General features: G+C 41.8%; 3 protein-coding genes across 5 annotated transcripts; all 3 read right to left on the reverse strand.

Annotated features, from left to right (window-relative positions):
- Positions 1 to 378: 378 nt before the first annotated feature.
- Positions 379 to 16,824, reverse strand: LOC128831335 (serpin B6-like). Of its 2 annotated transcripts, none has more exons than XM_054017645.1 (7): positions 16,723 to 16,824; positions 10,201 to 10,378; positions 7,434 to 7,571; positions 5,993 to 6,110; positions 5,614 to 5,756; positions 1,667 to 1,834; positions 379 to 934 (listed from the first exon to the last, which is right to left on the reverse strand). In XM_054017645.1, exons 2-7 carry the CDS (start codon positions 10,366 to 10,368, stop codon positions 530 to 532), a joined length of 1,140 nt encoding a protein of 379 aa, XP_053873620.1. In that variant the 5' UTR covers positions 10,369 to 10,378; positions 16,723 to 16,824; the 3' UTR covers positions 379 to 529. The 2 variants fall into 2 exon arrangements, with proteins under 2 accessions (XP_053873620.1, XP_053873621.1); XM_054017646.1 differs by lacking the exon at positions 16,723 to 16,824 and adding an exon at positions 16,463 to 16,684.
- Positions 16,825 to 16,987: 163 nt separating this feature from the next.
- LOC128831334 (serpin B10-like) lies at positions 16,988 to 31,562 on the reverse strand. 2 transcript variants are annotated; one of them, XM_054017644.1, is made up of 8 exons: positions 31,479 to 31,562; positions 30,425 to 30,601; positions 28,889 to 28,933; positions 27,371 to 27,508; positions 26,082 to 26,199; positions 25,342 to 25,484; positions 22,352 to 22,519; positions 16,988 to 21,047 (listed from the first exon to the last, which is right to left on the reverse strand). In XM_054017644.1, exons 2-8 carry the CDS (start codon positions 30,590 to 30,592, stop codon positions 20,643 to 20,645), a joined length of 1,185 nt encoding a protein of 394 aa, XP_053873619.1. In that variant the 5' UTR covers positions 30,593 to 30,601; positions 31,479 to 31,562; the 3' UTR covers positions 16,988 to 20,642. The 2 variants fall into 2 exon arrangements, with proteins under 2 accessions (XP_053873619.1, XP_053873618.1); XM_054017643.1 differs by having other exon boundaries at positions 28,847 to 28,933.
- A 3,220-nt stretch (positions 31,563 to 34,782) lies between these two features.
- Positions 34,783 to 49,993, reverse strand: LOC128831731 (serpin B10-like). Its single transcript, XM_054018443.1, has 8 exons — positions 49,924 to 49,993; positions 47,313 to 47,490; positions 44,159 to 44,275; positions 40,704 to 40,838; positions 40,175 to 40,292; positions 39,143 to 39,285; positions 37,068 to 37,235; positions 34,783 to 35,728 (listed from the first exon to the last, which is right to left on the reverse strand). Exons 1-8 carry the CDS (start codon positions 49,989 to 49,991, stop codon positions 35,324 to 35,326), a joined length of 1,332 nt encoding a protein of 443 aa, XP_053874418.1. The 5' UTR covers positions 49,992 to 49,993; the 3' UTR covers positions 34,783 to 35,323.
- Positions 49,994 to 56,640: the final 6,647 nt, after the last annotated feature.

The raw sequence follows: 56,640 nt of genomic DNA on the forward strand, positions 1-56,640 counted from the left end.
AAAGCCACTATGGCTGGACAGTTTATAGCATCATCAGTCTAAGCAAAAAAGATATACAAACTGCTGAGTTACATATTGCCTTCATGGTTTGTTACATTAGGATACAAATATGAGAGCTCTCGCATTTAAGTTTCTGTATGTGTCCTGGAAGCTTTTTATTCTAATCTTTGCTATAGGTAGAAAGGTCTGTCCTATTTCACAAGTGTTAAAAATATTAGTATAACCCGGGTTAACTAGTGATAAGACACATGCAGAGTGAAATTCTGACCCCACTGAAGTCAATAAGTTTTACCACTGACTTCAGTGGAGTTGACTTCATTCCTTGTCTTGAATAAGTACTTGCTCAATTATTCCCCAATGACAGTTGACTACAAAAAGCTGTTTCAGGCACAAGAGAGAAGGGTGTTTAGGGTTGCACCATGTAACGTACAGCATCTATACAAAGCTTGTTGCTTAGAGTGGAAAAAAAAAATCCCAAGATAGTAAAATGGAAATAACTTTACTGTGTTAATGGCTGCAATTTTTCTTTTTAGGGGGAACAAAATCTGCCATAGAACAGAATGTTGCCAGTTTTGTTGTGCCGGATAAAGAAGAGGAAAGGATGGTCAGCAGTGAACCGTGGTACAATCAGTGCACATCGCATAGTGATCACTGCTGCAGTAGCAGCTGCTGCCTCCGTGCCTTCTTCGTTTACCTCCACAAAGGACTTGTGAACAACCTCAGACAGAACTAGGTCATTGCTGCCTGACATTCCAGATAAATCCACCTTGTTTCCGTCAAATGCATCAGCCATTCCCATGCTCTTCAGAACAGGCTTCAGATCATAAGCTTGCTCCAACTTAAATCTGGGTAAACACACCTCCACTTCAGGATAGTCCATCATTTCTGGATTTATCCACTCTATAAATTTCTCATAGGTAAGTTCTCTTTCCAGCTACAAGAAAAAAGGTCAAAATTAAAGAGGAAGAAAAGCCAGGAATTTAAACTAATGAAACAATGCCCACTGTGTGTGTTTACACAGTAGGGATTAGCAAGCTCCCCTGATCTGGAGTGAATGCTACTGCTGTAATCAGAAGACTAACAAACAATAAATGGCATTCAGATACGTTCTTATATCAGTACAGTCAAAAGGCCCTCTAATTAGGATAGGAGTCCCACTGTGCAATATGCAAATACCGTCACAAGCCCATTTTTCATAGTGACAAGTTAATGCTATTGCATGTTGTCATTAGTAATGAAGTGTACTTTGCAGAGGTGACTACTGTGGGAGAGGCATTACTATTTCGCTGTCCCTTGCCAGCCCAGTAACAATATAGCACAGAAAGGAAATCAGTAGTTCTTGAATGGAGCTCTCTAGGATAGTCTTCAATCTGTCACTATGTTCTGGCTTCATCCCAATCCCCGGTGACCCCTCCTCTGGTCAAGAAGTCTCTCCTTTCACAACTTAACATTTCTCTAGACATCAGAGAGAGCTGGGCTTACTTGACAGTGACCCATGGTATTCCCATCTCTTGGGGACAGATGTAACGCCTCCTCAGCTCTCCCACCCTGTGCTAATACTGGTGAGTTCAGAGCTTGGGACTTGAATTCACAGATCTAATTGAGATTTAGTCAAATGCTCTTCTCTGGCAGGATTTGAGTTTTTTATTCAGTACAAATGGCTTACCTGTTCCAGGCCAGTGGAATTATCTTGGATTTTATCAGGAAGCAGGATGATCATACTAGTCTCCTTATCAACATAAGGGAGGTCAAGGATTTTGGTCTGAAAGTCTACTATGTAGCTCATGTTAAATTTAGCTTTCTTGAACATCATCTGCACTGGTTTGGTCTCATTCTTTAAAGAAAACAAAAACAAACAAAAAAAACACAACACACACACACACATATATATATATATATATATCTCAATGTCAACAAGTACTACAGACCCAGCATGTTGGTACTAAACCAGAAGAACTGGGATTCAAATCACATGGGAAATCTGAAACTAGGCTGGACAGAGCACTAGAACATATTGTAGGGAAGGGTCCTACCACTGCCCTTTGGGGGTGACAGGGAATGAACCAAAATTCTATCAGGCTTTTCCCATTTGTAATGCCCAGTCCTTTGAGATTTATTCTGAGAAAACCACATGTATATTAGTTGCTTAGTGTGTGGCTTCCTATCAACAAAATTGTTAAAACACTGGACCTCTGTGCCTAAGGAGTTTCATACCTGGATTCAAGCCTGTTAATTTACCGACATATTTTAATCTTTGCTTCAAATGGACAGGGAACATCTTCAGCTTAAATATTTTGTTATTTTTAGGCTACCGGTCCCTGGAATATAATCTCAAAAGAAATGTCAAATATTTTAGTGATGCTATTAAAATAATTAAATCCTAAAATTATAAAGCCACTAATGGTTTGAAATGACCATTTTGAAATCCTACCTATCTCCTATCATTTTTCTTATGGAGCACAAGCTAGTGAGGCTTTTTCATTATTTTCTTATCATTCAAGATGAGTAACAAGATGAGAAAATAAGAATTAGCCTGAAACTTTAAGGCCATTAATCCAACTTTTCCAAAGCTTCCATCTAAAAGGTTAGTAGGCAGGAGATTTCAAACCTCTGAATGCTAAATGACAAATATGGCCAGCATTGCTATTGTCTGTTAATACAGAAAAGGAAAGGTTGAGTGGACAGGGGCACAAAGCCAGATTTTCTTAAGGATCTTGCCGGGTCTTAAGAAAGGAGCAGGCAGCAAAAACAAACAGTGATCCTGTGAGTAGATTAAATAGAGTGGCTATTAGTAGAAAAAGTGGATATTAGTGTGCTGGAAAGGCTGTTGGGAGTGTTCATGGTTGACACCATAGAGGAACCGAAAAGCTCAGGTAGCATCTGGATTTCTGCATGCTTATCTGAACTCCATTTCTGACAGTTCTTTATGACTAATCAGCATAAGCAGGCTGAAGATAAGAGTGATTTTTACAGTTTGTTCTGGAAGCACTGAGATTTGTGGGCATTCCTATGCCTTATAAAGTGAATTCCATAGTTGTGGTCATCTGCCATCTTCCACTCAAGTTTTTGTGACTGACAGTTCTGTAGTTCGTAATGAATTCTTTTAAAAGCTTTATTCCCTGTCATGAAGAAAACACAGTCCTCGAGTAGCTCAGGCCAGTTTCATAGACAGCTTTGAAGATTAGGGTCAAAACCTTAATATGACCCTGTATTCAATGGCAAGTCAGCATAATACTGATTTCCCGCCCACCCCCAAAGAAAAGGGAAAACAAAGCAACTTCCACAAGTTAGGGCTCTTTCTAGGAATGGCCTGGTATGAAAGATTGGCACCAACTCCCCAGTAGGTCTAAGGCAGGGCAATAGCATTCTATCAAATGCTTCAGAGAGATCTAAGGAGTGTGAATATATGCGTCTCTTATCTATGGACAAGAGCAGGTCATCCATCACCACTACTTGTACTGTCTGTTACCTATCAAGATCCGAAGCCCAGCTTTGGGGAGGACCACTATGCAGATGGTCAGTAGGTGTATCCACTTACATTTTTATTACGTTATTCACAAATGGGAAGGAAGTTAGAACCCCAAGCAGTAATTAGTAAAGTCTGTGGTTTCCACTCATGGCTTCTGGAGTGCTGGCCTGACAACATGTGTTAGGCTGGTCGATAAAATTCTCTCTCTAAAAGATGATGTTAAGAGATAATAGGGCTTCCAGGCACTCCTGAATGTCTTTCACCATCCAGGAAGGGATGGTACAAGTCACACAGTGTGGTTCACATTTCATTCAGTTTCTTGGTATGCAAATGGACTGAGCTCTTCAGAGTCACCTTACCAGTCCCTGTTTGTGCTATTTGTAGACAGCCTCATGAGGATGGATGAGCTTCTCCAAGAAGAAGGGTTGACCTATCGCCACAATCGGACTGTATTATGCCTTGGGGTAGAGTGGATGCACTTTAAGATGAGGAGATTTGAACACTGATGTGAGTAGCTAAAAAAAGGAACCTGATCTAATTTGTATATCAATTTAATGGTGGAATCCATTTTAAAACAAAAGTGATGTTGTTTTGTTCAAAGCTTGCTGTAAACTGAAGCGTTCCATGTGTAAAAGCATCTGAATGCACACATGTTCCCTTCTGCCTGTAGACAATAAGGACCCAATTCTTCTCACTTCTTTTTTATACTATTGTACCCAGTGATTAGCTGCCAGAATGTTAATAACCGGTTCCCTACTGGATCTTCGGCGGCACATCCTTCATTTGCTCCTGGAGTGCCGCGGAAGACCTGGAGCGAGTGAACGACCCACTGCCTAAGTGCCGCCGCTGACCCAGTAGGGAACCGGTTATTAAGCGCCACGCGAGAGTACAAGCCCGAGACCCCCCACCCTAACTGCCCCCCGGGGCTCCACTCCCTACCCAACTCACCCCTCTCCCTGTCCCGACTGCCCCAATCCCATCCACCACCACCCCGACAGACCCCTGGAACTTCCACGCCTATCCAACCCCCGCCCCCCCGTTCTCCATCCCGACTGCCCCCCCAGAACCTCTGCCCCCTCCAATCGCTCCCTGCCCCTTATCCAACCCCTCCTCCCAGCCCTGGCCCGGCCCCCTTACCGTGCTGCTCAGGGCAGCGTGTATTAATGCCCCACAGCCTGCTGGAGCTCGCAGCTCCACCCCCTTACCATGCCACTCAAAGCGGCAGGAGCTGCAGAGCTGCCCAGGAGCGGTCCACAGTGCTGGCGCCAGACTCTGCGAGAGGGGGGAAGGTGGGGGAGGCTCCCCCGCCTGGAGCTCAGGTGGGCCGGAGTTTGCCCACCACTTTAACAACCGGCTCTGAAACGGCTTCTAAATTTAACAACTGGTTCACGCAAACCGGCTCCAGCTCACCACTGATTGTACCCCTTGGAATACCAGTCATGGACCAGGACCACACTGTGCTAGCAAGAAGACCAACCCTGCTCCGACAACCTTACAGTCTAAGTATAGCTGTTTTAGCTCCAGTGACTGCAGTGGAGTTACTCCTGATTTACACTGATGTGAGGAGAATTAGCCATCGCCACATATTTTACAAATCCAACCTTACAAGACATGAGGTACTTGAGTATTATTCATGTTCCAATTTTATCACTGGATAAAAACTGAAGCAGAGGGAACCAGTTTCTGTAAGTAACCATAATTCTGTGGTAGTTCTGCACACAAAACTGCAGCATGTTAGAGGACAGGGAGGTTAAATGACTTCCAAGTTCTCTAACCACTGAACAATTTACAGGTCCCAATTTATGGAGTCCGACACTCGTTTATCCACGTTCTTCCCTTCCATGTTAAAATTTTATGTTCAAGGCTACCTCCCTCCAACACTGAAAAGATACAGTGAGAGGTGCAGCAGAAAGCAAAAGAAGGAAACAAGGGATACATCTAAGTTAATGTATTTAATTGAAAATGTAGTTTCAAATATGTTTACAATAAACTAACCAAAGGGGTTGTGTTGAGGGGATGGGATGGGATAGGATAGAATAGAGGGTTGAGGTAAAGTGTACTTAGGGCAATCCTGATTAAAAGCATTTCTTGTTTTCTCTGGGTGAAAAGCAGTACAAAGTTAGTGTCATTTTCCTACTTCATACCTTGTTAATTTTAAATTCCCCTTTCACTGTGCGATCTTTGTTGAATTGGGTCGCCCAGTTGCCTTTGAAGTAGACGGCATTCACCAAGACTAGTCTGGCCATTGAATCAATAACACCCTGAGCCAACAGATTCTGGATTTTACCTTTAGGACACATTAAGGAAGAATAGTTTTTAGCTGATACACACCCATTTACCTAGTTGTGTTATTAACAACAGTATCCTCTACCTGCTGCACAAGACAAGAACTACATTTTAATCTGAAGGATTCAGTTCTGTTTTTCCCCTCCCTCCCTTATTATATCTTTCCTATGGCCATATGCTTTTTAAGCAGACTTTGGCTGTTTAGAAAAACACTGTGGAACTCTGCAAGCTACTCACCTTCAGTTTTTTCTTCTACCCAGGCATTTATATGTTTTCTGGAATCTTCTGCAGCTCTAGAGAAGTCAAGTTGTTCTAGCTCTGCATGGTAGAATTTCTGGCAGGAGTCTATAAATGTCTAGGACAAACAAAAGGAGGATGTCTTAACAATATATTTTTCTGGCGTGCAGTTGTAGAAGACTCAGTCGTAGAATCTACCTCTTCTTCCTCCACCCCTTCAGAGTCAGTCTTAACACCAACTTGTCGTCACTTCTTTTCAAGCTGAGCATTTTATTTTTTATTTATTACATTCTTAGTCCAAGCAGCTGGCTTACTGACAGATCAACAAGACTGCATGGTGAAAGTGATGCAATCAATTTGCTTCGGTTTGAGAGTACAAGGCTTAGTAAATTGGTCTCTAGATAAAGTTTTTTGTAACCCTCCCAGAGTAACCCAAACATGATCTAGTTCAGAAGTGAAATCTCAAGGGGGTTATTTCTATATTTTTTTTCTATAGTATATGTGGACCATAATAACCTGCTCTTCAGCCTTATAAAAGGCCTGCTGTGCAAATATCAATAGGTCAGTAATTATGTGGTTAGATCAAAATCATGCTGTATCTCCAGTTTGTATTTTGGAATCTTGTATTTTGTGGACAAAATGCCAAAGATGCCAAGTTTAAACATTTAATCAGAGTGGTTAACTTTAATTGAGAAGAGGAGCTCTTGATGTGAGCCAATTTATGCTGGCAATCCCTTTTAGTAATAAAATTACTATAGATTGGGGAGGGTAAGGCCGATTGCCATACTGAAAATGTAAGTTTGTTTTTTAGAGTCTAGAACTCGAGAGACTTTCAGCTACCTCTTAATTTTTGGAGATGAAGGAAGGGTATCAGAAAGAGTAAGGTGAAAATCAGTGGTATGCTTTTTGGATACATTTTAAAAGGAAACTGTACACAATAGTATCTGTTACTCTCAGCTAAGTCTTTGGAGAATTTCTAATCGCTCTTCTGTCTGATTTAAAAAAAAATAATTATGTGCCCCTTGCTGTGTCCTTTGAATGCATTGTCCAATTTAAGGGGGGGGGAACCCCTAAAAACATCACACAACGATGCCCATTTCCCTCCCTGTCCCTGCCATCCTAGCCAAGCATCTGAAAGAAATACTTAAAATCTTAGCTCCCGGCCAAAAATGCCTGAGTGATTAATGGAATGCTGAAGAGTTGGGGTTTGATGGATCTTCCATTGACAGCACTCCGCTCCAGTTCTCTAGCGTTCAGAGCTAGGGACTGTCGTACAATCAGCTGAGCAAATTAATGGATTTTACAAGGAGACTGGCTTTGGTTAGTCAGATTCTGAACTACATAGTGCCTGTAGATTAAAGCCAACACCTTTATTTGCACTCAGAAATGGAAACGTAGCAAATGTGTTATAACACAAAAACAAACTGAATGTTTGACTTACTGCAAGAAATTTAAACGTCTTTTCCCCATAGAGCCGGTTGGCAATCCTAAGCACATAATTAGTGCCTGGTTTGTTAATTTCAGAAATAAGTGACTGGTATCCATTGTGAATCTCTTCAGCTTTGTCCAAAGAAAGCACCTATAGAAAGAGACAGGAATACACTCAGCATGACCCACATGTGCTGAAACGTGCTTTCGGACAGGTTAGTACAATGCCTTTCAGCAGCTTAGAGATGAAAGTTGCAGCCTGAACACCCAAGGCAGCCCTAAAAGGAAAAGGATTTCCCATTACACAACACATTTGGAGCTCATTGTGCTGGTTAGAAGAGGGAAATTTCATGATAAAACATTTTACCATGGAAATAAACATAACTGTTTTGAAGAGACCCCTCACTCCATTCTAGCTTTAGGGCACATAAAATGAACAGTTCTGGAGAGTTTAAAGGAAAACCATCAACTTGAAATCTACTCAGTTTCAAAACATGAATTTAAAGTAGCTTCCGGTCCTATAGTTCTCTATCTCCCCATGTCGATTTTTGTAGGTTTATCGTTACTTTCTTTTAATTTGTTTCATTGTGTGAAAGAGCCTGACAAACAGGGAAAATGTCTCTCTTCAAGAAACACAAAGTGCTGTCAAATGCATAAGTATACAAACTGGGGGAAATATCCCTAATTTTCCCCTCATCTTAACTGTTACTTGCAACACTAAGCGGTTAAAAAAAAAAAATTCAGACAAAAGGTATGATTTATGTTGACGGTATCCCTTTCCCCAAAGCTTCCAGCAATGTTTTGGAACTATGCCTTCAATTCAAGCACACCCATAGGATGGTGCTGCCTTTGCAACAGGGTCTCCATTTTGCCTTCCATAATGGATTTTTGTTGCATCATCGCATGTTTGCATTGTTCCATTTCCCATTCTTTTTCTTCTTCTTCTTCACTCAGATGAAGCACCTGATAGTACAATAGTTAGCATAGGTTCTCTTGGGAATATATTCAGGAACAGATCTGGTTCTTATTTCAGCTTAAACGTTAGTGAAAAGAAGAAATGTTATGGAATGACCTAGTGCTCCAGTACATTAGTCATTGCTTTAATATGAGCAAGATTTATTTAATAGAGATCAAGAATGGCTTTTCTAGTATGAAACACTGTAGTGAAGTAAGACACCCTAAAAAGCCCTTTCTAAGGGAAAACGTTAGCTCTGCAGTGCTTCAATGCATGTGGGCTGGCAAATGCCCAAAGTGACAAAAATAGCCCAAAACCCCAGAGGTTTCCCAGAAGTCCAAACAGACAACAGGGGAGACTGGCAGCTTATCGAAGGCACTGTCCTCATAGAAACCAACAGGCCCAATTCAACCAAATGCAGTCAGAGATAACTCTGCGGGAGACCCACGGTAAGTCTCTGGGCTAAATTCACTGATGTCACATCTCGTAGGTCAACATTTTGAAAATCAAGATCAAGCCAAACTTTGCTTTCATTTACATAGATGTAAATCTGATACAATTCCATTGAAATCTAATAGGTACTCCAGTTTTACACCAATGCAGCAGCAGAATTTGTCTCAATGTTTAAATAAACATTGTAGTTTAAATAAATAACCCTAGTATCAAAGCTTAAAATTCATCCTCGGTTTGAGTTAAAGTGACACTAAAAAGATTGAATTTTTACAAAAATACTACCTCCCAAATGTTGGGTTTGCTTCCAAGTAATAACTGCTAAAAATGCCATAATATGAATTCCATAACAATTGCAGAGCTGTTGTACTGGTTGATATTTTGAGCAAGAGATTTTACGGACACACAACAAGAGAATGTTCGCACCCACTAGTACATGTAATTTTTAGCAACGTTTGCTAGTATGGTAGTTAAATCATTCTAAACAAAAGACATATACATCCCAATTCTAAACGTCCTTACAGATTATAAGGAATTAGTTTCAACTCCACCCCATTTTATTGTTGAAGCTGCAAGTTTAGACAACTCTTCTCCTCCCCTAAGCCAAATATTGTACAAGGCTCTAAGTGGACAGCTATAAATCTAGTTTTGAAATTTGTAATTCTCACCCCAGGAAACCAAGCAGACTACACTAAAAACCCACAAGCTAAGAGAAGCTAAACGGGTATGTAACTGCAACACAGAAGTCGTCCTTTGCAGACAGATCTCAGGGCCTCAACTCCATCCTCATCTTCCCTGACTCCTGCCAATTTTGCCACTATTGATCACTCTCCTTTTCTAAATCTTGTTCTCCCTTCGCATTTGTGACTGTCTCCTGGGTCTCCTCTTAGGTCTTTGCTTGACCTTTCAGTGGGACCTCAGGGCTCCATACTTCTTCCGTAGGCCCTCTTTCTCTCTAGAGGTTCTGAGTGCTCACTGGAACAGGAGTTGGCATTAAGAGTTTAAATGAACTAGGCCTACATTTTCAAAAGTGACTAGTGATTTTTTTGGTTGCCCAACTTGACACCTTAAAGGGGGCCTGATTTTAAGAAAATGCTCCTGGCTATGTTATTAACACATATTTAGGTGACTAGTATAATCTGATATTAATCCCAGAGAATGTAATTGAAGAAATTCTTTTCTAACTCTTGAGGCAGCTAGACAGCTCTCTCTTTTTCAAGGCACCTCAGCTGTATGGTGCCACCAAAATTCTACTCTCAGGCATACCTGGATGATAATGGGAGTTTTCCCATAGGTACAGAACATACAATAGAGATCTGTGGTTCAGCGTCTACAGCAAAGTTGTGTTAAGTCATTCAAATTTATCCAGACATACCTTTGCCATCTGGGCTGCAGTGTTACCTTTTGCACCCAAAAAAACCATGGACAAAGCAGAGGAGATACTCAAAGGAGAAAAGAATAAGTTCTGTGTATTGGCATTTTCACTCAGCTTTTTGAATAGGTTGAGTGCAAAGGTGGTGTTTGCTTTATTGAGGTTATCCATGGTTCAGAATCTGTAAGATAAAACACAAAGCAAAGTTCACATGATACAGATTTAAAATGTAATGAGTATTTAATGTGCCACATTCTCAGCTGGTATAAAGCACCATAACTCCATTGAAGTCAGTGGAACTACACTGTTTTTACACCACCTCAGGATATTGCACAATGTCAAATAAGTTTAAGGACCATGTGTTCTGAGTTTATATAAAAGCCTTCAGATAACAAGTGGGACAAACTTAGAGAATTGGAAAACTTTGCAATTTTTGTAATATTCATGTTGATTTTCAATAACATTATACGCTGTTTCAGGAATTCAATACCTAGCTTACAGAACTGTCTAGCCACATGAATACAATTTATATTTCATATTTATACGGGTGATCCAAATGTATGAGCAGATGTTGAATTTGTTTTATATGTAATGGTCATTATTGGAGGCACATTGTTTAAGTCACAGTTGTGCAATACTTAATGCCTCAAATTTACTTTAATCCAACCTGTAGTACATAATTATTTGAATTTATATTAGGTTCTCTGGTGTAAAATATTCACTACATGTACTTTATGATCTGGGTTGGTAATTTTCTTAGTCAACTAAAAACTGATTTTGGGTGAAAAGTTCTATAAACACCTGCCTTATTCACTCATTAGTGGTAAATCCACATATTACTTCCCGCTGCTTTCTAGCCCACTAGGATAGTGCTTGTCTTCTATTTCACAGCAGAGTTATGGAGAGTGGATCTTGTGGCTATATATTCTAAGAGGGTTGAAGTGCCACTTCTGCAGAGATAGGGAGATTGAGGCAAAATGGGAAGAGAAACAGGAAAATATAATGGGCACAGTAGGAGGTTGTGATGGTGAGGGAAACACAGGTAAGACGAGAGCTCTTTATTGTAATCTTCTCTCTTTAAATGTTTCATCCCTTTCTTTTGTTTCAGTCATTTTTAACTTCCTTTCCTCTTCCATTCCTGACACCTCAATTAGAGGGCAATTGTTCAGCACTGGTTTTGTTTTATACTCTCAGCCCATCTATTCCTGTCTGTCAGTGACCAACAGGAAATTCTGCTTCCAGCATTTCTCATTCAACCAACTGGGAGACGGTCCGAAATCATGACAAGAGGATTTTAAGAAGAGTATTATCCTTAATTCACATTGTAATATGACAGAACCTTTAGGATTAAAGAAAGTCTAATGAAGATGAGTAGTAAATATATGTGCCCATCCAAGAATACATACTAGTAATAAAACGAAGACTGTGTTGGCATCTGATGTCTGTTCTGTAGCTTATATGAAGTTAATTTGGTTATCTTGGTCCAATAGCCAGTGAAAAGGAGTCTACATCGCAGTCTCTTTACTAATCTCCATAACGTAATGGCTTTATTTTTTATGCTACCGCCCGGTAGTTCCTCATTGTAAATACACTTGTGCATAAAGAAATTACTGGAAAGCTCCCAATCTGGGCACCACATTTCAGGAAAGGTGTGGACAAATTGGAGAGAGTCCAGAGAAGAGGAATAAAAACAATTAAAGGTCTAGGAAACATGACCTATGAGGAAAGATTAAAAAAACTGAGTTTATTTAGTCTGGAAAAAAGATGACAGAGGGGACATGCCCCACTGATTCTTAAAAAAAAAAAAAAAAAAAAAAAAGAGGGGAGAGGAATTACTGTTGGTCATTATGACATCCAGAGATTACAAATTGGTTCCTGTTGCAGTGTTACCAGAAACTCGAAGTCTGATTCAGTCCATGTTTGGTTACCCTAAGTACCCCTGGAACATGAGAGACTTGTGCACGGTAAAGCTTAGACTGAATTTAAAAAAGAATCCACAGAGAATCTATGAATTTTACACCACACACACAGGTAAACACTTGCACTTCTGAGGTTGTTAGAAAATAAGTACAAACAGTCCACCTGGAGGAAGTGGGGGAGGGTTAAATGTTAACCTGAGGTTACAGATCCAGCCATCTACAACATGAGCAGTTGAGATGATAATAGTGAATTAACTACAGATAAGAATTTACAGCCATTTTATGATCTCAGCCAGTAACAAAAACTTCAAAAGTCTCAAATCTTTTATCCTAAGGCAGCAACTAACATTGGTATGTTTATTGCTACAAAACAATCCTACACCAAATTCATTTTCCTGACTTACCATCCCTAACATAAATAGAGGGGGGGAAAAAAAACACATCCTACTAACTTCTTGTTTCAACCTAAGAAAAATGCTTGCTGTCAGCTTTGCTGTTAACCGAGGCATTATTCAACATACCTGCCAAACTGTCAAGTATATTTGTCTGATATTGTACGTTACTGTAACTGACTCAAGACAGAGGCTTTGTCAAACTCAGGAAAGAGTGTAAAAGAACTGCATTTAAATCAGAAATAAGAGCAGCAGTCTCCACTGCCCTCCAGCACTCACAAAGAGAAAAACGTTTAGTTGGAGATTTTTCTTCTGTTTCACTGAGAATTATTAACTAAAATTTAAATTTGAGATTAACCAGAATGGATTTTCTACACTACATTATTTGATTGATCTTTAGATAATTGAGGTGTACTCTGAAAATTATCAGAGCTCAATCAATAAGAAGGGCATTTACTCTACAACACTGGATTAAGGATAATATTTAGTGCTGTTACTTTGTGGGGCTTACAAAAAATAAAAAAAATTGCCCTGCACAGAATGCAGTTAAGTTTACTCAAGCAAGTCTTTGTAGTCATCTTACTGGAAAACACACTCCAACCACATTGTATATTACAACTGCAGTAGCAAAAATCCTAATAGATACACACACAAACAAAAACAAATGCTAGCCAACTGAACTATTGTAACACAGCAGATTTTCAATTTAGTTTCATCTAAAAGTTTTATTGTTCCAGCAATCCAAGCAGAAGACTGGGAATCAGGAGCTCTATTCCTGGTTCTGACATGGACTTTTTCTGTGGTCTAAGACAAGTAACTCCACATCTTCCTCCTCTCAGCTGTCAGAAAGGGATAACCCAGTAGTACCAGAATTTTGAAATAAAAGAAAATGCTATTTAAAGATTATTTTTATGACAAGGCTTTCAGTTTTGATTCCATCCAGCGAACACCTAAACAATTATTTTTAAAGTATACAGGTCTATGTATATCACAGCCCCTACTATTAGGCCTAGCTAATCAGATTCCTTTCATGACCATGATACTGGAGCTGCTTTTTTAGTTTACCAAACAGTGGAGTCTGTATGTGTAATGGTATAAACTGCTACACGTCAGAGGGAATAAACTTCTGGGATCTCATACAATGGCATTTCTCGTATTTCCCCTTTGCTCTGTGCTGTGTAGGGTAACTCCCTGCATTACAATGCGAGTTTCCATACCAAAACAGACAATTCTTTTGGAATTTAGAAAAATTTCTAGATCTATGGTCAACACAGTCCAAGTAAGAAACAATCCTGCAATCCTGACAGCTACCACAAGCTTTACAGTCTTGCAAATTTGCAGCGTATTTCTCCTCTAGTTACTGAAGTTGAAATAGGGAAAAAAGTCAAGAGTAGGGGGAAAAATCAACTGTATTTGATAACTGCTAACCTGCATATACATGAGAATAAGGGCTACCTTTTTTAGAATTGATATTGCATTTAAAAACTATCAGAGATATTAAGAGGCTATAATGCTAATAGAGCACTTCATTTCCTATAGTTCATCACAGTGCATCCAGCGCATGTGTCAGGTAGCAGTGCGTATCAGGTTCTCCATCCGTTTAAATACTGTATTTAACGTATACCTAGTCAAGAAATCCAGTTGAATCAAACAAAAAGTTATGGAGTGGGAATGGGAAATGAGATGTGAGGGATTTGTTTATCAAAGGGCTTGCTCCCCTTCCAAACTGCATTACGTTCAAGCTTCTTGTTCTTGACTTCAAGGCCCTGCGCAACTGTTCTACCTTCTTTGGCTGTTCATTCCAACACCCCCTTCCCCCCCCATGCCTAAACTGCCCCATTCCCTCCACTCTACCAATGCTAGCAAACATCAAATTTGTACAGGACTCACATTTTAAGGATCATAATGGTCTCTCATGACCATCTGCATAACCCTAAGAGTTCACTCTCCTTATGAGCATGTGAAGATACTTCACACATGCTCACTAGGACAACATCAACCCCATAACTTGTGGTTGAACTACAGCATCTCTTAATTTAAAAATGTGAAGTGACTGAGTAGCCATCAAGTCTTTTGATAAATTATTCCAATGATTAATTATCCTCCCTGTTAAAAATTTGCACTTTACCCTCCATTTGATTTTGTGAGGCTTCACCTTCCAGCTATAGGATCTCATTATGCCTCTGTCTGCTAGATTAAAGAACCCCTACTACCAAATATCTTCTCTCCATGTTGGCACTTCTCCCATACATGAAACACCCTCTTGAGCTAGTCTGCACAGCAACTTCAATCCCCATATTTAAATCCTTCCTTAAGGCCCACTCCAAATGTGACATCTACAAGCCAACCAACTGATTAGTTTTTGTCAAATGAATGTCAAAAATCTCTCTACTCTCTGAATACTGTGAATAGTTTTGAGTTTTAAAAATTCATCTAAAAAAAATTGTGTATGCATATCTATATCTATTTCCCCCTGTGTGGGAGTGTAATGGGAGCCAAGGCAAAAGCAGTATTTAACAAGTTGTAATGTTTGTGCAGATATACAGTTATCTTAAAAACTAAGGCCACAATCTTACAGCAAGTCTGCATGTCTGGACCTCTGCAGCCTGGTAGGACTCCATGCACTAGTGAGTGGGCCTTTATGTGGGGTTTGTTTGAGGATGGGGCCTAAAGTGTGTACCCAGAAGTGGCTATCCCCACCCCCCAAGCCCTCAAAAATAAAAGGCTTGTTTTACACTGAAATAATACATAAGGCTATCTGGTGACCACAATGTCACATACCTTCAGAAATACAGTTAGCTCTATCCAAAAAAGGAGAAAAAGAAAGTGAGGAACCCAGAATGAGCATAATACAAGCAATGAGTAAGAAAAAATTAATCCCAACATTTCAATTAAAACGTAATTCAGGTGCACAGTCTAACCTTCCATGAGTTTGTACTGTCTGTTTTATAGACTTATTAGAGAGACAAGGTGGGGAAGGCAATAGCTTTTATTGGAGCAACGTCTGTTGGTCAGACAGACAAGTTTTCAAACTTCTTCAGGTCTCGGAAAGGTATTGAAGAGCTCTGTATAGCTGGAAAGCTTGTCTCTCTCACCAACAGAAGTTGGTCTAATAAAAGCTATTACCTCACCCACCTCGTCTCTCTTATATCATGAGACTAATTGGGCTACATTATATACTTATTGAAATACAGCCAAAACAACATGCGGGCCTTGCAGCAAATTGTAAAATCTTCAGGCTCAGTTCTGTCATGGGTAGTGCGGATTTATGCCACTGTACAGAGCTTATGAAAATAATCGTGGTATGTTCATTGCAAGCTTTATTGCCTTCTTCAATCCAGCGCTCTAGGGCAGTCATTTAGAGACAAGTGCCCTGTTTTAGTGGCTCAGTAAATGGCAGTTCCAGGCACCTCCCATCGCCTGAGCCTCTCCCACAAGAGTCAGCAGCCAAGGCCGGACCCTTGTACGCGTAACGGATCTAATAAATCCCAAGTACCAGCATCCTGTGCTGCATGTACCACACCCACCAGCTCTGTCTTACCCCTCCGGCAAGGGAACCAGGAGAGGGTCCTTGGCGGACACTGCAAAACCCAGGGCAAGATGCACAGAATCACAGGGTTCCTCCTCCACCTGGTCTTACTGGGAGGAGGAAACCACAGGCTGAGCCACCTTCTTCAGGCAGGGAAAGGACCTGAGACACCTATTGTGACTTGTGGATTCAAGGTTCAGGTGTCTGGTCTCTTAGGAGCCTGACTCCTCCCCTCTCCCCCCCAGGCAGACCTGCCCCCCACTCCCGCCCATCCCAGCAGGAGCACAGGGTGCCGCACCCCAGGGCTTGCGGTGTTTCCATCACACTCCGGGTTTACAGTTCGGTTCCTGGCTCTCAGCCCCCCACTGCACAAACTGTCCCAGCGCCCGGAGCAGGAGCGGTCACTGCAAGAGACACAAACTCACCGGACACCAGCGAGACCCCCCCGCCCTCGGCTGCTTGAACCAACCGTGCGGCCGATGCCCGGGGCGGACTCCGGCTCCCAGCGTCTCCTCCAGCCCGCCAGAACCGAGCGGCCCTGAGCCCCGGGCTGGAAACTAAACCCAAGTCGCAGCCCCGCTCCCCGCCCCCGGCTCGGGGTTTCTAGCGCCCGAGGCAGCGAGCGCGGCAGGACCCGCCCCACACGCAGGCGGCCCCGGACAGACGGCGCCAGGCCGGGACTGACCCAGGGGCGGTGCTGCGGGACCGGTGCGGAATCGGGCGGCGGCTGCTGCGGGGAGCCGGGCGCGCAGGTCGCTGAAGCGGCTCCGGTGGCGCTGGGCAACGGGGAGGCGGCCTCGGGCTTGTGTTAGCGCCGCTGAGCCCCGGGATCCCGCCCCCCTAGAGCCCGGAAGCGCCGGGAGCCACCACGGGGCGTTTCATCCCTCAGCCCCCGCCCGTCCCTCATTTCCTGCACCAGCTGCGGAGGGCGAGGCTTGCAGGACCGATGTTTATCCGGCAGAGTTACTTGCAATCGCAAAAAGAACAGGAGTACTTGTGGCACCTTAGAGACTAACAAATTTATTAGAGCATAAGCTTTCGTGGGCTAAAGCCCACGAAAAGCTTGCAATCGCGTTGCCCGAGGCTGCCCTACTACCGAGCGTGTGCACACGCTCATTGCTCGTGCTGAGAGAACCTTGGTGCCCTTTCTCTGCCTTTTGCCTAATAAGTTTAAACGTGGCCCCAATTTCCAAGCCCCCACTAGCGCTGCCGGAGGAGAGGGGTGAACAGAGATCTGGATGGAGGAGAGACGTGCTGGAACGATTCAGGCGGGGAGAGGGGCTTGATAGGGACCTCTAGGCTGTGCTGTAAATTCGGTGACCCCCCCCGTCACTTTTTTTCCCTACCAGAACAAAAGATCTAATGCATAATAATAATGATAATAATTAATTACGCCTTAAAACCGAAGGACAGTGATGCGCGTGGAAAAGAAAATCTATTTTCGTTTGTATAGACAGGAGCGGAAAGGGGAATGTAGTCAGGTGGGTTTGGCTGCAAATGTATATTGTGTAAACTGTACATAGAGAACCACAAGGCGTCTGGTGGCATCTTAAAGACTAACAGATTTATTTGGGCATAAGCTTTCGTGGGTAAAATACCTCACTTCTAAAACTTCACTTCTTCAGCTGAGATTTTTTACCCACGAAAGCTTATGCCCAAATAAATCTGTTACTCTTTAAGGTGCCACGGGACGCCTTGTTTTTGTGGATACAGACTAACACGGCTACCCCCGATACTTGTACATAGAGAGTATTTTTCACTTGCAAGGGAGGAGCACAACTGGTTCATTGTGATATTTTATGTGGATGTGTACACTCGTCTAGAAAAGTAAGATTTATTAATTTTTGTTTTGGTATAATCAGTTTTACAGTATTTCTTTCAGGTAGCATACTCCCTGCTGGCTTAGACAAATAGTTCTGGTCAGCATCTGTGTCTCTAGTACAGGTGTACTGTGAAAACAGATTTGTTAAGCAGCTGAACAAATAAAACTCGGGTCCAGTGGTGTCACAAGCAGTTGTCACAAAACAAACAAATTTCAGCATCTAATCTGGGCCAAACTAAGGCCTGCAGTAATAGAATTCAAATTCACTGGCTTCAGTGTACATGCCATGAATTTGGTTTGTTGTCTGAATCTGTATTTATATATATATGTATTTGGGTTCATATAGAGAAATACTTACTTTTTTTCTTTGTATTAGTGAGCTAGTTATGTTCAGTGAAGTTTGCACACACTGCCTTCTTTGCTGGTTTGAGTTGTTCTGTTAGGGTTAAATTTCATACATGCTGCTCCCGGCAGATTCATAGAAGCAAGTTACTAAGGCCTTGTCTAGACTCGGAAAAGGAGATGTGTTTACCAAATGTATTAGCTAACATTTTAAATAACATGATTTTAAACACCATTTTGCAGCCTAATGCAGACAAAGAAAATGGTATTTTTAAAAATCTCAGCTGAGCGTAATCAGTGCTTAATTTGTGCCAGATTTTTCCAGGGCTGAGCCCCGGCACCTCTAGGCTTGGCAGTTCACAGCTCCGGCACCTCTGGGCTTGCTGAATCTGTTATGTATGTAAAAAAAAAAAAAATTGTTGAGCCCTGGCACCTCTTTCATTACAAATTAAGCACTGGGCATAATCAACCCTAGTTAAATGACGATCATTTTGGAATGGTAACAATGAAAACATACTGTAAATATTAAGAGTGCTTAGACTATCATAGCATAACAAAACAGTATTGACAACTCCCCTGCTCTGCAAACCCCCCACTATCTATAATCAACTAAATCACCAATTTGAATTATAGAAACATAATCACTGTGTTTTTTTATTGCTTTAAGTGCAAGTCACATACTAGAGTTATGGAGTAAAATATCAGCTAAAAGCACATTGGAATTTGGGTAAATAACAGGAATATCTTTGCTAAACTGCATTCTTGAAATGAAAGTCTATTTTTTCTACTTTATTAGTGATACAGGTATCTAGGAATGGGTGCAAATTACAACCAGTAATTACATTAACAACACATGACTGTTGTTTGAATGCTGCAGGTTTTAGATTATAATGCTCATGGACATATAGACAGACAGGAGGCATGCTGGTGAAAGTTTTCATATCAGTTGTGCCCATCAGAATTGTTAGACAATCTAATTTACAAATATTTTAAAAAAGTCAGGCACGGGAACAAACATTAGTATGAGCAACATGACACACCTGCATAGCCCTCTAGAAACAGCAGCAGGTCATGAAATGGACAAAGATGACAAGTTCACTGGCTGGGGAGGCTAGGCCAGTTCACTGACTCTGTGCCAACATTGTCAGAGAGCATTGGCAGAATGTTTAGTGCCTCATCCAGAGTCCTTCCTCTAACATCAGTAAAAACTGAATTGGGCCCTTAGGGAGGTAAAGGATGGTCTTAGTAAATATAAATGTTTAGTTTAAAGAGCCTCTAGGGAGCACTGAATTTCACATGCTTTTGCCTTAGATTTTATGAAATTACAATAATTTCCAAAATGTTAATTTTCAAAGTGAAAATTTAAACTAAAGATATGTAATGTGTTTGTACACTTCCAAGTTTATTACACGTCAGACAATAAAATCTCTAACAAACTCGTTACGGTCTATGTGATAACACTTTAGTCAGCCAAATCACACTCCTAATGAAATCAATGGGTGGAGGATTTGGCCTAATGTTGATTTTCCTATGCTTCTATGAGCAGTGTTGTTACTGATTGAAGAACTCTTTTAGCACTTATGAATGTACAATGTATGTCCAGCAGACTGACTTCTAAATGATCGAGCATCTGTCATTTAGACAGAATGGCATAGTTCCAAATAGAATGTTGTGGTCAGTATGTGATGAGGTTAAATTTCTATTTTAACACTCTTAAAGAACAAAAGAAAATATATTTTGGGTGGGAAAAACTTCATAAATAAACTCAAGGCAAATATTATGAAATTCAGAGTTAATGCTGAATCGCTATCATTAACTGGCATTGTTATGCCTGGGATTTGCAAACAGAACTTTAATGTGTTTTCTGTTACCCTTTGTATACAGACCTGCAATACGTGCGAAGAAGAGACTTAATTATTAAGCACTTGACTGTGACTGGGTCTAATGTGTCCATGGGCGACAGTAGCAGAGATTAAGAGCTCCTCCTCCCCCAAATCATTCTGCATGACTGCTTTAGACCTGCCCCCATCTTGTCTGCAGGTATGGTGATGCGGTCATGGCATGAACGCTGAGATGTATTCTCCTGTCCTGTGAACAAATGAGTGGGGAGGGACAGAGGCTACAGAGCCATGACTCTGGCCCCCATAACACTAGCCAGGAGAGCAGTCTCAGTGCAGTGGATAGTATGCTGCACTCTGTAAGGGGCTGCAGTAGATTACTGTCTGCTCAGTACAGCAGAGGAGCACAGGAGAAAATGTGCCTCAGTGTGTGTCTCTGAGGCACAATTACTTCTGAGGCTACTCCTGACGGAGGCAGCTTATGCTCAGGGCTCTAACTAAAAGCAAGAACTAGACCTAAGCTTTGAATTTCAGGTTTCAATTTGTATTTCCTAGTTGCACGGTGAGCAAATGATGTTATTTGGTAGCAGAGAGTAATACATTCTAGGGGGAGCAGAATCTGCCAAAGAAGAGGATGCTGTTGGTTTTATTGTGTCTGATAAAGAAGAGGAAAGAGTGATCTGCCTTAAATCTTACGTGATTTAAAGATGATCTCACTACTACAACGACTGCACTGGCAGCTGCAGCCTCAGTGCCCTCTTCATTGACCTCAACAAAGGATTTGTGAAAAACTTGTGACAAAAACAGATCATTATGCTCAGACATCCCTTTGAAGTCAGCTTGGCTCTGACTGAAGGCATCTTTCATCCCCATATTGCTCAAAGTGGACTTGAGGTTATAGCTCTCTTCCAGCTTGATCCTGGGCAGAAACAACTCCACTTCAGTTGTCTTCATCATTTCTGGGCTGGTCCACTTCGATAACTTCTCATAGGTCAATTCCCTCTCTAGCTGTAGTGAGTTAAGAAAGAAAGGGAATTAGACAATTAAAAAGCAAAAATGAAATCATGAGTAAATGAAAAAAACTCATCATAAAGGCACGAAACACATACTTTGCTACCACCCCGGCTATTGCCATCATTATAGGATGTGCTACATGCAAATAGGGTTTGATCCTGCAAGGTTCTAAGTGATGTATGCTCCCATTTATCTAAATGGGAGGTGACCTTGAATGCAGGATTGGGTCAATAGAGGAGTTCCTTGTTTTTTCTATTTCAACATACATGGGAATGTTCCCCTCTTATGCACAAATAGAGCTCCTGTTAATGTTAATAGAACATCTACATGTGCATGCAAGGAAGACTTGTCCCATCACAACTATATATGATTGGTGTGCATGGGGTCTTGCAGACAAATAAGAGGATATGGTCCTTGCCCTGATGTGCTTGCAAACGGGGCATCTTATTTTTTATGTTGTTGAGCACTCTTGGTTCCCATTGAGTTGAGGCACTCAGCACCTACTGTGAGGATCTTAGTCCCTTGCAAGGTGGGTTACTAATTACTTATTTCACTAGATAAAGAGAGCCCAGAAAACAGGGGGAAAGGGAGTACAGCTCTTGGAAGAGCATTAATTGCAAGGGGCCAGAGAGTCAGATTGTGGTCCACTTTGTAGGCAACAGAAACAGGACAAAAGAACTGGCTTCAACAACCAGTTTGGAATTCTTGTTTAGGGGAATCACCACATAATGTATAGCAAGTACTATACTTCCCACTCAATGCAGCTATCCCAACAGAATGCTGAAAATCCTGCATATCATACTAGAGAATCAAGTATTCCCTAAATACATGTATGACTTTATGGAATCCACAAGACTTGCACATGTCGAAACCAATTATCCCCCTGCTACAAGCCGCCTACTTCCTCACCCTACTTCCTTATGGTTTGTTACTCTCTCATTGCATCGTATCTGAAACTAGGCTGTTAGCTATTCTAAAACACACAGACCTGGTTTATTTGTTCTGGAAAATTCCTTGTTCTCTTTTGGGCTTCATCTAGATAATAATACATCATGCCAATGATACCCCTTAACATTGTACCTTAGGTGGTGTCGTCGTCAGAACTGCTAAGTTTCATTTCCCAGTTCTTATCCTGATCACAAAAAGGCACTTGTATGCCATACATTTGTCTACAGCCATATACATTAATGTACAGGATGTTGCTAAACTCATTCTGAACATTATCCCGTAGCTGTCTCACACTGAAGAAACATTAAATTCCACTTTCGTGGAACAGCAATATGGTATAATGGTTTTACCTGTTCCAGACCAGTAGATTTATCCTCAATGTCATCTGGTAATAGGATGAGCATGCTAAGGTCATTATTAACGTATGGAAGCTCAGCAATTTTGACCTTCATTGTTTCCAAGTAGCATATTGGAAATGTATCTTTTAGAAACATCATCTGCACCGGTTTAGTCTTGGTCTGTGAAATTATATATCTCCATAAGAAAATAAATATTACTTCTTTCTTTGAAACATATGGGTTATCAGTAAATATGTATGACTTGCTTCAGATGAAATAAGAATAAAAGTTTGAATACAGTTTTATGAACCAAAGTTGATTGCATGGTTTAACAGGGTTCCTTTCATGAGACAATATTAATTGTCCTGCTGTTTGTCTCAAAGCATTGTTTTCCATGACCTGGACTCATCTTCCACTGTTCCCCAGTACATGCATAATAACTCACAGAAGGTGGGACAGAGGAGCCAGAAAATTCTGCAAGGATCACCTCATTGAGTTTCCTGACATTTGTTCCTATTACAGGGAAGACCTTTGAGGAGACAGAGTGGAGGGAGGGGCACAGCTCCCAACACTGAAAATTCTGGGGAACCTCTAAGTACAAGGAGAAAGGTCACTGCATGCAGGGGCTGCTTTGGTATCTTCACCACCATGGCAAAACAGAACAATGCTGCCTTTGGCTGACTCTCTGGTGGCTTAGCAGTAGCAGCTGTAGAGTGGATTCTGTACATATTAATGATGCCTCATGGATAATAAATACAAAAACTCAGTGTTTGTAAAGTTTCATGGATTCAGAAAGGTCACTTAGTTTCAGTTATGGAGCAGTGCTGTGCAAAGGATGTGTGTGTGTGCTATATTTAGCTGCATGAGAGGTAATTTTGGTTTGCAGGGGTTTCATAAAGTCCTTTACAACTTCACTTCCTATGTGTTTGCAACTCCTGAGTTCCATAGACTATTGGTACCTACATAGGGAACAGAAACTGATAATATAGGGCTCTTCAATCTAGCAGATAAAGGTAGAACAAGAACCAATGGCTGGAAGTTGAAGCTAAACAAATTCAGACTAGAAATTAAGGCACAAATATTTAACAGCGAGAGTAATTAACCATGGGAACAACTTCCCAGGGTTGTGCTGGATTGTCCATCACTGGAAATTTAAAAAATCAAGATTGGCTATTTTTCTAAAAGATATGCAGTAGTTCAAGCACAGTTATTGGACTTGAAGCAGGAATTTAGTACAGAGAAGTCCTGTGGCTTGTGTTAGGCAAGAGGTCAGATTAGACTATCACAACGGTGCTTTATAGCCTTAATCTAAGTCACAATGACTTTAAATGAGTGCTAGGCTCCTAAATCAATTGACAAATGGGATTTAGGCTCCTAAATCCCTTAGGTGCCTTTGAAAATGTTACTATAGTCTATAGCAGGGGTTCTCAAACTGGGGGTTGGGACCTGTAGTGAGGCCGTGTGGTTCCCCACCTGCCCGGAGAAGGACGAGCCCATCTGGAGTCCGGGGTGGGCGGAGCTAGGGTGCTCTGAGCCCGCCCCTCAGAGGGTCAGGCGGCGACCCGGAAGTATAAACGCTTGCCCTCAGAGCTCACTAAAGGCTAGCTGCCGGGGAGGCCAGATGCCTCTAGCCTAGCCCGCGACTGGGAAACCCTCGTGGCCCAAGGTGCCCGCCAGGACTTGCCGGACCTGCCCTGCACGCGTGACCAGGAGGAGTTGCCGGATCTGCCCTGTGCTCGCTACCCAGAGGAGCTGCCGGGCCTGCTGCTCGCCCACTACATCAAGGAACCCATGGTGCTGGACCCCCCCGGAGGACACTGCCGTGACTGAGGTACCACAAGAGGGGGAGTCAGAAAGTAGCCCGGGGGCAGCCAACCCTAGTCTGGCTGCAGCACTGCCAGAGCCCATGTCAGTGTGTTGCGGCCAGGATCCCCACGGACACCGCAGCAGGTCTTCTGCCGCTGCTAGGGCCCCGGGCTGGGGCGCAGCGCAGTGGAAGGGCCTGCGTCCCCCCTGCCACCCAACCCGTGGGTGGCAGTCTCCCCCTCTCCCAGGCCTTTTGGAGGCTTGGGCCTACTGTTGCTCAGCCCTGCCGGAGGGCCTGAGCTCCTGACTCATTGCCCCGCCCTGACCTAGCGCCTGGGCTTGCTACTGTTTATGTTGGTACTGCTATAGCATTATTGCTCAGCCCCTGCCTGAGGGCCTGAGTCATTGTTGCCCCACCCTGACCTAGGGCCCTGGCATAACTGTACTTATTTCTGCCTCCGCAGGGGCCGCCAGGAAAGACTCCCGCGGCCGGACTAATTCCCCAAACCTCAGCTGTGTGTAGTGAGCTGGTGTGGCTCCCTGCCACCCCGGAGAGGGTTGAGCCCTGGCCAGCCCCTCTGCAGGACCCATCGGGGGGTCATGAGCAGTCAACCTCCACCCCAAATCCCACTTGCCTCCGCTTTATTAGGGGGGGTCGCATTCAGAGGCTTGCAATGTGAAAGGGGTCACCAGTAAAAAAAAGTTTGAGACCTACTGGTCTATAGAGCTGCACAGCCTTCACATTAACAGGGTATTCACATTTATTCATTTCCAAATCCGTGAATTATAGACTTGCATCTGTCAGTAGGAGTGTTACCACATAATAATCTGTGATTTCTTATAGCTAGAACCGACTTAGTGACGTGTCTTTTGGCATTTTTCATAATGAACCTGGTTTTGAGCATTGCTAAAGTAAAAATTTGCTGGACTTGGCATATATTAGGGTATTCACTAATGTTTCTAATAACATAGGGCCCATCAGTCTCCTCTTGAAGCTAAAACCCATTTTTCAAATCTTTGCTTAAACTATGTAGTAGTTTTACTAACTAAATATTAAAATTGTCACAGGTATTTACGTTAGGCCATGTGTCGAGCTACCAATAGTTTTATGATGGAATATGAATTGTGGGTGAAAGATTTTCATGCTATATGGAGGTTTCTTACTGTTCAACAGCATGAACATTAGTGAAACATACCTTGCTCAATCTGAAGAGATTCTCAGATGTGTTTTCATTCAGAAATCTCTTTTCCCATTTTCCTTTGAAGTAAATGGCATTAACCAGGACCAGTGCGGTGTTGGGATCAACAGAACCTCTAGGCAGCAGGTTCTGGATTTTCCCTTTCAGGAGAAGAATGATGTTTTTATTCCAGTGCAGTACAGTAAGTGGCTATTTCTAATTTTGCTTTCTCTTTAATTATCCATTGAGAATGTATGTGCCTCAGAACTCCTGATCTCTGAGTGAGTTTCTAAATTCTGCCAAATCAGAATGGTAGCATTTTATACCCATTTCATCCTCCTTTTGCACAGGAGTAAATAACAACACAAGGGGCTAGGCTGTGAAGAATCAGGCTCATGAAAAAGGGAGTCATAAATCCTGCTCCTATAGTTCCAGCAGTGACAGTGGCCCATGAGACCAGAGGCCTTGCAGGAGCTATTGATTCTTTAGAATTAGGAAATCAGGTTCTAAAGGCTGCTCCCTTCTTTCTTTGAAGTCCTTGGGAAATCAATGGGAGTCTTTCCATTGAATTCAAAATATTCTGAATCAGACACTTGAAGCTGTTCAACTGTCCACCTCTCCATCCTCAATTTCCACATTAGCTCCACTAGTGCCTGACTACAGGAGGAACACATGTAAAAATGCAGCCACCTACCCAAAAGGAATTGGCAACTATAGTGGGAGAAGAGCAAAGCTCGGATTGTTTGTTCTTAGCTTACCCTCAGTTTGGCTTTCAACCCAGGAATTGATTTCTTTTCTGACTTGTTCTGCAGCTTTTTTAAAGTTAACTGCTTGGGGCTCTGCATGGTAATAGTTTTTAACGAATTCTACGTATCCCTGAAAGGTAGGAGAGAAAATTTGCTATTAAAATAAATTCAAAATGGCATCACTTAAAAACATTCAGATTGCTGTACAACATAACTACTACAATACTAAAGAGAGTACAATTCAACTTAAGCTAGATAAAATTTAAAAGTAAGATCTATGGTACAAGTATCTTTAATAATTAGAGCTGATTAAATCTCTATTTCAATTCCACTGGAAATTCCCTTTCATCCCAAATCAGAACAAAAAGTTAAAATTTTGACATTTTCTGTGAAATGATAATTCTGAAAACATTATTTTAGGAAATATCAAAATGATCTAATCATAAGGATAACTGAGCACTATGTGTCTAGTTCTGGAGCCCACAATTCAAGAAGGATGTTGATAAACTGGAGAGGATTCAAAGAAGAGTCATGAGAAGGGTTAAAGGAACAGAAAATGTAGTTGTAGACTCAAGGAGCTCAATCTACTTATCTTAACAAAGAGAAGGTTAAGAGATAACTTGATTACATTCTGTAAGTACCTACATAGGGAATAAACAAATAACAGTGAGCTCTTCAGACTAGCAGAGAAAAGTATAACACAATCTAGTAGCTGGAAGTTGAAGCTAGACAGATTCAAACTGGAAATAAGATGTACATTTTTTTTACTGTGAGAGTAATTAACCACTGGAACAATTTACCAAGGTTTATGGTGGATTCTCCATCACCAACAATTTAAAAATCAGGACTGGATGTTTTTCTAAAAGATCTGATCTAGGAATTATTTTGGGGATGTTCTCTGGAGGTCAGACTAAATGATGACTGTGGTCCCTTCTGGCCTTAGAATGCATGAAAATTTTCCATTTTAACAAGGTTGAAGTGCTTTGTTTCAATTGTATATAATATGAACTATAAGTAATAATATAAATGTATACTATCTAATATAAAAGTTAAACAGATAATGTCAAAACAAAGCACTTTGACTTTATTGAAATTAAGAGTTTTGATAATTTTTCATCAGAAATTTAAACAAAATCTATATGTTCCCACAAAACATTTCAGTTTTATCACATCAGCATTTCCCATTGGCAAATTGTTCCTTTGGAAAATTTTCAATCTGCTCTATTAATAACTTGAATCATTGAGTGTCATAAATATCTTTCAAAACTTTCTCTTCAGCTTTGTAAAAGTATTCAACTTACACTATGGAATTGGAAGGTCTGTTCCTCATACAGTCTGTTGGCAGTTTTAAGCAAATAAGAAGTTTGGGGTTTGTTGATTAAAGAGATTAATGCCTGGAACTCAGAATGAATGTCTTCAGCTTTGCAGTCCTCAGATTCCTTTAAAAAAGACACAGTGAACTTGGAAATCACATTTTCTTTATGAAAATTTTGTAACTCCTAAGATTACTACACTCGACAGAAATTACTGGGGGGTAGGGCGCGGCAGATTCCTCTGTTTTTTCTGTTTATTGACTCTGCATTTGACTGAATTGTCTGTAATCAGATTGTTTCCACTGGATAGTGAGCAGGTCAGTATCTCCCTTGTTGCAAAGACTTTTACAAACATTATCAGGTGAGTACTTAGAGCTACAGCTTAGGTGGGACTTAAAGTTTGAGCTCCACTCCTGCGCAATGGAGACTGTGATATTCAACCCAGGGTCATACAACTCTGGTGGAAATCACATCTCTGATGGAGCACACCTCTGTTGGGGATGAGGGATAGCTTTCCCTCTGCACTAGAAGCAGCAACGGGGTGCCATTACTGAGGGATTATAAAAGAGGAGCAAGTTAGGGGACTTAGAAGGTGAGAGATAGAGGCCTCTGTTTCTCTTAAAAAGCAGAAGACCTTGTCTAACAAACTGTCCTTAGTTCAGAAGCCATGGATTCCCTGCTGAGAACTACAGCTGGTTCACCTGCAGAAAATGCTGGCACAGAGGCTTTTGAGACCTCTTCAGGAAGAACATCCACCCCTATCCTGACCCACTCCCAAAATGATGAGAGGAAAGGGGCTTGTCCTTAGAGCTGTCCGAAGAACAGAACGCTTCAGGCAGCTCCCCCCTCCAGTCTAATGAACCAAGGCAGATTCATCAGAATGCATCTGCTGGGGAAATAGGGGTACCGTCTCTTCCCCCGCCCATCTCGCCACCACCACATGCACCTGGCCATTCTCCTACCTTCCCACAGACACTTTCCAAATCTTCCTTAGACTCAATATATTGTCACATACCCCACTCCCATCTTAACTTCCACATCATGCTTTCCCTCTTTATATTGACACATCATACCCTTCACAATTGCACATTTGCCTGTAGGATATGTCTGTAGCTATCCAGTCTCTGAAGTCAGAGTTCAGGTTTTGCATTGGTGTGGGTGTGTGTGGTCCATCTGTACATATGTGAGGTGGAAGGGAGTTCCCTGGGGAGGTGCAGAGTCAGTGGCGTATTACCTTGCTGTTCAGGAGTGTGAATCAAGATGCCTTTCCTGCCTTTGAAGGTTTGAGTGAGTGGGTTTTGCACTTAAGCAATCTTAATTGTTTATTAACTACAATTTTTCAGGGTGAGGGGAGCAATATAGATGTAGGCTGAAAACAACCAATAGCCTGATCCAAACTAGTGCCGCTGTTGAACTTTCCTATTCCCAGAAAGACAGCGGATTTATTTTTGTTCTAAAGAATACCATCTTCCTTTTCTTTGGCCTCCCACGAGAAGTTCTTGTCACCTGCAAACAGCCTCCGGTTCCTGTAGTTTTCTTAAAATGAAGCACCTGCAAGCCGAGTTTGTAAAAATAGTAAATATATTTGAAGACCGCTATCTAAGACAAATGTACACACAAATTAATTACTAGTGACCTAATTGTCAAAACCTCCAATTTATTATAATTAGTCAGCAAAGATGGTTGCTACTTAGCATGCTAAGGACACCATATATATGATTTTCAATGATGATTTGAATGTTACTGAGACCCAGTTCATAACCACACAGTCACATTGCTGGCTTAATAACAGATCATCATTATGAATCAGGTGGAACTTAACTCTGACATATAGTCCGACCATGTGAAATTCATGATGGTTTCAGCCATTTATTATTGTACTCTGTTTATTATTGGGCATCATTGATGTGCTAGATGCTGTACAATATAAAAAGGTTCAGTGCTTCCCCCAAGGGTTTACAAGCTATATTAAAAAGACAATGAAGTTTAGTTGCAGAGTACACGGAATGGCCATTTGAAGGTGTAATCACAGAGCCATCAAATAGTAATGATCAGATATATTTATGCTCAAAGCAGAGGTAGTAGCAGCAACAAAACACAATTCAAGGTATGATCCCTGCAAATTACAATGGTTATGCAACTTTATCATTTTTATTAGCAAAATTCAGGCAAATGTAAATAGACTGAAATAGGACTAAACTGAAAAGGTTTCAATTGTGCGCGTAAGCCGACTGTCATGGAAGAGCTATGGGCGAACCAAGCCACGTTTTCAGTATTGGCATTTATTTATGTACAGAACGCTGATATTCACATCTTAGAAAAATGTTTACAATAATGTTGAATTGAGTTTTAACGGAAAGCTAAAATGGAAGGTCAGGTTCTAAACTATTGGGGCGGCTCCTATCTGGCAAACCAGCAGCACCACTCTGGGAAGTATAGGAGCAAGTGAGATGCAGGGGCTAGTAAAGGTGTTGAGAAATGATGAGCTCCTCAGTGTGAGTAGGGGACTTTTCCCTCTCAGTGGGTTACCTGTTGGATTCAGAGAACCTCAATCCAAAGAGAATTCTGGAAAACTGAGGTAAATAAAGGAGATCTCTGCCTAGGGAAGTTAAGGAAACATGGAGAAGTTACTAGGAGCCACTCAGCTGCCCAGGATCAGTGTGCTCCGACCAAGCCCCCTTTCACCTCAGGAAAGCCCCCAAGCCAATAGGGCCAGGAGCTGCCACCTGGAACTCCTCTTTACAGGGAGTTGCCCCAGTAGTTTAGAACTTGACCTTCAATTTTAGCTTTCCCTTTGAACAGAACACTGGATCTGGCCCAGAGTACCTGAACAGTGTAGAGTTCAGAGAGTTACTGGGAAATTCTGAAATTAGTTAAAATTGCAGTGAATTTGTTATTCCCTATAGTCTACCCAGCATTTCCATTCACCATTCCTTCAAAGACATTGTGTTTAATACTGTAGTATCAGGTTGTTGTAGCGTGTGTAGGAACCATTTGTCATCTCGAGATATATACAGTACATAGTCAAATTTCACAACCTACCTCAGCCATCTGCGTTGCAGTGTTACCTTTTGCCCCCACATAAGTCATGGCCAGAGCAGATGAAATACTCCAAGGGGAAAAGAAAATGTTTTTGCCTTTAAAAGATTCATTCAGCTTTTTGAAAAGGTCAAGAGTAAAGCTACCGTTTGATGCTGAGAGAGAGTCCATTGCTGAAACCTAAGATAAATATATGAAGACAGAGTATAACAGTTTGACTTTACTGGAGTCAAGATTTTTCCTTTGGTCTCCAGCTTGTGTTGTTTTCTCTGTATCATAAACTAACTTTCCTCAGAAACTGGAAAATGTATCGAAGTGACAATGAGTCCAGACTCCCTTAGACTATCTGCCCTATAGTTTCTGCTGTAAATCGATCCCTAGGTACTTGTACAACACACAAATCATATCATGCACACCCTTTACTTTATATAAAGATTTCAATATGACTTAGGCACCTAACCTGCTTTGATGCTTTTGAAAATACCAGTAGGCACCTTTCTGCATCTTTAGGTGCCTAAATACCTTTGATAATCTGGGCCTCAGTCTTTGCCCTTTTGGGGTTCCATGGCTGTCAACAAAGCATTATGGAGCATCCAAACACATTCTAAGTCATGGATTCTTTTGTTATGAGAAGACTAACAAGAGGATGACAGAATAAAAATATTTTTCTTCCTCCTCAGGGGAACAACAATTTAGTGCTTGACTCATTAATTTGCTGTGTTGTACCATCTCACAGCAAGAACTACCACCTGAATAGATTTATCCTTACTTATCTAATCTAAGATTTTAAGGAACAGGTTTGTCATCTACTCAAGAAAATTCTTTCTTTGATTCCTTTGCTCCATATCAGTATCTTTTCTTAAACTCTGTAAGTATATAATACTTGCACTCTGTTTTCTAAGAATTGAAATCTAAATTAAACTTACAATGAAAATGTGCAATCCCTGTTTTACTGCATAACATTTAATTTATCATTTAATCTGCCCTGGCATGGTTTAAGTAGTTAAAAAGAAGTTTCAAAGAAAGTTAATTATGTCTATACGAATATTTACATTACCTCAGATTCCTGTGAGAGAGAAGGAATTACTTGTGTTGTCGGCTGCGTTTTGGGGTCTGTTTGTTAGGCAATAAACACATTTAGAAATATAAAACAGTTGTGCTTCCTTCTGGCCTATATCCTCCACTCTTACTGCCCTATGTATTTCGCCACCTACGTTTACCCCTCCTCCCCACCAGTTTCCAGAACTTTCTGTTGTAAAGTTTGCCCCGATTGTTGACATACACTATATTGGTTTGGCAATAAATATGTTTAGAAATAAAATGAGATTGCAGCTCACTCTCCTTCTAGCCTACATTCTCCATTCCTAGTCCCCAATATGTTTCCCCACCTAAACCTACTCTTACTCCTCACCACTTTTCAGAAATTTTTTTTGTAAAGTTTGACCTGATTATTGATCCATTGTATGTGTTTTAAACAGCAATCTTAGAGATTTAGAAGATGAATACAATGATCTTATAAGAGGTGCTATTTTAGGCATAGGATAAGCAAAAATACCACAGAGTGGCCTAATGTAAGAATGTCTGGTGATGTTGTCCGTTGTGACTCTCTTTTTGGTAGTGGTGAGACTTTTGTTTAAAATAAGTGCAGTTAGCGTTTAACTTACACCAAACAACACAAATGTCTGTCTTTGTGCTGGTTGGGTGTTCTGTGTGGCCTGATTCTCCACTGCATTATTTCAGTTTTAAACCAGTGTAACTCTATAGATTTCAATTGAGGCATATCAGTGTAAAACTGGAGAAATGCAGGGGTCAATTAGACTTTGTGACTCCACCATCCTCATTTAAAACCATTAGGAATATAGATACCGCCATGCCACCACCAAATCAGAGTAACAGTCTAACTGGCCTGGTATTCGACCTCCAACAGTGACCAATACCAGATGTTTAAGTGGAGGTTGTAAGACTCTGAAAATGGGCTTGTCAAAGAATGCATGGAATGAGCGCTAAGATATTCCCATGTTGGAAGTTTCTCTCTAATTCAAGGCAGTTGTGGGTGCTGTGTGTACTGAAGGATGAGGGCTAGTATCCCTTTTTAATTTAAAGGCTGGACTAAAGAACATCTCTGGATGCACAAACTGATCCACGCTCAGTGCAGTGGATGCTAAAATGTTGAAACATTTTCTTAAAAACTTCAAAGGCTTTTTTGTTTGTTTGTTTCATGTTGAGACCCAGCATGAAAATTAATAGCTCATGTGCAGCCAAGAGTTTCCTCTCTCCAAGATAGTAGAAAAGATATTCTGAAATGCACATGTACCCTCATCTTGCCTTGTTTTTGAAAATCTAAGCTGTATGAAGGAACGCTTTTCTATAAAGTGTGTCTGTGTAGACATATACCATAATAGGGACTTCTTTGGGGTTTTAGCACACAGCTTTATCTTGTTATCTTCAACAGGACAGTATTTAGATGGAATGTGTTCATGCAGTCATAGTGAGTATAATAAAATAAATAAAACTTTATGTAATCTTATTTCATGTTTGTTCTTTTCCTATTCAGGAAGCAGCACCAAAAAGAAAGGTGTGTGCTGCATCCTAGCAACGTGGACTTCCAAAGTGCTTGCAGGCAGGTTGGAATATTTTCAATAGAGCTGGAGGTTCACTAGTTTACCCAGCTTATTTAATCTCTGCCCTAAATTCAAAGAGTTAGGAGCAGTCCCAGAAAAGGTAGGAAATTACTCAAAAAACTCTGTGCTTCTAATATTTTATTCTACTGTAACTGATTGCTGAATTTGAACAAAGAGCTCCAACCAGGGCCGGCTCCAGGCACCAGCGAACCAAGCAGGTGCTTGGGGCGGCCAATGAAAAGGGGTGGCACGTCCGGGTCTTCGGTGGCAATTCGGTGGTGAGTCCCTCAGTACCTCTCAGAGGGAAGGACAGGCTGCCGAATTGCCGCCAAAGAATGAAGCGGCGCGGTAGAGCTGCCGCGGCTCGATTTATTTATTCATTTATTTATTTATTGCTTCGCCGCTTTGGGCAGCAAAAAAGCTGGAGCCAGCCCTGGCTCCAACACCAAAATGTGTGAAGATATGGGTTCTGCATAAACATACTGCATGATAGTTACAGATAAATATTTAGGGCCTGATTCTCCATTGCCCTAGTTTACACCAGTGTGACTCCATCGATTTCAGTGAGGTTACTCCATCATAAAACTAGAAGAAGGCAGTGGAAAACTAGTCCCTAGTACAGGTGAGGGCAAAATTTTTGGCCCAAGGGCCAAATCTGGGAATAGAAATTGTATGGCGGGGTTGGGGTGTGGGAGAAGGTGAGGGTTCTGGTTGGGGATGCGGGCTCTGGGGTGGGCCAGAAATGAGTTCAGGGTGCAGGATGGGGCTCCAGGCTGGGCAGGGGGAGTAGGGTGTGTGGCAGGGGCTGAGGGGTCCGGCTGGGGGTGCAGGCTCTGGGGTAGGGTTGGGGATGAGAGGTTTGGAGTGAAGGAGCGTGCTCCAGGCTGGGATCGAGGGGTTTGGAGGGTGGGAGGGGGATCAGGGCTGGGGCAGGGCGTTGGGGCGCAAGAAGAGGCTCAGGGGTGCAGACTCTGGGCAGCACTTACCTCAAGCAGCTCCCGGAAGCAGCGGCCATGTCCCCACTCTGGCTCCCACACGGAGCCGCGGCCAGGCAGCTCTGCGCGCTGCCCCATCCACAGGCCCCTGCAGCTCCCATTGGCCACAGTTCACAGCCAATGGGAGCTGTGGGGGTGGCACTTGGGGCAGGGGCAGCATGCAGAGCAAAGCCCCCTGGCTGCCCTTACACGTAGGAGCTGGAGTGGGGCCATGCCACTGCTTCCAGGAGCAGCCTGGAGTGGCCCCTGACCCTGCTCCCCGGCTGGAGCGCCGGAGTGGGGAAAGCCCCAGACCCTGTGGCACAGCAGGAGCTCGAGGGCTGGCTTAAAATGGCTGGCGCTCCAAATCTGGCCCGTGGGCTGTAGTTTACCCACCTCTGCCCTAGTATGATGCTGGCTGAAAGTAAAATTATTACAAAGCAGATGGTTGTAAGAAAAATGCATTTTATTTCTTATAGATCACACAGTTGTTTCTTGTACAACACTTGCACATTGGCATGTTATCTGCAGAGGAAATAGAACACTTGCAAGCAGTCTGCAAACAAGAAAAAATGCCAGTAGAAATGTAAAGATACAAAACATTTACATTCAAATGGTTTTATATTGCTAGCCATGCCTATCTTAAGTCAGTATAATTCATGAGACTGTGGGCCACATCCTCATCTGGTATAATTGGCCTAGGTCCATTGACTTCAGTGGGGGTGGTCCAATCTGCACCTACTGAAGATCTGGCCCTGCTTGTGTACTCTTTGTATGCCTGCACAGGTAATTGTGTTATTCCTGAGATGCATTTCTCTATATCAAACTTGTTCTGCTTTATAACATAACATAAGAATGGCCCTACTAGGTCAGACCAAAGGTCCATCTAGCCCAGTATCCTGTCTTCCAACAGTGGCCAGTGCCAGGTGCCCCAGAGGGAATGAACAGACCAGGTAATCATCAAGTGATCCATCCCCAGTCACTCATTTCCAGCTTCTGGCAAACTGTATAGTTGAACAGTACTAAGACTGCAATTTACAGCCATTTAGAAAGCAACCAGTGTATTTTTATTGTGCTTTTGAGAGTTGTAGCCCAATATTATCATTATCAAGTCCTCTAATCACATGAACAGAAGAGAAAAATTCTTAGTAATTTGCATAATTTGTTGTTCCCAAAGCTACAAAGATTGACCAATAATACAGGAAAGTGAAGTAAAATTACCCCAGCTATTTAGACACTTAAGGCAATGTCTTTGTGGTACAGTCCTGCTGCTGCAAGATCCTGTTTAGCAACAGAAATCTGAGTGGTTACGGGGAGCAGAATCTGCCAAAGAAGAGAATGGTCTTAGTTTTATTGTGCCTGATGAAGAAGAGGAAAGGGTGATCTGCTGCAAACTGAATAGCAGAAATGAGACTTCGTGATGTCATAGAAGCCACACTGGCAGCTGCAGCCTCTGTGCCTTCTTCATTGATCTCCACAAAGCACTGGTGAAAAACATTTGACAAAACCAGATTATTTTTCTCAGACATCCCTCTGAAATCAGCTCGGTCCTGACTGAAGGCATCTCGCATCCCCATGCTGCTCAAAGTAGATTTGAGGTCATAACTCTCTTCCATTTTGATCCTGGGCAGATACACGTCCACATCCATTTTCTCCATCATTTCTGAGCTGGTCCATCTGGATAATGTCTCATATGTCAAGTCTCTTTCTAGCTACAGTTAGTTAAAAAAGAGAGAATCAGAAATTACACAGTGAAAATGAAACTTCCTTAACATTGATGTCCTTCACAATCCTGAATGGAGAAACTATAGAGATGGTTTACAAATATAGTGAAGATCACTGAAAAGCTTCTGGCTAGTTTACAGGTGTCTTCTGAACTGTAAAGCAGTGTGTTTTCTTACAGCAGGTTAATGCAGTAACTGGAAGTTCGAACAGACTTTAAAGCCAGAAGGGATGATCACGATCATCTAGTCTGACGTCCTGCACATCGCAGGCCACAGAATCATACCCACCCTCTCCTGCAATAGGCCTATAACCTCTGGCTGAGTTACCGAAGTCTTCAAACCTTGATTTAAAGATTTAAAGCTACAGAGAATCCACCATTTACTCTAGTTCAAACCAGCAAGTGACACATGCCCCACGCTGCAGAGGAAGGTGAAACCCCCCTGGGTCTCTGCCAAGCTGACCTGGAGGAAAATTCCTTCCTGACCCCACATGGTGAATACTTTCAGTGTTGAATATTTGTAGTGTAATAGCAGCAGAGGCCTGTTTTACGTAATAGTAACACAGTTAATTTATTGTTGTATCCGTTGAGCTTCTGGCATTCTAGCTTATCCACATGCAATCTACCAGAAAAGTATGATTGTTAATTAATTACACATATACTTAAGTCAGTATTTGTTAGCTGAGTTGTTCTAAGTTATATTTTTCCTTATTTAAAATATTATTGTATGAAAATACATTTGGAAATCCGGCCACCTAGTATTTTTTCAAGAGGGGAGCTGGAAAGGAACAATGAAGACGATGGCAATTCCATCATCCCTTCTTGGAACTGATCCAGCGGAGCTTCTCCCCTTGCAAAACTCCAATTAAAGTTAGTGGGAGTCTTGCCGGAGAAAGGGCACTGCTGGCTCTGGTGTCCTTACAGATTAGTGCTGGGAAACCTTCAAAGATGTAGATATTTGTTTAGTATGAAGTGTTCCCCTCTATCCTGGCTTTTTGTCAAGGGTTCTAGTAGTCTCTAGTTTTGCTTGTGCTAAAAGAACTGCCTTTCTTGGAGGATTTTGGGGCTGCTTCTTCTAGGACTGGATGACAGCAAGAAGTGCAAAAAAGTATCGGTCTGTGAAAATCTTGTCATAGGTCAAAAAAGGCTCAGATTCTCTGAGTGTTAGACAATGTTTTGGGTCTGTTCTTATTTTTTCCTGAGCCAGATCTTTTCACCTGTTCTTAATACAAGAATGGAGTGTCACCTACTATCAAACAGCAGCCATATAAACATGTAGGACGTAAAAACAATTGAATTCCCCATATTAATATGATTGATTTCTTTACCATTTCTAGGCCAGTGGTGTCATCGCTGATGTCATCTGGTAGCAGTATGAGCATGCTCAGGTCATTATTGACATATGGGAGCTCAATAATGTGAGTGTGCACTGTTTTTATATAGGTCCAATTAAATTTCTCTCTCTGGAACATCATCTGCACTGGCTTAGTTGTATTCTGCAACAAGGCAAAGGAGGACAAATGCCACTTTTAAAGGATCAGGTGAAAACAATATAGTTAAATATTAACATTAATTTTTCTTGCCTGTGTTACTTGTAATGAGTTAGGTTACTAAACAGTGATACTTCATAGAACCAATTTATTTGTCATTATTTATGCTGATATTTCAACCTCTCCGTTTTGATACTGAGATTATGTCTGCACAGCAGTTTAAGCCCGGGTTTGAGCCCTGGCTCAAGGCAACCCCCCTTTGCGTCCACACTCCAAATGTGCTAACCTAGGGTTCAGACCTAGGGTCACAGGATCCTGCAGGGCTGGAGGGCCCCAGCCAGTGTTTAGTTGGGACCTAGGGTCTGAACCCTATTGGTTTCCTGTGTGCACACAGCCCTCACTTGACTCGGGACCCAGAAGTCCTCCGGCTATATCCCAGAGTTCCCAGCGCAGAGAAGCAAGCAGCCAAAGCAGGGGCTGGAAGTGCCATTATTGCCTGGCTGAACCCGTTCCCACTTCCTGCTCCAGCTACTCCTTGCTGCTGCGTGGAGCTTGCAGGGAGCAAAGCTGACAGGCAGGAGCTGGCTCCTAGTCGCTGGGATATTGGGGGTCATCCCTCCCCATCAGTGCTTGGTCCCAATCTGCTCTCTGTTCCTTGCTACCGGCCCCCCGCCCCCCCCCCGGTCTCCCTGGAGCTGCGTCTGCAGGGGTGCAGTGAGCACTGTGCGGGTGGTGAGTGGGAGCTAGCCCCAAAACTTTCCCGCAGCCCCCTGGGGATCCTTGATCCCTGCCTCCCGGGATACAGTGGGTGCAGGCATAAGGGAGCCCACAGGGTGCTGGAGCACACTGCACCCCGGCCATGGGGATGCACTTCACCACTCCACAGCCAGCAGCCGCCAGGCTGGGGTGTATGTTTTTCTTCAAGTACCTTCATTTTATGTCAAACTTCAAACAAACAGACAAGAATAAATAAAAACCCAACCAAAGAAAAACACCATCATTGAGCTTCTCATTTTAAAAATTAAGAATTGAAAAGTTTCATTTCAATAGTTTGACAGCCCTGGAGACCGATGTCCTACTTCTCTTCATTACAGGTGCACTTGGATATTTTCCTGCCAATGTGACTCGGCCTAGAGCTGGAGAGCCCAATTCTGAGATTAGAAAAAAGCCTTCTCAAACTGCAGTCATTCTACTGAGACAGCCACCAAAGGAGCTCATTATGTGGTTTATGTACTCCTGTGCGCCTTGTGGGCATCTAAGTCCCATCAGTAGCACCCTCACAGTTAGGAAACAGGGTGGGCAGTAGGCTACAGTGTCAACATTATGGGGTGTGGGGTACTAGGCACTTAGGATATGTTTACTTTGACTCTGGTCTGTGCACTGCAGTGTGGATGCCAGAGCCCTAGGTTCAAGCACTGGTCAGAAAATCTTAACCTAGTGTTAAAATGCAATATAGGCGCTCAAGCCCAGGGTTCCCTGACACAGGTCAGCTGACTTGAGTCCCACTAACCCGAGGCTGATATTGCTGTGTAAACACAGCCTGAAAACAGACCTGAACCCTAAGTTTCACTTCTGTGTATTGTCAGTTCCTCTGTTGGTTGAACTGAGTGCACTGTGTAGGGTGACCAGACAGCAAATGTGAAAAATCTGGACATGGGGTGGGGGGTAATAGGAGCCTATATAAGAAAAATATAGGGACTGTCCCTATAAAATCAGGCCATCTGGTCACCCTAGTGCTGTTTGAATTGCAGATACTGCAGGGGAATTCTTATGATTTAATTAAAACAACTCTGACACCGTGAGGATTTAGAGACTGGCAGGCTTTTGAAAATGGAGGGACTGAGTCTCTCCCTAGCTTTTCTATCTGTTCCAGCCCACCAGCATTTATGACATTTCATGGCTTAGTCACATACCTTGTTCATTCTGAAAGGTTGTTCCTTTGTAAATCCATCCTTAAATTTCTTTGCCCAGTTTCCTTTGAAGTAGAGGGCATTGACTAGCACCAGTTTGGTGAGTGAATCAACAGAGTTGACAGGCAATAGCGCCTGGATTTTACCTTTAGGAAATAGTGAGACAGTCATATATTTGTGTAGCTTTTCTGCTTGGAGTAAATTTAGGAACTGAGTTTTGGAAAATGTGCTATTGAGATCATACTTGTAGGGCAGCTTCCTGTCTTAAGAGACTATTGTGAAATATCCTCAAACATTGGGCTGGGCTCTGTGGTCCCCTTCAGTGACTTTGCCCTACTCAGGCTTCCTCTTGCTAGTAATAACCCCGATTGATAGTCTTAATCTAGATTCCTCCCATTGACAGAGAAAGAAGACTGAAGAAAAAAAGGAAGAGGTGGGGATGTGTCAAAATAAAAAAAAATCCAGTGTGGCCTCCAAGAGAGGAAACTAATTTTTGCGTGAGGCTTATAGATACTACTGTGGTGAGTATGGCCTACACGTGATAAAAGTACAGTATAAAGATATAAGAGGCTCATAGTTTATCTCTCAGGCTGCAGAATCTCACCCTGGTGCTGAAACATCTTCACCCCTTTCTATTTTTGGAGGAGAAAAGGCCTACAAACTTCTCTGAGGAGTTTCAGCAGAATGTACCCTTTCTGTCATACTGTTTCATGACACTATTTATAACAGAAAATGAACCCCCCGAACACATTGCATGGAATCCCATCAAAATGAAACACATTTTGCTATGTAAGTATTTGTATCAGGTCAAACACTGTGGTATCTTATTGCCTTCAAACACATGAAGGTTAAATTGTTATAATAAATATTTGTGCAAATGGAAAGCAATAGTCATCAGTGTTTTTCCTTGTGGTGCGAGTAGTGTTATAACTGAAAGGGAATGTCAACATTTTCTCTCTCCCCTCATAAACAATTTAGGGTAGGAAAATACATGATGTCTCTTTGTAAATGGTAAAAGAACAGTCCTGAGCTCACCTTCAGTCTGGCATTCAACACTGGAATTGATTTCTCTTCTGACTTCTTCTGCTGCTCCCATGAAATCAACAGCTTGTGGCTCTGTGTGGTAATATTTTTTAATCGATTGTAAATATTCCTTCAAGGCAAGAGAGAGACAAGTCTTACATATTATTTAGCAATATATCTGTGCCAACTACTGCCAAATAGAAAAGAGAGTTCATGTTATGACACAGTTTACTAGGAGCATAAAGCTCTGTCTTCAGAGAAGCAAAATGTTTTTAGTTATATATGTTATCAATCATTTACTCATCTATGAATGTTCATGTATAGATACAGTCCAGTCCAGAAAAGCAAATAAAAAGAATACCTGTAATCTTGATATGAGTATCTATAAAGTCAGTGAGAAATAAATCTTAAAGGATAATAAACCATTTTGCAGATGTAATTAAAATATTTGCATTTAGGTCTTGTATGGTTTGTTGTCATAGACCAATCATAAAGATGAATTGTATCCCCATTACACAGATAGATGAACTGCTTCACTTACTTTATTGAAAAGTGATGATTTTTCTCCATATATCTGGTTGACACTTTTAAGCATGTAATTTTTAGTGGGTTGGTTAATTTCAGAGCTAAGTGCCTGAAACCCTGCATGGATGTTGCTTGAGTTCTCCAGATTGGCCTTGAAAGAAGGAAGAAATATTCTGGTTATTTATCTGCGATTCTAAGAAAGTGATTCAGAACTTCTAATATCATATATTGCACATAGCTCCACTGGTGACAGTTGCATGTAATATCCTGTACAGTTACTCAAGTAATTTTTTGTGAACTGTGTGTTGATATGAATGAGGGGCACTAAACCTATCAATAAAATCTCCACACAGTGGATACACCATAGACAGTGTGAGCAAGAGGGAGCTCTGTAATACACTGAAATATAAAGTTATCTAGAGAAATTATTAAAAAACAAAGCATACGCACAGAGACAGTGATAGTACAGTTTCTGCACAATGCCTGGAGATTTAGCTATGTGATGCCCATTAGCATTTATGAAAGTCCTATAACCAAAAATTCCTATATATCACATTGAAAGTTGGCCCCAAATGTGTAGAACTAGTGATTCCAATATTGGCTGATAGTGTTAGTTTGAAAACTGTTTGTATTGTTGCACATGAAGCAGGTAAAATTATGATGTCAACTTATTTAAGGAAGTTAAGCAGGAAGTCAGTAATTTTGGGCACAGTGCAAGGTGCTTATTACCTATGAAAATTTCGAATATATGAAGATAAGAATAGCCACACTGGATCAGAGCAATGATCCATCTAGCCCAGGATCCTGGCTTTGGACAGTGGCCAGTGCCAGATGCTTCAGAAGGAATCAACAGAATGTAACGAGTGATCCATCCCCTGTCATCCAGTCCCAGCTTCTGGCAGTCAGAGGCTTAGGGAAACCCAGAGCATGGGGTCATGTCTCTTACCATCTTGGCTAATAGCCATTGATGGACCTATCCGCTATCCTCCATGAACTTATCTAAGTCTTTTTTGAACCCAGTTATATTTTTGGCCTTCACAACATCCCCTGGCAACAAGTTCCACAGGTTGACTGTGTGCTGTCTAAAGAAGTACTTCCTTATGTTTGTTTTAAACCTGCCGTGTATTAATCTCATTGGGTAACTCCTGGTTCTTGGGATCTGTGAAGAGGTAAATAACATTTCCTTATTCATTTTCTCCACACCATTCATGATTTTAAGGGGCTCTATCATATCCCCCCACCCTCCCCAGCCATCTCTTTTCCCAGATGAACTGTCTCTGTCTTTTTAATCTCCCCTTTTATAGAAGCTGTTCCATACCCTTAAGCATTTTTGTTGCCATTCTCTTTCGCTTTATCTCTGGCATTATGTAATTTCCTGTCTTATTATCTATCCCATTCCCATTGGTTTCTAACATTGTTTTTTTTTCACTGTCTCTACTGAGCAGATGTTTTCAGAGAACTAGCCACAAGATCCCTTTCATGAATGATAACAGCTAATTTAGACACCATCATTTTCTATGTACACCTGGGATTAGTTTTCTGATGTGCATTACTTTGTATTTCTCAACATTGAATTTCATCTGCCATTTTCTTGCTCAGTCACCCAGTTTTGTGAGATCCTTTGCAGTCAGCTTTGAACGCTATTATCTTGAATAATTTTGTATTGTCTGCAAACTTACTCTCCCCCCCTTTCCCCTCCCCCGGATAATTTATAAATATGTTGAATAGCACTGGTCCCAATACAGATCCTCAGGTGACCCGCTATTTACCTCTCTCCACTGTGAAAACTGACAGTTTATTCCTACCCTTCGTTTCCTGTCTTTTTAACCAGTTACTGTTTTATGAGAGAACCTTCCCTCTTATCCCACGGCTGCTTACTTTGCATAAGAGCCTTTGCTGAGCAACTTTGTCAAAGGCTTTCGGAGAGCCCAAGTATACTATATCCACTGAATCACCCTTATCCACATGTTGTTGACCCCCTCAAAAAATTCTAATAGATTGGTGAGGCATGATATCCTTTTACAAAAGCTGTGTTGACTCTTCCAACATATTGCATCTGATCATTCTGTTTTTTAGTATAATTTCAACCAATTGGCCTGGTACTGAAGTTAGGTCTGTAATTGCCAGGATCACCTCTGGAGTCTTTTTAAAAAATGCTATTGAGGGAAAAGTACAGGAAATACAATCCATTAAACTTACTATAGAAAATAAATTAGAGAAATAAAGATTGTATCAGTGTTCAAAAACTGCAGGGTGTCTCAGAATTTGGGATCATAGTACATTCATATCCTACAAGCATATGACAGTGAAGGATGTATGAAACAATTTGAAATTTCTAAACACACAGGAAGTTCCCTCAACCCCACTTGCAGCACTTCCATAATCTCAAAATGATGATATCTTGTTGCAAACGGTATGAGCTCTGATTGCTAACAGAGAGGGAGCAGTTAGAGCTAGACACTGGGCTTTATGCCAGTCTGTATGGTGAGCTCCTACTGGCAGAAAGTAAACCCCTTCTCCACTAGTGGGGTCTTTGGCTTGTCAGCAGAGCCCTAAAGGTGGGTGGTGTTGGCTAGGAAGAGTTTGGCTGTCAAATGCGCTGGTTAATTAACACTCTTGACCATCATCCGCTGTCAGGTCTTTTGTATAGCCAGCCACACTTTACAGGTGCTGAACTGTAGGGTAGGGAATTAGTGAAAAGACCATCTCTCCTCCACCATTGGGGAATCCTACCAGAGATGCAGCAGGGGCGGAGAGGATTGTGATTTGCTCTCCCTTGCACCAAAAATGATGACTCAAGCACTCTCTATCTAACACTAGATAGACTGATAAAGGACTGATAAAGGACTTTTCAGGGTGCCATAGAAATATTCTCTAACATGATTTTTATGCCCATTTACACCCAGCAGAATAATTTGATCTAACATTTCAGCACAGCAGTGTATTTCTTTAGCATTGTCATGGGGAAAATCCCTCCCTCTCAAACTCTCACAGGCATGTCTCTTGTGTGAGCCAATAATATCTTAATTTCACCCAGCACTGCATTTACATGTGTGAGAGCAGCCTTGATGCTGTTGTAAGCAGGGATCATGTCTTTAAGAGTGCAGAGCACACTTTAATATTCAATAGCTAGAAATTTAACAATAACAAAAAAGGGAAAACCCACAAATTTAAAAAAGAGAAAGGCAAAGAACCACAGAGAATGGTCACAACTCTGCGGAGTCCCTCAAATGAGGAAATACAAGTCACACCTTTTGCAATTTACATAAAAGGGAAGGATGTCTCTCTTGTTGTATCAGGGACAATATTACAGGAGGAAACCTCTCAGAATACCATACTCATTCATTGTGTACATTTAACAGGAGAAAGGCAAACCAAAGTGAATTCAAACATGGAAGGAAAGGCAGTCTAAAAAAGACTATATTAAGTTATAAAAGTTATATGCCTATAACTTGGACACCTTAGACATACCTTTTTAACACTGATACATGGATTTGATAGAAGCTCCTCCATTTTGGAATAGGCTCGTCGTGGTTTTACGGTTGTGATGTCAACTCCAGCTCCTCCAACTTTGTTAAAGTGAAGCACCTACAATGAGAATTGCAAACAGAATAGAAGCAGTGAGAGATAGATCACTTGATATGTAAGATCTTATGGTTAAAGCAGAAGACTTGGGATCAGGAGACCTGGATCTTGGTTCTGTTCTTGCCTCTGCCCCAACTAGGCTAGTCACTTAGGGTACGGCTAGACAGCAGTTAATCACCTGTGGTTGGTGGGGTCAGCTCACTTGGGCTTGCACAGCTTGGGCTTCAGGGCTGTAAAATTGAAGTGTAGCCATTGGGGCTTGGGCTGGAGCCTGAGCTCTGGGAGGGTCCCTGTGAGGGGGAAGGATCCCAGAGCACGGGCTCCAGTCCGAGCTTGAAGGGGTCTTTTATTCCAGTTTCTGCCTGACTGAATAGTGTGTGGAACACTACCTTTAGCCCTCCTATTAGCATCTTGTAAACACCCGAGCTACCAATTTTCTCGAAACGAGAAGTATAGCTGCACCATCCAAAATATGTAACAAGCTAGCATGTGTGTGCGTCAGTAAAGTGCTATGCAGCATTGGGGGCGGGAGGGTTAAGCCTTAGCGCCAGGAGCAGATGGTTTAAGGGGAATGAGATATGCTTGGTGAAAAGAGTCGTTGACCTCAGGGGCAGAGGAGGTGAGGGGTGTTCGTGTCTGAGCTACGTGGAGTCTGGGGGAGGTCCTTGCCCCTTGTAGGAGGGAGGGTTGGGAAGGCAGGCCTCTCAGAGGGGGAGGGAGAGGGCAGAACTTTAAGCACAGTGAGAGGGCAGTGCACCTCAAAGACCACAACTAGCATACCTGTCTCTCTCTATGATCCCAGCCACAGTCCTCTTGTAATAATTGGGCCTCCCAAATTATCCTAATTGTGAGCTCAACTGTGAAAAGTGAGTGAGAGCTTGTAAAGTGTCACAATAACCTATAACAACAGATGTTGATAGGAAAAGTTGCAAAAGGGAGACAGACTGAATTACTCGCAACAAAAAGGCCCATGTCTGCAACTTAAGGACTGTGTTAAGATCTTGCCTCGAAAACAAGAAAAGCTGGGGACTGGAAATCACTGGACCAAAACTGGTGTGTCGGATCTTAACTGGCAAACAAAATAATGAGGGATGGGGCATAGACAGCTCATGCCTGATGATACTGTGGGTGGGGCACACAATGTAAAGGGGGGGCACATGACCACTCCATGTGTCGCCTCTGGGAAGAAGTTCAAGCCCCACCTCCCTGGGCCAGAGCAGCCAATCCTGCCAGCTCCTGGGAGTCTGGGGACACAGGAACGGGTAGCACAAGCTGGAGTCCTGTCCTCCCCGCATTACGTTTCCGGCCCATTTGGCCCCTGTCCCCGGCAGCTGGGCCCAGGCAGGGATCGGATTTGGGGGGGCTGCTGCCACTGCCTCCCCAGCCAGGTTCTCATGCAGACAGTGATCCTGAGTGGAGTCAGCTGGCATGAGAAGTGGCTCCATTCCCTCAGCTCCCTGCCTGGCCCGGGCGATTGGGGGAGGGGCCCAGTGAGCTGGAAGTGCCCAGGGAGAGGTACAGCAAGAGAAGGACAGAGCCGCCCTCCCTTGGTGGCAGGCCGAACAGAGCAAGCCCTGCATGGGCAGCTTGGCACTCGCCAAAATCGGGGAAGGGGGGGAGGGGACAGCACTTGCCTCTGCATGCCCCTGCCCCTCGCTACGCTTCGCCTATGGGATGGGGTAGACCACCCTTCAGTCCCTCTTAGGGTTCTTAAAAGAAAAGAGCCTTTGGGACTGGGAGGGGAAGGCAGATGGATGTGATTGGTGACTGACTGAAAGACAAGAGAAGGGGAAAAAGTGAATGTCACCATTACAGCTGCCACCCCTCTGTCTCCTGGGACCCCAGGATCTAGCATGACACCATTGTGCCTTTTTCTTCCTAATCTCGAGAGATGTCCTGACCAGACTGGGCCAAGAAAGGGGACCCAAGTGACCTCGCCACCTGCTCCAGCTGAATCCCAAACACCACCTAAGATGTAAGACTGCCTCTTTCTCACCCCCCCCTTCACACTCACACTCTTTTTGTGTCCTTTTCCTTCTCCACCTTATTTCTGTTCTGGCCAGTCAGGACTGTATGTTTTGCAACACTGCTGTAAGACTGAGGCCAGAAAGGCAGCTAAAAGCAATGCCCAAAACAGCCTGATACTTGTACAAGTCTCCAAGTGGCTGACAAGATCATGAGCTGTGCCTGTGTTTCTCCAGCAGTGAGGTTTCAAGTGAGAGTCAAAGCCAGAGACAGAAGCTGCATTTTCTATCTTTGATGTTCTTTTCTTTCCCCTTTTGTTTGTCTTGTTTTGTCTTCTAGGAAAGAGGATTATACTTTAACAACAACGGCAACAATGACAGCTCCAGCCCATCTCAGCAAACTTCTTCTCTTTTCCCCAGACAGACAATTAGGGCATGTCTACACTGCTGTGATCACTCTCTTGTCAATTCAGGCACTTCACTGGAATGAGAAGATTAAGGGAATTTGACCAGAGAACGGATCCTGTCGACCCAGCACGGTGTAGACACCGCTGTAAGACGATCTAAGGTACCTCAATTCCAGCTACATTATTCACATATCTGGAGTTGCGTAACTTAGGTCAACTTACCCCCCGTAGTGTAGACAACACCTTGGTGTCATTTTTAACACCATTTAAAAGGCTGTCAGACTAGGGGAGGTTCTGTCTTCGGCTAAAGGGAAAGAAAACAAGGGATGCTGTTAAAATAAAAGCCTTTTTAAATATATTAACTATTGTTTCTTCTTTTCTGTATCTTTAATAAAAAGTTTAAAGGATTTTTAGTGGTGTGTTTGCCCTGGTACCAGGCTGGCTGTGGTCTCTGTATACCAACCTCCAAACCTTGTTTTAAATTGTTTGATGTTGGACAGCGACAGAATCATGTTAACAGATTTGACTCTTTCGGCCTCTATATATTCCATCTAAATTAATACAACAGTCCCTCACCCACATCAGTAAGCACCAGCTGTTGTACAACGCATGTTACTCAATAGTAGTGGCATTTCTCAAAAGCTGACATTCTCTGTAGTCCCAACTTACCTTTGCCATCTGATCTGCAGTGTTACCTTTGGCTCCAAGGTACACAGTGGCCAGGGTAGTTGAAATACTCCAAGGGGAAAACAAGATATTTGTGTTGGTTTGTGTCTTACACTCATGTTTGAAAAGGTCGAGGGCAAAACCAGTGTTTGCCACATTCAGAGATTCCATTATTTGAAACCTGGAAAGTGAAAGAAAAGAAAATACATCTCCAGCTGGCAGCTCATTGCGTAATACTGGTGATTGCTGCCCAACCCTATTTCCTACTGAAGAAATTAAAGTGATTTGAAAGTTTCTGAGGTGCAGCTACCCTGAGAGCTAAGTTTTTCAGTGCAGGCAGCTAAATAGTCATTTGGACCTTAGTATGTGCTACGTGTCTGTGTTAAAACACATTTCCCTCACTTCAGTTATTTCATAGAGACCCTTCTACAGTATGTGTTAAGCCTTTTCTTTTCAAAAGGCCTCTGATAGAGGATATTGATTTTATTTATAGATGTGACCCAAAGATACCTTGTGGCAATGAGTTCTGCTGGCTTTTTCCGCGTTGTGTATAGTATTTTGTTTTGAACTGAAGGAAGCTCTGGAAGTTGAAGGAACACATTTTAGTCTCTCAGGAGTCTATGGGCTGCTCACTTCAACCATCTGCTATCTGTAAAAAGCAACAGGGGGTCCTGTGGCACCTTTAAGACTAACAGAAGTATTGCTCCCAATACTTCTGTTAGTCTTAAAGGTGCCACAGGACCCTCTGTTGCTTTTTACAGATTCAGACTAACACGGCTACTCCTCTGATACCATCTGGTATCTGTTATTCATGGTATATGATTGGCCATCTAAGTTGCATGTAATTTTCTATTCCTTGATTACATAGTGTATAGTGAAATAGGTTGATGCACACAGAACAGCTCCTTTTTTTATAACAGAGGGAAGAAGGAGAACTTAATGAAACTGAATGGTAATAAATTTAAAGTAATAAAGGAAAAATCTTTACACAATGCACAAATTTACCCATGGAGTTCATTACCACAGGTACCATTGAGTCATCAAGAACTTAGTAGGATTCAAGAGAGAATTAGATGGTTATATGGCTAATGAGAACATTAAATAGCTACTTTAGCTACGATAAAATATTATGAGGGTTAACCCCTCATGGGTCATTGCATATGCCTGCAACTAACTGGGTTAGGAAGAAGCTTCCTCTTTTGCAAGTTATTCCATAGTTGCCACCGTGGGACTTCTTGTGCCTTCCTCTGCAGCATCTGGTATTAGCCACGGCTACAGACAGGATACTAGACTAAATGAACCCCTGATACAATTGTTTGGGGCAATTCCAATGTTCCTGTTTGTGCAAACAAAAGCCCTTTGACTTGGATGTTTGTAAAGAGTGAATAAATCAGAAACAAACCTGGTCAAATTGACCAACCATTCAGAATGTTTCTGAACACTTTGCTATATTCAGTGAGCTAGACTGCCAACTACTATATGTCAAATACCATGTATTCCTTTCTTGTCTTTCAAAAATCTCCTGAAATCCTATCCCTTCTGAGAAACATTCCGGCTGTAACAATCTGTAATCACTCTGACTTATTCAGTATTTTATTTTTCTGAATGGTACTCATGCATACTATTAGATTTCCAGCTCTTCAGGGCAAGGATTCCTTTTGGTGTCTGTGTGGGGAGGAGGTAGATTACAAATATATGCACTATTATTATTTATTATTTGTATTACTTTTTGCAGCCCCAGATATGGAGCAGGGACCCCATTGAGCTAGCTACAGCGCAAATGCTGAAAAAGACAGTCCATGCCCCAGACAGTTTACAATCTAGGTAAGTACTATTTTGATGTAATTAATAACACTCGAATACAGTAACTTTAATATATACACAGGTCCATACTCTGCCCCAATTAACACATCACTCAGTGGAGTTGCATAAAATATAAGTAGGCTTGGAAAGATTAGATTTTTATCAGTAAACATTGATTTCACCGTACTCACAAACTGATGAAAAAAATATTTCCATCGATCCTAATCAAAATTCCACGTACTCAAAGTAAGAAAAATGCTGCTTGGGAACACATTAGTGATTTATACTTTTGAATTAGGCTTGATACAAATGAACTACAAAAGGAATAGTAAAAATAGGTATGGCTTGTTGATTTAAGAATATTTACTTTGTATATTTTGATGTTGACAGTTTGTGTATTTAACAGTTTAGAAAGCTTTAACATTTGAGTCTCAACATCTACTGTCATGAAAAAATTGTCTGACACACACACCCCAATTTCACTCAACAGTGACAATTTAAATCCATGTAAATCTAAAAAATACTGAAAAATGGACATTGATATTATCCAACAAAATTTAAAAAAACAACAACCTAATTCTGCCAAGTCTAAATGTAAATCACAACAGAATTTGACCTTCTTGTTTATTTTTCTGTAAGAGATTAAAGTTAACTCTCTCTTCTAGACAGTATCTGCTGTCTTGTTAAAATATGTTCCTTATTACATTGCTTCCATCCAAAGTCCCTCCACGTATACTTTCTATGCATTTACCAACACCACAGTATATCCATGAGAATGAAAATGTGGAACCTATGGAAATAATTACAATACCTTGTTTTGCTCAAGGATGAAGTCTTGCACTCAGTGTCTTTCTTGGGTTTGCTACAATTCACACACATGGTAGGCTGAATATATAGTGTTTCTTTCACCCCTCCCACAGAAAGATTTCCAATGACTCAGAATGTTGCAGTTTAGTTTTGCTGAAAGGGAATATCTCTATGGAAGCACTGAACCATCCCATAAGAGCTGGACGTAAAGGGATGGTGGGAATGATCTCATGTACAGGACTGGCTGCCACATTGTTACTACAGGCATTTCATGGGAGCAGGCTAGTAATGACTTGAACCAGCACTACTTGAAACAACTTTTGCTTTGTAATGTGTCGATTTCCACATAATGCAGTATCTGATCGCTTTCTCCCATGAGGTCATCAGTTAATGACCTGCAAGGGAGGGAGATGGAGAAAGGCCTTGTGCCCTTTTTACTGCTCCATAATGTGTGAAAAATACGTGGGAGGGTGCTTGTCACGGGGTTCAGGGGAATATATATATTATAAATATTTCAGGTTTGTCTACTTATTGCAGGAGTAGAACTAATGAAATTATAACATCCTAAGAGAGACAAGGGACAGAGGTTGCTGAACAAGCAGGGATTTTTCATCTGACTCCCTCCCTGTGATTTAAATAGAACAGTTCTCTCTGAGACCAGGGACCTTGCTGGCTAACCCTGTGAGTTGTGCTAATTTGCTTCATCGCTTTAGAAATCCATGCAACTTTAACTAACAACAAGATGGTGACATCCTTCCCCAAGCTCATTCCAGAGAAAGTGTGAGGCCATGTCACACTGCGCCACTGCAGAGTATCTGGTAAAGACGCTCTATGATGCTGGGAAAGAGTTCTCCCGTCGGCATAAAAAGACCCCACCCACATGAGCAGCAGAAGCTGTGTCAGAGGGAGAAGCTCTCCCACTTCATAACGCTGTGCCCATAAGTGCTTATATTGGTGTAACTTACGTTGCTTAGGGGTGGAATATTCACACCCCTGAGCAACATAAGTTTTGCCGACATAGGCTATGTCTACACTGCAGCCTATGTTAAAGCAACAGCCACTCTTTACCATTAGCTGTTATTAGCCAAAGTGGGTGAATAGTATCTCACTTATAATTCTGTAGATGCAGCAATATTCACTTACCAGGAACTGAATCAATGTAGGTAATTCTGCTGTATTTAGGATTTCAAGCTTTGGTCTCCAGATTGTTTCTGTTTTGACTTCCACAGAATTAGCATAGCATAGGAGTGGGCTCTGTTAGCCTCTGGTGCTGCAGAACTGGTTGCACTTTGGAAAGTTATAATTATAACCTGTTTTGTTTGTCATTTTTAAGAGACTTAATTTGGCTTGAGTTATCTTGGTAAGCCTACCCCATTCACTGGGTGAATGACAGATGTACTGGGCCAGTTTCATCCCTTAGTGTAATCAGTGGTGTTACATCAAGGATGTTACATCTTGGGAAATGGTTGTGGTGTACTGTACACACATGTGCAGTACAAGATTAAATTAAAGACTTTTGTGGTTATTCAATATAATTTCTAAGTAGCCCAATATTTTTAAAGCTGTCTTCTCTTAAATCCTATTCTCCTGTGACTTTTAATCTACACAAAATTATACTCAAAATTATACTCAAAAGGACAATATACATTAGATCAGTGTGATGGGATGAGAGATAACAATAAAAAACCAAGTTCTTCCATTTACTGAGGTTCTCCAAGGAAAACACAAAAGCGAGTAGGAAGCGGTGCTGGTGATTTGGTAATTGTGGAACTCTTCCCTCTAAAATAATGCTAAATTAAGGCACCAGCATGTTGTTAGAAGACACTGTGTTGGGGGAGGTGCTGTCTTTCTGAAGGGATGTAAATGTGAGGGATTGTCCGCTGTGGTCATTCAAGCTTCCATTGCACTCTGTGCAGGACTAATATTGATCATTTCAGTGACCTGGCAAATTTCCACTTGTGTAATGGCATTCTGCCTACGTCTCTTCCTCCTGCAATTAATTCAGTCTTTTTCTTCACTTGTTTTTCTACTCTGTTCAGTGTTTCTCTCTCTAGTTAAAGAAATACAAGTTTCTTTCCAAAATTGAGGCAACAATGCATCTTCTATTATAAGTATTCTTCTCTTGCTCCCCCCAAGTCTTGTTCAACTTTTTCAGACTACTCAGGGGATGAAACTTTCCATGGCTGGTTTCTGCCAACAGGTGACTTGGTTTTGGAAATTTTTGCCAAAATCTGTACTGTTCATGACTCCTATTTGTTTACAAACACATTTATTCCAGTGAGAAATCTTGTTCATGGAGAACTCTCAGAGTAAAATTATTTGGTTCAAATTTGATGTTTTGTAGATCTCTGTTAGATCTAAAGAACAAACCATGTTAGAAGGAAATGGATGTTGAGTAGTCTTGAAGTATCAAAAGTTTCTTCATGCCGGTGAAGCATGATTTCTTTGCTCAGTGAAAATTTTCAAAACTGGCAATGCTTATGTGCAGGGGACTCTTCTGTTCGGTTTTTCTGCTCACTCAAAAGCACAATCTAAATTTACTTATAAACACTTTTCGGGAGGGTGCAATTCATATATAAACTGTACTACTTTGCTAGCTATACACACCTTTAGATCTTGTATTCACAAAAATGCAGTCCCAGCGATGATGCAGACATGAGCAAGCAGTCTTGACATTTTCCAGTTGACTTGTAATGCTAAAAGTATGAGGGGGAGCCTGAATTTCTCTGTAACACAGCATAGTAACACTGAAACACACTGTGGTTAATGATAGGTTTACAGATAATATTCATGTATAAAAACTTCACTGAGATTTTTTTGATGTCACAGGGTGTGACTTTATGCCAGCTGCCTTGCTGCTGAATCAGAACATTCTCTGTTTCATGTTACGTTATTTTAACTGGCTCTAAGATCTTTTTTCTATCCCCTTTTTTTCTGGAGGAGAACACCAAACAGAAACCAGTTACAACAATGTAGCTTGGTATCAATGCACTGATGTGCTAAGAAGGGCTCTCTGGGGGTCTCTTGTTAAAAATTTTTCTTTTTTCTTTTTTAAACCCTTCTGAAAACCAATTGATTTTGCCTTTTTGAATGAAACAAATTGCATCAAATGGCTGATATATTCCAGATTTCAGAGAGAAAGAATACCTCCCATCCCTGGCTTCTCTATGTTGTCTTTACCCTCCGCCCTGCTCCTTCAAATTGGGCCCCCTCCTTCACTGTGCTATAGTTTCACTATATCTTTCTAGGACAGAGTATAAACAATTCCAGCACACATTATTTAATGTGTTCTTACCAAGTGGCCTCCTTCTCTGTTAATGGTTACTAGAAAGCACTGCTGTTTTATATGGGGAGAAATAAATTAACAGCTTAGAGGCTGATACAGCAGCAGAGTACAAGGCAGGTGCAGGCCTTCTTGAGAGGTGGATTCTTGCCCTTTGCAACACTGACAATGTTGTGTTCAGAACAGCTGCTCCAGTGGGGGCTGGGCATTCTTCATGCATAGCCTTCAAATGTAGAACTTACTCCCCTTTCTCTCTCCTCTTTCCCTCCACCTCCCTCCATTCTTTGTTAAAAATAACCCAAATCTGTTTACACTTCTGAACACTATCTTCATAGAAATGTACAATGATGAAACACACTTATTTTCCCTTTTCCACACCTGACAAATATTCAAAGGAGCTTGTGACGGGTTCCCCCTCCTTTCGCGGTGACACCTGAGTCTGGGGTACCTCTGAGCCCACCTGACCTACCAGCCTGGGCTCCCCTCTCACACTGTGCTGCTGTGATAAGTTGGCAAGCTCTCCAAGCTTGCTCTTTCACCAGCATACACACAGATAAGAACACACCCAGCTGCAGCTTCACACTCAGATGCTGAGATCAGCTCTGCATGGGAAGGCTCAGTTAAGGCACCTCCCAGTTGCTAAGGCACACCCTCCTCTCTGGAGTATAAACCCAAAATTATACAGTCTTGTGCTGCACAGGGAACTGATAATCTCATAAAATTTGCTCCCTCCCTCAATGTGGAGAGAGACATCCAACAACTTTCTGCCCCAAGTTATAATTTCCACACATTGGTTTTAGACAAAACAAAAACAAGTTTATTAACCACCAAAGATAGATTTTAAGTGATTATAAGTGATAGCAAACAGATCAAAGAAGATTACCATAGTAAGTAAACAAACAAAACTGCAAACTGATCTTAACACACTAGATAGGTAGTATATGAATTAGCAAATTCTCACCCTGAGTGATAAGCAGGCTGGCAGATTCTTAAGGCACAACCTGCCGTGGCTTTCCCAGGTTTTCATACACAGGCTAAAAATCCCTCTAGCCTGGGACCATCACTTCCCACGGTTCAGTCCTTGCCCCTCAGGTGTTTCCAGGTGTGCAGTTGTAGGGAGAGTGAGGTACCCCTTTTATATCTTGTTCCCAATTGCTGGAAAGCTCTTTTGCTGTGACCTGAGTCAAACAGTTGCCATTGTGCAGTGCTATCTCTGAGAGGTTTCTGTTTTACACAGTTCCTGGGGTAACTCCGGGGGCATTTCCTCAATAAGCCATTAACATTGTTTGGCCTTTTTACTGTTGAACCTGAAAGGCTGCTAGTGGGTGTTTTCAACTTCACAACATGTTTCAGTAACACATACATAGCCAAACTTCATAACTTCATATACGACAATAGCACATACAATCCAATGAGATATAACTGGCTAGCAGACGAAGACATTTAGAATGATACCTCACAAGGCATACTTTGTACAAAACATATCCTAATTACATGACAGTGGTGAATATTGGGGTGCCAGGGTGTCACAGAGCTTAACTTCCCTTTTGGACTATCGAAGAGGAGTGAGTTAGGGTGCCAGAATCTGGCCCAGAGGGCCCAGTTGTCTATTAAGGGCCCAATTTTGCAAACACTTGTGCATGCGAGTAACTATATTCATGTGAGTAATGTTATCTGTAAGAGCAGGAAAGAACTAGCCCTGAATTTTGAGTTACCCTCACACAGAAATTTGAAAGTAGAAACCCTCTCAGACCCTTTGAAAAACCCTTTGAAAATAGCCAAAGATATTTGCTTAATCTTTAGAAAAATGACAAGAAAAATCACCTTTTGACAGAGACTAAGCATGGAAAACTGCAACCCAATATCTGACTGGTTCAGAAAGATGTTTGTAGAAAAAGCAGACAGACAACTGGTGAATTTGCCTGCATTTCTAGCCAAGATAATTGGGGTGGGAGGCAGGTTTTCTTGCTTCCTATATTTTGATTCTCCCACAAACCACCTCTTACAGCTCTAATGGCAATAATGCCTCCCTTAACATTTTGGTCTTTGAACTCCACACTGGAGTCTACTGTGAATGCCAGTAAATTCAAACCACTGCCTGAAAAATGGAAAAGCAGATTCCTAGATAGTTGGCACTGGCATAGGAATGTAGGTCAAATAATGCTTTGTTATTTGCTTCATGCTACACATTCCTAGTTTGTTTCAAAGATGTGTTCTCCCTTCCACCCTACACACTTTGCTATTGTGTGTCTTGTGCCTGTGCTCCCTTCCCGCCATCATGATATTTTTAAAAATAAAGACTCTGATACATTAAGCTAAATAACATGGACTGAAGGACTCACCATATTTGTGAAGTGAGCAGACACATCTTGATTGGGCACCACATCTGATTAGTCCCACAAACACCACCTCCCAAAAAAGCCTGTCCTAACCTGATTTCAAGTTCTTAGTTTTATGAACTATTCAGCTGATTATCGAATAGGAGCAAGAGATCCATCCAGAGGAAGAAATCAGTAGAAACAGTCAGGATCATCTCCAGTCAGTGCACTTCTGATGATGATGACCAAATAACCCACGGATGCAAGGGGAGAGGATGGTATCCAGGGCCAGTTTGCTGAGGGCTCCAACATGGAAATTAAATTTCAGGAAGAACATTAAGAACTCCCCAAATGTCATGCTTAACTGACTGGGTGAGTTTAAAAATATAAAAGTACCCTATTGACTCCAAGTTAGACAAAGTATTAAAAGAGTTGATGTGACTGAGCAAAGAATTAGCCATGTAGAAGCTCAAGAGACGTGTAAAGAAATGGCTGATGTCAGGAGAGGTGGATGTGAGGATAAAACGGGGGTTCTGGACAACAGGAGATAGAATCTGAAAATAACTAACATACAGAGGTAAGTGTTGAATTGGGAAGAGCTTGCAGAACCCATTGTGCTGAACCAAAAGAAAATGAGCCACCCAGAGCTCCAATCACAAGCTTCCTGGTATGTCAGAGAAAATAGCTTGTCCAGCAAGAACCTAGAAAAATGGAAAAACTGCAATAACAATGACACACAAGTCTTTGAATATTCTCAACTCAATCTGGAAACATGCCATAAAAAGAAGAAAATGGAGAGAACACCAAGTCATTTTTAAGAATGGTCTTGACACTGCCGTGTGGTACCATCCTAACTCACTCCAAGTAATACCTTTCTTATAGAGTAAGGCCCCAGTCCTGCAAACACTTGAACACATGTTTAACTTCATGCAGGTGAGTAGTCCCATTGAATTTAACTGGACTGTTCATGTGTGTAAAATTAAAGACATATATAAATGTTTCCAGGATCAGAGAATTTACAGGCCCAGAATCTGTCCCAAATCTAAAACTTTTCCAAAGCTGTGAATATTTGAGAATATGCGATAGAAAATGCACATTGACAATTTGTCAGTTGTTGTTC

This window comes from Malaclemys terrapin, chromosome 2 (genome assembly GCF_027887155.1).
Source record: "Malaclemys terrapin pileata isolate rMalTer1 chromosome 2, rMalTer1.hap1, whole genome shotgun sequence".
Classification (NCBI taxonomy): Eukaryota; Metazoa; Chordata; order Testudines; family Emydidae; genus Malaclemys; species Malaclemys terrapin.

Excerpts from the sequence above, each read along its gene's own strand:
- LOC128831335 (XM_054017645.1), bottom strand. The coding sequence starts at position 10,368 with ATGGATAACCTCAATAAAGCAAACACCACCTTTGCACTCAACCTATTC. Across the intron at positions 1,835-5,613 it reads GGGAATTTAAAATTAACAAG|AATGAGACCAAACCAGTGCA; the intron begins GTATGAAGTAGG and ends TTTTCTTTAAAG. Across the intron at positions 935-1,666 it reads ATTCCACTGGCCTGGAACAG|CTGGAAAGAGAACTTACCTA; the intron begins GTAAGCCATTTG and ends TTTTTCTTGTAG.
- LOC128831334 (XM_054017643.1), bottom strand. The coding sequence starts at position 30,592 with ATGGACTCTCTCTCAGCATCAAACGGTAGCTTTACTCTTGACCTTTTC. Across the intron at positions 28,934-30,424 it reads CTGCAACGCAGATGGCTGAG|GTGCTTCATTTTAAGAAAAC; the intron begins GTAGGTTGTGAA and ends CTCGGCTTGCAG. Across the intron at positions 25,485-26,081 it reads GGTTGAAAGCCAAACTGAGG|GGAAAATCCAGAACCTGCTG; the intron begins GTAAGCTAAGAA and ends TTCTCCTGAAAG.
- LOC128831731 (XM_054018443.1), bottom strand. The coding sequence starts at position 49,991 with ATGTGTGTGAATTGTAGCAAACCCAAGAAAGACACTGAGTGCAAGACT. Across the intron at positions 44,276-47,312 it reads CTGCAGATCAGATGGCAAAG|GTGCTTCACTTTAACAAAGT; the intron begins GTAAGTTGGGAC and ends TTCTCATTGTAG. Across the intron at positions 37,236-39,142 it reads AACCTTTCAGAATGAACAAG|AATACAACTAAGCCAGTGCA; the intron begins GTATGTGACTAA and ends GCCTTGTTGCAG.